The following is a 72,089-nucleotide window of genomic DNA, read 5'->3' on the forward strand; positions in this document are numbered from 1 at the left end:
TAATCATGGAAATGTCTACACCGCTATCTGTATAAACTTGGAAATATCTACAACGCTACCTGTATAAACATGGAAATATCAGCACAGCTATCTGTATGAACATGGAAATGTCAGCCCCTCTATCTGTATGAACATGGAAATATCTGCACCACTATCTGTATGAACATGGAAATATCAACACCGCTATCAGTATGAACATGGAAATATCTTCACCGCCATCTCTATGAACATGGATATATCTACACAGCCATCTGGATGAACATGGAAATATCTACACCGCTATCTGTCTGAACATGGAAATAGCTACACCGCTATCTGTATGAACATGGAAATATCTACACCACTATCTGTATGAACATGGAAATATCTACACCGCTATCTGTTTGAACATGGAAATATCTACACCGCTATCTGCATGAAAATGGAAATATCTACACAGCTATCTGCATATACATGGAAATATCTACATAGCTATCTCTTTACACATGGAAATAACTACACATCTATCTCTATAAACCTGGAAATATCTACACCGCCATCTGTATGAACATGGAAATATCTGCACCGCCATCTGTATGAACATATAAATACCTAAACCGCTATCTGTATGAACATGGAAATATCTACACCGCTACCTGTATAAACATGGAAATATAAGCACCGCTATCTGTATGAACATGGAAATATCTACACCGCTATCTGTTTGAACATGGACATATCTACACCGCTATCTGTATGAACATGGAAATGTCTACACCGCTATCTGTATAATCTTGGAAATATCTACACCGCTAACTGTATAAACATGGAAATATCAGCACCGCTATCTGTATGAACATGGAAATAGCTACAGCACTATCTGTATGAACATGGAAATATAAGCACCGCTATCTGTATGAACATGGAAATATCTACACCGCTATCTGTTTGAACATGGACATATCTACACTGCTATCTGTATGAACATGGAAATAGCGACACCGCTATCTGTATGAACATGGAAATATCTACAGCACTATCTGTATGAACATGGAAATATATACAACGCTATCTGTATGAACATGGATATATCTACACAGCCATATGGATGAACATGGAAATATCTACACCGCTATCTGCATGAACATCGATATAGCTACACCGCTATCTGTATGAACGTGGAAATAGCTACACCGCCATCTGTATGAACATGGAAATATCTGCACGACCATCTGTATGAACATATAAATATCTACACCGCCATCCGTATTAAGATGGAGATATCTACACCGCTATCTGTATAAACCTGGAAATATCTACACCGCTATCTGCATAAACATGGAAATATCCACACCGCTATCTGTATAAACATGGAAATATCCACACCGCTGACTGTATAAACATGGAAATATCAGCACCGCTAAATGTATGAACATGGAAATATCTACACCGCTATCTGTATGAACATGGAAATATCTACACCGCTATCTGTATGAACATGGAAATAGATACACCGCTATCTGTATGAACATGGAAATATCTACACCACTACCTGTATGAACATGGAAATCTCTACACCGCTATCTGTATGAACATGGATATATCTACATAGCCATATGGATGAACATGGAAATATCTACACCGCTATCTGCATGAATATGGATATAGCTACACCGCTATCTGTATGAACATGGAAATCTCTACACCGCTACCTGTATAAACATGGAAATATAAGCACCGCTATCTGTATGAACTTGGAAATATCTACACCACTATCTGTTTGAACATGGACATATCTACACCGCAATCTGTATGAACATGTAAATAGCTACACCGCTATCTGTATGAACATGGAAATATCTACAGCATTATCTGTATGAACATGGAAATATCTACACCGCTATCTGCATGAAAATGGAAATATCTACACAGCTATCTGCATATACATGGAAATATCTACAAAGCTATCTCTTTACACATGGAAATAACTACACAACTATCTCTATAAACATGGAAATATCTACACCGCCATCTGTATGAACATGGAAATATCTGCACCACCATCTGTATGAACATACAAATATCTAGACCGCTATCTGTATGAACATGGAAATATCTACACCGCTACCTGTATAAACATGGAAATATAAGCACCGCTATCTGTATCAACATTTAAATATCTACACCGCTATCTGTTTGAACATGGACATATCTACACCGCTATCTGTATGAACATGGAAATAGCTACACCGCTATCTGTATGAACATGGAAATATCTACAGCACTATCTGTATGAACATGGAAATATCTACACCGCTATCTGTATGAACATGGATATATCTACACAGCCATCTGGATGAACATGGAAATATCTACACCGCTATCTGTATGAACATGGAAATATCTACACCGCTATCCGTGTAAACATTCATACATCTTCACCGGTATCTGTATAAACATGGATTTATCTACACCGCTATCTGTATGAACATGGAAATATCTACACCGCTATCTGTTTGAACATGGAAATATCTAAACCGCTATCTGCCTGAAAATGGAAATATCTACACAGCTATCTGCATATAAATGGAAATATCTACACAGCTATCTCTTTACACATGGAAATAACTACACTGCTATCGGTATGAACATGGAAATATCTACACCGCAATCTGTATGAACATGGAAATATCTGCACGGCCATCTGTATGAACATATAAATAACTAAACAGCCATCTGTATTAAGATGGAGATATCTACACCGCTATCTGTATAAACATGGAAATATCTACACCGCTATCTGTATAAACATGGAAATGTCTACACCGCTATCTGTATAAACTTGGAAATATCTACACCGCTACCTGTATAAACATGGAAATATCAGCACCGCTATCTGTATGAACATGGAAATGTCAGCCCCTCTATCTGTATGAACATGGAAATATCTGCACCACTATCTGTATGAACATGGAAATATCTACGCCGCTATCTGTATGAACATGGAAATATCTTCACCGCCATCTCTATGAACATGGATATATCTACACAGCCGTCTGGATGAACATGGAAATATCTACACCACTATCTGTATGAACATGGAAATAGCTACACCGCTATCTGTATGAACATGGAAATATCTACACCACTATCTGTATGAACATGGAAATATCTACACCACTATCTGTTTGAACATGGAAATATCTACACCGCTATCTGCATGAAAATGGAAATATCTACACAGCTATCTGCATATACATGGAAATATCTAGAAAGCTATCCCTTTACACAAGGAAATAACTACACCACTATCTCTATAAACATGGAAATATCTACACCGCCATCTGTATGAACATGGAAATATCTGCACCGCCATCTGTATGAACACATAAATATCTAAACCGCTATCTGTATGAACATGGAAATATCTACACCGCTACCTGTATAAACATGGAAATATAAGCACCGCTATCTGTATGAACATGGAAATATCTACACCGCTATCTGTTTAAACATGGACATATCTACACTGCTATCTGTATGAACATGGAAATAGCTACACCGCTATCTGTATGAACATGGAAATATCTACAGCACTATCTGTATGAACATGGAAATATATACAACGCTATCTGTATGAACATGGATATATCTACACAGCCATATGGATGAACATGGAAATATCTACACCGCTATCTGCATGAACATCGATATAGCTACACCGCTATCTGTATGAACATGGAAATAGCTACACCACCATCTGTATGAACATGGAAATATCTGCACCACCATCTGTATGAACATATAAATATCTACACCGCCATCCGTATTAAGATGGAGATATCTACACCGCTATCTGTATAAACCTGGAAATATCTACACCGCTATCTGCATAAACATGGAAATACCCACACCGCTATCTGTATAAACATGGAAATATCCACACCGCTGACTGTATAAACATGGAAATATCAGCACCGCTAAATGTATGAACATGGAAATATCTACACCGCTATCTGTACGAACATGGAAATATCTACACCGATATCTGTATGAACATGGAGATATATACACCGCTATCTGTATGAACATGGAAATATCTACACCACTACCTGCATGAACATGGAAATCTCTACACCGCTATCTGTATGAACATGGAAATATCTACACAGCCATATGGATGAACATGGAAATATCTACACCGATATCTGCATGAACATGGATATAGCTACACCGCTATCTGTATGAACATGGAAATAGCCACACAGCCATCTGTATGAACATGGAAATATCTGCACCACCATCTGTATGAACATATAAATATCTACACCGCCATCCGTATTAAGATGGAGATATCTACGCCGCTATCTGTATAAACCTGGAAATATCTACACCGCTATCTGCATAAACATGGAAATATCCACACCGCTATCTGTATAAACATGGAAATATCCACACCGCTGACTGTATAAACATGGAAATATCAGCACCGCTATCTGTATGAACATGGAAATATCTACACCGCTATCTGTACGAACATGGAAATATCTACACCGCTATCTGTATGAACATGGAAATAGATACACCGCTATCTGTATGAACATGGAAATATATACACCACTATCTGTATGAACATGGAAATATCTACACCGCTATCTGTATGAACATGGATATATCTACACAGCCATCTGGATGAACATGGAAAGATCTACACCGCTATCTGTATGAACATGGAAATATCTACACCGCTATCTGACTAAACATGCATACACCTTCACCGCTATCTGTATAAACATGGAAATATCTACACCGCTATCTGTATGAACATGGAAATATCTACACCGCTATCTGTTTGAACATGGAAATATCTAAACCGCTATCTGCATGAAAATGGAAATATCTACACAGCTATCTGCATACACATGGAAATATCTACATAGCTATCTCTTTGCACATGGAAATAACTTCACCGCTATCTGTATGAACATCGAAATATCTACACCGCCATCTGCATGAACATGGAAATATCTGCACGGCCATCTGTATGAACATATAAATATCTACACAGCCATCTGTATTAAGATGGAGATATCTACACCGCTACCTGTATAAACATGGAAATATCAGCACCGCTATGTGTATGAACATGGAAATATCAGCCCCTCTATCTGTATGAACATGGAAATATCTACACCACTATCTGTATGAACATGGAAATATCTACACCGCTATCTGTATGAACATGGAATTATCTTCACCGCAATCTGTATGAACATGGATATATCTACACAGCCATCTGGATGAACATGGAAATATCTACACCGCTATCTGTATAAACATATAAATATCTACACCGCTATCTGTATAAACATGGAAATATCTACACCGCTACCTGTATAAACATGGAAATATAAGCACCGCTATCTGTATAAACATGGAAATATCTACACCGCTATCTGTTTGAACATGGAAATAACTACACCGCTATCTGTATGAACATGGAAATAGCTACACCGCTATCTGTATGAACATGGAAATATCTACAGCACTATCTGTATGAACATGGAAATATCTACACCGCTATCTGTATGAACATGGATATATCTACACAGCCATCCGGATGAACATGGAAATATCTACACCGCTATCTGTATGAACATGGAAATATCTACACCGCTATCTGTGTAAACATTCATACATCTTCACCGGTATCTGTATAAACATGGATATATCTACACAGCTATCTGTATGAACATGGAAATATCTACACCGCTATCTGTTTGAACATGGAAATATCTAAACCGCTATCTGCCTGAAATTGGAAATATCGACACACCTATCTGCATATACATGGAAATATCTACACAGCTATCTCTTTACACATGGAAATAACTACACCGCTATCGGTATGAACATGGAAATATCTACACCGCCATCTGTATGAACATGGAAATATCTGCACGGCCATCTGTATGAACATATAAATACCTAAACCGCCATCTGTATTAAGATGGAGATATCTACACCGCTATCTGTATAAACATGGAAATATCTACACCGCTATCTGTATAAACATGGAAATGTCTACACCGCTATCTGTATAAACTTGGAAATATCTACAACGCTACCTGTACAAACATGGAAATATCAGCACCGCTATCTGTATGAACATGGAAATGTCAGCCCCTCTATCTGTATGAACATGGAAATATCTGCACCACTATCTGTATGAACATGGAAATATCAACACCGCTATCAGTATGAACATGGAAATATCTTCACCGCCATCTCTATGAACATGGATATATCTACACAGCCATCTGGATGAACATGGAAATATCTACACCGCTATCTGTCTGAACATGGAAATAGCTACACCGCTATCTGTATGAACATGGAAATATCTACACCACTATCTGTATGAACATGGAAATATCTACACCGCTATCTGTTTGAACATGGAAATATCTTCACCGCTATCAGCATGAAAATGGAAATATCTACACAGATATCTGCATATACATGGAAATATCTACATAGCTATCTCTTTACACATGGAAATAACTACACATCTATCTCTATAAACATGGAAATATCTACACCGCCATCTGTATGAACATGGAAATATCTGCACCGCCATCTGTATGAACATATAAATATCTAAACCGCTATCTGTATGAACATGGAAATATCTACACCGCTACCTGTATAAACATGGAAATATAAGCACCGCTATCTGTATGAACATGGAAATATCTACACCGCTATCTGTTTGAACATGGACATATCTACACCGCTATCTGTATGAACATGGAAATGTCTACACCGCTATCTGTATAATCTTGGAAATATCTACACCGCTAACTGTATAAACATGGAAATATCAGCACCGCTATCTGTATGAACATGGAAATGTCAGCCCCTCTATCTGTATGAACATGGAAATATCTGCACCACTATCTGTATGAACATGGAAATACCTACGCCGCTATCTGTATGAACATGGAAATATCTTCACCGCCATCTCTATGAACATGGATATATCTACACAGCCATCTGGATGAACATGGAAATATCTACACCACTATCTGTATGAACTTGGAAATAGCTACACCGCTATCTGTATGAACATGGAAATATCTACACCACTATCTGTATTAACATGGAAATATCTACACCGCTATCTGTTTGAACCTGGAAATATCTTCACCGCTATCTGCATGAAAATGGAAATATGTACACAGCTATCTGCATATACATGGAAATATCTACAAAGCTATCTCTTTACACATGGAAATAACTACACCACTATCTCTATAAACATGGAAATATCTACACCGCCATCTGTATGAACATGGAAATATCTGCACCTCCATCTGTATGAACATATAAATATCTAAACCGCTATCTGTATGAACATGGAAATATCCACACCGCTGACTGTATAAACATGGAAATATCAGCACCGCTAAATGTATGAACATGGAAATATCTACACCGCTATCTGTATGAACATGGAAATATCTACACCGCTATCTGTATGAACATGGAAATAGATACACCGCTATCTGTATGAACATGGAAATATCTACACCACTACCTGTATGAACATGGAAATCTCTACACCGCTATCTGTATGAACATGGATATATCTACATAGCCATATGGATGAACATGGAAATATCTACACCGCTATCTGCATGAACATGGATATTTCTACAACGCTATCTGTATGAACATGGAAATATCTACACCGCTACCTGTATAAACATGGAAATATAAGCACCGCTATCTGTATGAACTTGGAAATATCTACACCGCTATCTGTTTGAACATGGACATATCTACACCGCAATCTGTATGAACATGTAAATAGCTACACCGCTATCTGTATGAACATGGAAATATCTACAGCACTATCTGTATGAACATGGAAATATCTACACCGCTATCTGCATGAAAATGGAAATATCTACACAGCTATCTGCATATACATGGAAATATCTACAAAGCTATCTCTTTACACATGGAAATAACTACACAACTATCTCTATAAACATGGAAATATCTACACCGCCATCTGTATGAACATGGAAATATCTGCACCGCCATCTGTATGAACATATAAATATCTAAACCGCTATCTGTATGAACATGGAAATATCTACACCGCTACCTGTATAAACATGGAAATATAAGCACCGCTATCTGTATCAACATTTAAATATCTACACCGCTATCTGTTTGAACATGGACATATCTACACCGCTATCTGTATGAACATGGAAATAGCTACACCGCTATCTGTATGAACAAGAAAATATCTACAGCACAATCTGTATGAACATGGAAATATCTACAACGCTATCTGTATGAACATGGATATATCTACACAGCCATCTGTATGAACATGGAAATATCTACACCGCTATCTGCATGAACATCGATATAGCTACACCGCTATCTGTATGAACATGGAAATAGCTACACCGCCATCTGTATGAACATGGACATATCTGCACCACCATCTGTATTAACATGGAAATATCTACACCGCCATCCGTATTAAGATGGAGATATCTACACCGCTATCTGTATAAACCTGGAAATTTCTACAACGTTATCTGTATAAACATGGAAATATCCACACCGCTATCTGTATAAACATGGAAATATCCACACCGCTGACTGTATAAACATGGAAATATCAGCACCGCTAAATGTATGAACATGGAAAAATCTACACCGCTATCTGTACGAACATGGAAATATCTACACCGCTATCTGTATGAACATGGAAATAGATACACCGCTATCTGTATGAACATGGAAATATCTACACTACTATCTGTATGAACATGGAAATCTCTACACCGCTATCTGTATGAACATGGATATATCTAAACAGCCATCTGGATAAACATGGAAATATCTACACCGCTATCTGTATGAAGATTGAAATATCTACACCGCTATCTGTATGAACATGGAAATATCTACACCGCTACCTGTATAAACATGGAAATATAAGCACCGCTATCTGTATGAACATGGAAATATCTACACCGCTATCTGTTTGAACATGGACATATCTACACCGCAATCTGTATGAACATGTAAATAGCTACACCGCTATCTGTATGAACATGGAAATATCTACAGCACTATCTGTATGAACATGGAAATATCTACACCGCTATCTGCATGAAAATGGAAATATCTACACAGCTATCTGCATATACATGGAAATATCTACAAAGCTATCTCTTTACACATGGAAATAACTACACAACTATCTCTATAAACATGGAAATATCTACACCGCCATCTGTATGAACATGGAAATATCTGCACCGCCATCTGTATGAACATATAAATATCTAAACCGCTATCTGTATGAACATGGAAATATCTACACCGCTACCTGTATAAACATGGAAATATAAGCACCGCTATCTGTATCAACATTTAAATATCTACACCGCTATCTGTTTGAACATGGACATATCTACACCGCTATATGTATGAACATGGAAATAGCTACACCGCTATCTGTATGAACAGGAAAATATCTACAGCACAATCTGTATGAACATGGAAATATCTACAACGCTATCTGTATGAACATGGATATATCTACACAGCCATCTGTATGAACATGGAAATATCTACACCGCTATCTGCATGAACATCGATATAGCTACACCGCTATCTGTATGAACATGGAAATAGCTACACCGCCATCTGTATGAACATGGACATATCTGCACCACCATCTGTATTAACATGGAAATATCTACACCGCCATCCGTATTAAGATGGAGATATCTACACCGCTATCTGTATAAACCTGGAAATTTCTACAACGTTATCTGTATAAACATGGAAATATCCACACCGCTATCTGTATAAACATGGAAATATCCACACCGCTGACTGTATAAACATGGAAATATCAGCACCGCTAAATGTATGAACATGGAAAAATCTACACCGCTATCTGTACGAACATGGAAATATCTACACCGCTATCTGTATGAAAATGGAAATAGATACACCGCTATCTGTATGAACATGGAAATATCTACACCACTATCTGTATGAACATGGAAATCTCTACACCGCTATCTGTATGAACATGGATATATCTAAACAGCCATCTGGATAAACATGGAAATATCTACACCGCTATCTGTATGAAGATGGAAATATCTACACCGCTATCTGTATGAACATGGAAATATCTACACCGCTACCTGTATAAACATGGAAATATAAGCACCGCTATCTGTATGAACATGGAAATATCTACACCGCTATCTGTTTGAACATGGACATATCTACACCGCAATCTGTATGAACATGTAAATAGCTACACCGCTATCTTTATGAACATGGAAATATCTACAGCACTATCTGTATGAACATGGAAATATCTACACTGCTATCTGTATGAACATGGATATATCTACACTGCCATATGGATGATCATGGAAATATCTACACCGCTATCTGCATGAACATGGATATAGCTACACCGCTATCTGTATGAACATGGAAATAGCTGCACCGCCATCTGTATGAACATGGAAATATCTGCACAACCATCTGTATGAACATATAAATATCTACACCGCCAGCCGTATTAAGATGGAGATATCTACACCGCTATCTGTATAAACCTGGAAATATCTACACCGCTATCTGCATAAACATGGAAATATCCACACCGCTATCTGTATAAACATGGAAAAATCCACACCGCTTACTGTATAAACATGGAAATATCAGCACCGCTATCTGTATGAACATGGAAATATGTACACCGCTATCTGTACGAACTTGGAAATATCTACACCGCTATATGTATGAACATGGAAATAGATACACCGCTATCTGTATGAACATGGAAATATCTACACCGCTATCTGTATGAACATGGAAATATCTACACCGCTATCTGTATGAACATGGATATATCTACACAGCCATCTGGATGAACATGGAAATATCTACACCGCTATCTGTATGAACTTGGAAATATCTACACCGCTATCTATGTAAACATGCATACATCTTCACCGCTATCTGTATAAACATGGAAATATCTAAACAGCTATCTGCATGAAAATGGAAATATCTACACAGCTATCTGCATACACATGGATATATCTACATAGCTATCTCTTTGCACATGGAAATAACTACACCGCTATCTGTATGAACATGGAAATATCTACACCGCTATCTGTTCGAACATGGAAATATCTACACCGCTATCTGTATGAACATGGAAATATCTGCACCGCTATCTGTATGAACATGGAAATATCTACAGCACTATCTGTATGAACATGGAAATATCTACACCGCTATCTGTATGAACATGGATATATCTACACAGCCATCAGGATGAACATGGAAATATCTACACCGCTATCTGTATGAACATGGAAATATCTACACCGCTATCTGTGTAAACATGCATACATCTTCACCAGTATCTGTATAAACATGGATATATCTACACCGCTATCTGTATGAACATGGAAATATCTAAACCGCTATCTGCCTGAAAATGGAAATATCTACACAGCTATCTGCATATACATGGAAATATCTACACAGCTATCTCTTTACTCGTGGAAATAACTACACCGCTATCGGTATGAAAATGGAAATATCTACACCGCCATCTGTATGAACATGGAAATATCTGCACGGCCATCTGTATGAGCATATAAATATCTAAACCGCCATCTGTATTAAAATGGAGATATCTACACCGCTATCAGTATAAACATGGAAATATCTACACCGCTATCTGTATAAACATGGAAATGTCTACACCGCTATCTGTATAAACTTGGAAATATCTACACCGCTACCTGTATAAACATGGAAATATCAGCACCGCTATCTGTATGAACATGGAAATGTCAGCCCCTCTATCTGTATGAACATGGAAATATCTGCACCGCTATCTGTATAAACATGGAAATATCTACACCGCTATCTGTATGAACATGGAAATATCTTCACAGCAATCTCTATGAACATGGATATATCTACACAGCCATCTGGATGAACATGGAAATATCTACACCGCTATCTGTCTGAACATGGAAATAGCTTCACCGCTATCTGTATGAACATGGAAATATCTACACCGCTATCTGTATGAACATGGAAATATCTACACCGCTATCTGTTTGAACATGGAAATATCTACACCGCTATCTGCATGAAAATGGAAATATCTACACAGCTCTCTGCATATACATGGAAATATCTACAAAGCTATCTCTTTACACATGGAAATAACTACAACACTATCTCTATAAACATGGAAATATCTACACCGCCAGCTGTATGAACATGGAAATATCTGCACCACCATCTGTATGAACATATAAATATCTAAACCGCTATCTGTATGAACATGGAAATATCTACACCGCTACCTGTATAAACATGGAAATATAAGCACCGCTATCTGTATGAACAAGGAAATATCTACACCGCTATCTGAATGAACATGGATATATCTACACAGCCATATGGATGAACATGGATATATCTACACCGCTATCTGCATGAACATGGATATAGCTACACCGCTATCTGTATGAACATGGAAATAGCTACACCGCCATCTGTATGAACATGGAAATATCTGCACCACCATCTGTATGAACATATAAATATATACACCTCCATCCGTATTAAGATGGAGATATCTACACCGCTATCTGTATAAACCTGGAAATATCTACACCGCTATCTGCATAAACATGGAAATATCCACACCGCTATCTGTATAAACATGGAAATATCCACACCGCTGACTGTATAAACATGGAAATATCAGCACCGCTATATGTTTGAACATGGAAATATCTACACCGCTATCTGTACGAACATGGAAATATCTAAACCGCTATCTGTATGAACATGGAAATAGATTCACCGCTATCTGTATGAACATGGAAATATCTACACCACTATCTGTATGAACATGGAAATATCTACACCGCTATCTGTATGAACATGGATATATCTACACAGCCATCTGGATGAACATGGAAATATCTACACCGCTATCTGTATGAAGATGGAAATATCTAAACCGCTATCTGTGTAAACATGGATACATCTTCACCGCTATCTGTATAAACATGGAAATATCTACACCGCTATCTGTATGAACATGGAAATATCTACACTGCTATCTGTTTGAACATGGAAATATCTAAACCGCTATCTGCATGAAAATGGAAATATCTACACAGCTATCTGCATACACATGGATATATCTACATATCTATCTCTTTGCACATGGAAATAACTACACCGCTATCTGTATGAACATGGAAATATCTACACCGCCATCTGTATGAACATGGAAATATCTGCACGGCCATCTGTATGAACATATAAATATCTACACTGCCATCTGTATTAAGATGGAGATATCTCCGCCGCTATCTGTATAAACATGGAAATATCTACACCGCTATCTGTATAAACATGGAAATACCTACACCGCTACCTGTATAAACATGGAAATATCAGCACCGCTATCTGTATGAACATGGAAATATCAGCCCCTCTATTTGTATGAACATGGAAATATCTACACCACTATCTGTATGAATTTGGAAATATCTACACCGCTATCTGTATGAACATGGAATTATCTTCACCGCCATCTGTATGAACATGGATATGTCTACACAGCCATCTGGATGAACATGGAAATATCTACACCGCTATCTGTTTGAACATGGAAATAACTACACCGCTATCTGTATGAACATGGAAACAGCTACACCGCTATCTGTATGAACATGGAAATATCTACACCGCTATCTGTATGAACATGGAAATATATTCACCGCCATCTGTATGAACATGGATATATCTACACAGCCATCTGGATGAACATGGAAATATCTACACCGCTATCTGTATAAACATGTAAATATCTACACCGCTATCTGTATGAACATGGAAATATCTACACCGCTACCTGTATAAACATGGAAATATAAGCACCGCTATCTGTATGAACATGGAAATATCTACAGCACGCTCTGTATGAACATGGAAATATCTACACCGCTATCTGTATGAACATGAATATATTTACACAGCCATCTGGATGAACATGGAAATATCTACACCGCTATCTGTATGAACATGGAAATATCTACACCGCTATCTGTGTAAACATGCATACATCTTCACCGCTATCTGTATAAACATGGAAATATCTACACCGCTATCTGTGTGAACATGGAAATATCTACACCGGTATGTGTTTGAACATGGAAATAACTAAACCGCAATCTGCATGAAAATGGAAATATCTTCAGAGCTATCTGCATATACATGGAAATATCTACACAGCTATCTCTTCACACATGGAAATAACTACACCGCTATCTGTATGAACATGGAAATATCTACACCGCCATCTGTATGAACATGGAAATATCTGCACTGCCATCTGTATGAACATATAAATATCTAAACCGCCATCTGTATTAAGATGGGGATATATACACCGCTATCTGTATAAACATGAAAATATCTACACCGCTATCTGTATAAACATGGAAATGTCTACACTGCTATCTGTATAAACTTGGAAATATCTACACCGCTACCTGTATAAACATGGAAATATCAGCACCGCTATCTGTATGAACATGGAAATATCAGCCCCTCTATCTGTATGAACATGGAAATATCTACACCACTATCTGTATGAACATGGAAATATCTACACCGCTATCTGTATGAACATGGAAATATCTTCACCGCCATCTGTATGAACATGGATATATCTACACAGCCATCTGGATGAACATGGAAATAGCTACACCGCTATCTGTATGAACATGGAAATATCTACACCACTATCTGTATGAACATGGAAATATCTACACCGCTATCTGTTTGAACATGGAAATATCTACACCGCTATCTGCATGAAAATGGAAATATCTACACAGCTATCTGCATATACATGGAAATATCTACAAAGCTATCTCTTTACACATGGAAATAACTACACCACTATCTCTATAAACATGGAAATATCAACACCACCATCTGTATGAACATGGAAATATCTGCACGGCCATCTGTATGAACATATAAATATCTACACCGCCATCTGTATTAAGATGGAGATAACTACACCGCTATCTGTATAAACTAGGAAATATCTACACCGCTATCTCAATAAACATGGAAATATCTTCACCGCTATCAGTATAAACATGGAAATATCTACACCGCTATCTGTATAAACATGGAAATATAAGCACCGCTATCTGTATGAACATGGAAATATGTACTCCGCTATCTGTACGAACATGGAAATATCTACACCGCTATCTGTATGAGCATGGAAATAGCTGCACCGCTATCTGTATGAACTTGGAAATATCTACAGCACTATTTGTATGAACATGGAAATATCTACACCGCTATCTGTATGAACATGGATATATCTACACAGCCATCTGGATGAACATGGAAATATCTACACCGCTATCTGTATAAACATGGAAATATCTACACCGTTATCTTTGTAAACATGCATACATCTTCGCCGCTATCTGTATAAACATGGATATAACTACAAAGCTGTCTGTATGAACATGGAAATATCTACACCGCTATCTGTTTGAACATGGAAATATCTAACCCGCTATCTGCATGAAAATGGAAATATCTACACAGCTATCTGCATATACATGGAAATATCTACACAGCTATCTCTTTACACATGGAAATAACTACACCTCTATCTGTATGAACATGGATATATCTACACCGCCATCTGTATGAACATGGAAATATCTGCATGGCCATCTGTATGAACATATAAATATCTACACCGCCATCTGTATTAAGATAGAGATTTCTACACCGCTATCTGTATAAGCATGGAAATATCTACACCGCTATCTGTATAAACATGGAAATGTCTACACCACTATCTGTATAAACCTGGAAATATCTACACCGCTACCTGTATAAACATGGAAATATCAGCACCGCTATCTGTAAGAACATGGAAATATCAGCCGCCCTATCTGTATGAACATGGAAATATCTACACCACTATCTGTATGAACATGGAAATATCTACACCGCTATCTGTATGAACATGGAAATATCTTCACCGCCATCTGTATGAACATGAATATCGCTACACAGCCATCTGGATTAACATGGACATATCTACAACGCTATCTCCATGAACATGGAAATAGCTATACCGCCATCTGTATGAACATGCAAATATCTACACCGCAATCTGTATGAACACGGAAATATCTGCACCGCCATCTGTATGAACATATAAATAACTACACCGCCATCTGTATTAAGATGGAGATATCTACACCGCTATCAGTATAAACCTGGAAATACCTACACCGCTATCTGTATAAACATGGAAATATCTACACCGCAACCTGTATAAACATGGAAATATCAGCACCGCTATCTGTATGAACATGGAAATATCAGCCCCTCTATCTGTATGAACATGGAAATATCCACACCACTATCTGTATGAACATGGAAATATCTACACCGCTATCTGTATGAACATGGAAGTATCTTCACCGCCATCTGTATGAACATGGATATGTCTACACAGCCATCTTGATGAACATGGAAATATCTACAACGCTATCTGTATAAACATGGAAATATCTACACCGCTATCTGTATAAACATGGAAATATCTACAACGCTACCCGTATAAACATGGAAATATAAGCACCGCTACCTGTATGAACATGGAAATATCTACACCGCTATCTGTTTGAACATGGAAATATCTACACCGCTATCTGTAGGAACATGGAAATAGCTACACCGCTATCTGTATGAACATGGAAATATCTACAGCACTATCTGTATGAACATGGAAAAATCTACACTGCTATTTGTATGAACATGGAAATATCTACACCGCTATCTGTGTAAACATGCACACATCTTCACCGCTATCTGTATAAACATGGATATATATACACCGCTATCTGTATGAACATGGAAATATCTACACCGCTATCTGTTGGAACATAGAAATATCTAAACCGCTATCTGCATGAAAATGGAAATATCTACACAGCTATCTGCATATACATGGAAATATCTAAAAAGCTATCTCTTTACACATGGAAATAACTACACCGCTATCTATATGAACATGGAAATATCTACACCGCCATCTGTATGAACATGGAAATGTCTCCACGGCCATCTGTTTGAACATATAAATATCTACACCGCCATCTGTGTTAAGATGGAGATATCTACACCGCTATCTGTATAAACATGAAAATATCTACACCGCTATCTGTATAAACATGAAAATGTCTACACCACTATCTGTATAAACCTGGAAATATCTACACCGCTACCTATATAAACATGGAAATATCAGCACCGCTATCTGTAAGAACATGGAAATATCAGCCGCCCTATCTGTATGAACATGGAAATATCTACACCACTATCTGTATGAACATGGAAATATCTACATCGCTATCTGTATAAACATGGAAATATCTTCACCGCCTTCTGAATGAACATGAATATCGCTACACAGCCATCTGGATTAACATGGAAATATCTACAACGCTATCTCCATGAACATGGAAATAGCTATACCGCCATCTGTATGAACATGCAAATATCTAAACCGCAATCTGTATGAACACGGAAATATCTGCACCGCCATCTGTATGAACATATAAATAACTACACCGCCATCTGTATTAAGATGGAGATATCTACACCGCTATCTGTATAAACATGGAAATATCTACACCGCTATCTGTATAAACATGGAAATATCTACACCGCTACCTGTATAAACATGGAAATATCAGCACCGCTATCTGTATGAACATGGAAATATCAGCCCCTCTATCTGTATGAACATGGAAATATCCACACCACTATCTGTATGAACATGGAAATATCTACACCGCTATCTGTATGAACATGGAAGTATCTTCACCGCCATCTGTATGAAAATGGATATGTCTACACAGCCATCTGGATGAACATGGAAATATCTACAACGCTATCTGTATAAACATGGAAATATCTACACCGCTCTCTGTATAAACATGGAAATATCTACAACGCTACCTGTATAAACATGGAAATATAAGCACCGCTACCTGTATGAACATGGAAATATCTACACCGCTATCTGTTTGAACATGGAAATATCTACACCGCAATCTGTATGAACATGGAAATAGCTACACCGCTATCTGTATGAACATGGAAATATCTACAGCACTATCTGTATGAACATGGAAATATCTACACTGCTATGTGTATGAACATGGAAATATCTACACCGCTATCTGTGTAAACATGCACACATCTTCACCGCTATCTGTATAAACATGGATATATATACACCGCTATCTGTATGAACATGGAAATATCTACACCGCTATCTGTTGGAACATAGAAATATCTAAACCGCTATCTGCATGAAAATGGAAATATCTACACAGCTATCTGCATATACATGGAAATATCTAAACAGCTATCTGTGTAAACATGCATACATCTTCACCGCTATCTGTAAAAACATGGAAATATCCACACCGCTATCTGCATGAAAATGGAAATATCTACACAGCTATCTCTTTACACATGGAAATAACTACACCGCTATCTGTATGAACATGGAAGTATCTACACCGCCATCTGTATGAATATGGAAATATCTACACCACTATCTGTATGAACATGGAAATATCTACACCGCTATCTGTATGAACATGGAAATATCTACACCGCTATCTGTATGACAATGGAAATATCTTCACCGCCATCTGTATGAACATGGATATATCTACACAGCCATCTGGATGAACATGGAAATATCTACACCGCTATCTGTATGAACATGGAAATAGCTACACTGCTATCTGTATGAACATGGAAATATCTACACCACTATCTGTATGAAAATGGAAATTTCTACACCGCTATCTGTTTGAACATGGAAATATCTACACCGCTATCTGCATGAAAATGGAAATATCTACACAGCTATCTGCATATACATGGAAATATCTACAAAGCTATCTCTTTACACATGGAAATAACTACACCACTATCTCTATCAACATGGAAATATCTACACCGCCATCTGTATGAACATGGAAATATCTACAACGCTATCTGTATAAACATGGAAATATCTACACCGCTATCTGTATAAACATGGAAATATCTACAACGCTACCTGTATAAACATGGAAATATAAGCACCGATACCTGTAGGAACATGGAAATATCTACACCGCTATCTGTTTGAACATGGAAATATCTACACCGCTATATGTATGAACATGGAAATAGCTACACCGCTATCTGTATGAACATGGAAATATCTACAGCACTATCTGTATGAACATGGAAATATCTACACTGCTATCTGTATGAACATGGAAATATCTACACCGCTATCTGTTTAAACATGAACACATCTTCACCGCTATCTGTATAAACATGGATATATATACACCGCTATCTGTATGAACATGGAAATATCTACACCGCTATCTGTTGGAACATAGAAATATCTAAACCGCTATCTGCATGAAAATGGAAATATCTACACAGCTATCTGCATATACATGGAAATATCTAAACAGCTATCTCTATACACATGGAAATAACTACACTGCTATCTGTATGAACATGGAAATATCTACACCGCCATCTCTATGAACATGGAAATGTCTCCACGGCCATCTGTTTGAACATATAAATATCTACACCGCCATCTGTATAAAGATGGAGATATCTACACCGCTATCTGTATAAACATGGAAATATCTACACCGCTATCTGTATAAACATGGAAATATCTACACCGCTACCTGTATAAACATGGAAATATCAGCACCGCTATCTGTATGAACATGGAAATATCAGCCCCTCTATCAGTATGAACATGGAAATATCCACACCACTATCTGTATGAACATGGAAATATCTACACCGCTATCTGTATGAACATGGAAGTATCTTCACCGCCATCTGTATGAAAATGGATATGTCTACACAGCCATCTGGATGAACATGGAAATATCTACAACGCTATCTGTATAAACATGGAAATATCTACACCGCTCTCTGTATAAACATGGAAATATCTACAACGCTACCTGTATAAACATGGAAATATAAGCACCGCTACCTGTATGAACATGGAAATATCTACACCGCTATCTGTTTGAACATGGAAATATCTACACCGCTATCTGTATGAACATGGAAATAGCTACACCGCTATCTGTATGAACATGGAAATATCTACAGCACTATCTGTATGAACATGGAAATATCTACACTGCTATGTGTATGAACATGGAAATATCTACACCGCTATCTGTGTAAACATGCACACATCTTCACCGCTATCTGTATAAACATGGATATATATACACCGCTATCTGTATGAACATGGAAATATCTACACCGCTATCTGTTGGAACATAGATATATCTAAACCGCTATCTGCATGAAAATGGAAATATCTACACAGCTATCTGCATATACATGGAAATATCTAAACAGCTATCTGTGTAAACATGCATACATCTTCACCGCTATCTGTAAAAACATGGAAATATCCACACCGCTATCTGCATGAAAATGGAAATATCTACACAGCTATCTCTTTACACATGGAAATAACTGCACCGCTATCTGTATGAACATGGAAGTATCTACACCGCCATCTGTATGAATATGGAAATATCTACACCACTATCTGTATGAACATGGAAATATCTACACCGCTATCTGTATGAACATGGAAATATCTACACCGCTATCTGTATGACAATGGAAATATCTTCACCGCCATCTGTATGAACATGGATATATCTACACAGCCATCTGGATGAACATGGAAATATCTACACCGCTATCTGTATGAACATGGAAATAGCTACACTGCTATCTGTATGAACATGGAAATATCTACACCACTATCTGTATGAACATGGAAATTTCTACACCGCTATCTGTTTGAACATGGAAATATCTACACCGCTATCTGCATGAAAATGGAAATATCTACACAGCTATCTGCATATACATGGAAATATCTACAAAGCTATCTCTTTACACATGGAAATAACTACACCACTATCTCTATCAACATGGAAATATCTACACCGCCATCTGTATGAACATGGAAATATCTGCACCGCCATCTGTATGAGCATATAAGTATCTACACCGCCATCTTTATTAAGATGGAGATACCTACACCGCTATCTGTATAAACTTGGAAATATCTACATCGCTATCTGTATAAACATGGAAATATCTACAGCGTTATCTGTATAAACATGGAAATATCTACACCGCTATCTGTATAAACATGGAAATATCAGCACCGCTATCTGTATGAACATGGAAATATCTACACCGCTATCTGTACGAACATGGAAATATCTACACCGCTATCTGTATGAACATGGAAATAGCTGCACCGCTATCTGTATGAACATGGAAATATCTACAGCACTATCTGTATGAACATGGAAATATCTACACCGCTATCTGTATGAACATGGATATATCTACACAGCCATCTGGATGAACATGGAAATATCTACACCGCTATCTGTATAAACATGGAAATATCTACACCGCTATCAGTGTAAACATGCATACATCTTCGCCACTATCTGTATAAACATGGATTTATCTACAAAGCTATCTGTATGAACATGGAAATATCTACACCGCTATCTGTTTGAACATGGAAATATCTAAACCGCTATCTGCATGAAAATGGAAATATCTACACAGCTATCTGCATATACATGGAAATATCTACACAGCTCTCTCTTTACACATGCAAATAACTACACCGCTATCTGTATAAACATGGATATATCTACACCGCCATCTGTATGAACATGGAAATATCTGCATGGCCATCTGTATGAACATATAAATATCTACATCGCCATCTGTATTAAGATAGAGATATCTACACCGCTATCTGTATAAACATGGAAATATCTACACCGCTATCTGTATAAACATGGAAATGTCTACACCGCTATCTGTATAAACCTGGAAATATCTACACCGCTACCTGTATAAGCATGGAAATATCAGCACCGCTATCTGTATGAACATGGAAATATCAGCCACCATATCTGTATGAACATGGAAATATCTACACCACTATCTGTATGAACATGGAAATATCTTCACCGCCATCTGTATGAACATGGATATCTCTACACAGCCATCTGGATTAACATGGAAATATCTCCACCGCTATCTCCATGAACATGGAAATAGCTATACCGCCATCTGTATGAACATGCAAATATCTACACCGCCATCTGTATGAACATGGAAATATCTGCACCGCAATCTGTATAAACATATAAATAACTACACCGCCATCTGTATTAAGATGGAGATATCTACACCGCTCTCTGTATAAAGCTGGAAATATCTACACCGCTATCTGTATAAACATGGAAATATCTACACAGCTATCTGTATAAACATGGAAATATCTGCACCGCTACCTGTATAAAAATGGAAATAGCTACACCGCTATCTGTATGAACATGGAAATACCTACAGCACTATCTGTATGAACATGGAAATATCTACACCGCTATCTGTATGAACATGGATATATCTACACAGCCATCTGGATGAACATGGAAATATCTACACCGCTATCTGTATGAACATGGAAATATCTACACCGCTATCTGTGTAAACATGCATACATCTTCACCGCTATCTGTATAAACATGGAAATAACTACACCGCTATCTGTATGAACATGGAAATATCTACACCGCTATCTGTTTGAACATGGAAATATCTAAACCGCAATCTGCATGAAAATGGAAATATCTTCACAGCTATCTGCATATACATGGAAATATCTACACAGCTATCACTTTACACATGGAAATAACTACACCGCTATCTGTATGAAAATGGAAATATCTACACCGCCATCTTTATGAATATGGAAATATCTACACCACTATCTGTATGAACATGGAAATATCTACACCGCTATCTGTATGAACATGGAAATATCTGCACCGCTATCTGTATGAACATGGAAATATCTTCACCGCCATCTGTATGAACATGGATATATCTACACAGCCATCTGGATGAACATGGAAATATCTACACCGCTATATGTATGAACATGGAAATAGCTACACTGCTATCTGTATGAACATGGAAATATCTACACCACTATCTGTATGAACATGGAAATTTCTACACCGCTATCTGTTTGAACATGGAAATATCTACACCGCTATCTGCATGAAAATGGAAATATCTACACAGCTATCTGCATATACATGGAAATATCTACAAAGCTATCTCTTTACACATGGAAGTAACTACAACACTATCTCTATAAACATGGAAATATCTACACCGCCATCTGTATGAACATGGAAATATCTGCACCGCCATGTGTATGAACATATAACTATCTACACCGCCATCTTTATTAAGATGGAGATATCTACACCGCTATCTGTATTCACTTGGAAATATCTACATCGCTATCTGTATAAACATGGAAATATCTACACCGTTATCTGTATAAACATGGAAATATCTACACCGCTATCTGTATAAACATGGAAATATCAGCACCGCTATCTGTATGAACATGGAAATATCTACACCGCTATCTGTACGAACATGGAAATAACTACACCGGTATCTGTATGAACATGGAAATATCTACACCGCTATCTGTATGAACATGGATATATCTACACAGCCATCTGGATGAACATGGAAATATCTACACCGCTATCTGTATAAACATGGAAATATCTACACCGCTATCAGTGTAAACATGCATACATCTTCGCCACTATCTGTATAAACATGGATATATCTACAAAGCTATCTGTATGAACATGGAAATATCTACACCGCTATCTGTTTGAACATGGAAATATCTAAACCGCTATCTGCATGAAAATGGAAATATCTACAAAGCTATCTGCATATACATGGAAATATCTACACAGCTCTCTCTTTACACATGGTAATAACTCCACCGCTATCTGTATAAACATGGATATATCTACACCGCCATCAGTATGAACATGGAAATATCTGCATGGCCATCTGTATGAACATATAAATATCTACATCGCCATCTGTATTAAGATAGAGATATCTACACCGCTATCTGTATAAACATGGAAATATCTACACCGCTATCTGTATAAACATGGAAATGTCTACACCGCTATCTATATAAACCTGGAAATATCTACACCGCTACCTGTATAAACATGGAAATATCAGCACCGCTATGTGTATGAACATGGAAATATCAGCCACCCTATCTGTATGAACATGGAAATATCTACACCACTATCTGTATGAACATGGAAATATCTTCACCGCCATCTGTATGAACATGGATATCTCTACACAGCCATCTGGATGAACATGGAAATATCTACACCTCTATCTGCATGAAAATGGAAATATCTACACAGCTATCTGCATATACATGGAAATATCTACAAAGCTATCTCTTTACACATGGAAATAACTACACCACTATCTCTAAAAACATGGAAATATCTATACCGCCATCTGTATGAACATGGAAATATCTGCACCGCCATCTGTATGAACATATAAATATCTACACCGCCATCTGTATTAAGATGGAGATATCTACACCGCTAACTGTATAAACTTGGAAATATCTACACCGCTATCTGTATAAACATGGAAATATCTACACCGCTATCTGTATAAACATGGAAATATCAGCACCGCTATCTGTATGAACATGGAAATATCTACACCGCTATCTGTACGAACATGGAAATATCTACACAGCTATCTGTATGAACATGGAAATATCTACACCGCTATCTGTATGAACATGGAAATATCTTCACCGCCATCTGTATGAACATGGATATATCTACACAGCCATCTGGATGAGCATGGAAATATCTACACCGCTATCTGTATAAACATGGAAATATCTACACCGCTATCTGTATGAACATGGAAATAACTACACCGCTACCTGTATAAACATGGAAATATAAGCACCGCTATCTGTAAGAACATGGAAATATCTACACCGCTATCTGTTTGAACATGGACATATCTACACCGCTATCAGTATGAACATGGAAATAGCTACACCGCTATCTGTATGAACATGGAAATATCTACAGCACTATCTGTATGAACATAGAAATATCTACACCGCTATCTGTATGAACATGGATATATCTACACAGCCATATGGATGAACATGGAAATATCTACACCGCAATCTGCATGAACATGGATATAGCTACACCGCTATCTGTATGAACATGGAAATAGCTACACCGCCATCTGTATGAACATGGAAATATCTGCACCACCATCTGTATGAACATATAAATATCTTCACCGCCATCCGTATTAAGATGGAGATATCTACGCCGCTATCTGTATAAACCTGGAAATATCTACACCGCTATCTGCATAAACATGGAAATATCCACACCGCTATCTGTATAAACATGGAAATATCCACACCGCTGACTGTATAAACATGGAAATATCAGCACCGCTATCTGTATGAACATGGAAATATCTACACCGCTATCTGTACGAACATGGAAATATCTACACCGCTATCTGTATGAACATGGAAATAGATACACCGCTATCTGTATGAACATGGAAATATCTACACAACTATCAGTATGAACATGGAAATATCTACACCGCTATCTGTATGAACATGGATATATCTACACAGCCATCTGGATGAACATGGAAAGATCTACACCGCTATCTGTGTAAACATGCATACATCTTCACCGCTATCTGTATAAACATGGAAATATCTACACCGCTATCTGTATGAACGTGGAAATATCTACACCGCTATCTGTTTGAACATGTAAATATCTAAACCGCTATCTGCATGAAAATGGAAATATCTACACAGCTATCTGCATACACATGGAAATATCTACATAGCTATCTCTTTGCTCATGGAAATAACTACACCGCTATCTGTATGAACATCGAAATATCTACACCGCCATCTGTATGAACATGGAAATATCTGCACGGCCATCTGAATGAACATATAAATATCTACACAGCCATCTGTATTAAGATGGAGATATCTACACCGCTATCTGTATAAACATGGAAATATCTACACCGCTATCGGTATAAACATGGAAATATCTACACCGCTACCTGTATAAACATGGAAATATCAGCACCGCTATCTGTATGAACATGGAAATATCAGCCCCTCTATCTGTATGAACATGGAAATATCTACACCACTATCTGTATGAACATGGAAATATCTACACCGCTATGTGTATGAACATGGAATTATCTTCACCGCCATCTGTATGACCATGGATATATCTACACAGCCATGTGGATGAACATGGAAATATCTACACCGCTATCTGTATAAACATGGAAATATCTACACCGCTATCTGTATAAACATGGAAATATCTACACCGCTACCTGTATAAACATGGAAATATAAGCACCGCTATCTGAATAAACATGGAAATATCTACACCGCTATCTGATTGAACATGGAAATAACTACACCGCTATCTGTATGAAGATGGAAATAGCTACACCGCTATCTGTATGAACATGGAAATATCTACAGCACTATCTGTATGAACATGGAAATATCTACACCGCTATCTGTATGAACATGGATATATCTACACAGCCATCTGGATGAACATGGAAATATCTACAGCGCTATCTGTTTGAACATGGAAATATCTAAACCGCTATCTGCCTGAGAATGGAAATATCTACACAGCTATCTGCATATAAATGGAAATATCTACACAGCTATCTCTTTACACATGGAAATAACTACACTGCTATCGGTATGAACATGGAAATATCTACACCGCAATCTGTATGAACATGGAAATATCTGCACGGCCATCTGTATGAACATATAAATAACTAAACAGCCATCTGTATTAAGATGGAGATATCTACACCGCTATCTGTATAAACATGGAAATATCTACACCGCTATCTGTATAAACATGGAAATGTCTACACCGCTATCTGTATAAACTTGGAAATATCTACACCGCTATCTGTATTAACATGGAAATATCTACACCGCTACCTGTATAAACATGGAAATATCAGCACCGCTATCTGTATGAACATGGAAATGTCAGCCCCTCTATCTGTATGAACATGGAAATATCTGCACCACTATCTGTATGAACATGGAAATATCTACGCCGCTATCTGTATGAACATGGAAATATCTTCACCGCCATCTCTATGAACATGGATATATCTACACAGCCGTCTGGATGAACATGGAAATATCTACACCACTATCTGTATGAACATGGAAATAGCTACACCGCTATCTGTATGAACATGGAAATATCTACACCACTATCTGTTTGAACATGGAAATATCTACACCGCTATCTGTTTGAACATGGAAATATCTACACCGCTATCTGCATGAAAATGGAAATATCTACACAGCTATCTGCATATACATGGAAATATCTAGAAAGCTATCTCTTTACACATGGAAATAACTACACCACTATCTCTATAAACATGGAAATATCTACACCGCCATCTGTATGAACATGGAAATATCTGCACCGCCATCTGTATGAACATATAAATATCTAAACCGCTATCTGTATGAACATGGAAATATCTACACCGCTACCTGTATAAACATGGAAATATAAGCACCGCTATCTGTATGAACATGGAAATATCTACACCGCTATCTGTTTAAACATGGACATATCTACACTACTATCTGAATGAACATGGAAATAGCTACACCGCTATCTGTATGAACATGGAAATATCTACAGCACTATCTGTATGAACATGGAAATATATACAACGCTATCTGTATGAACATGGATATATCTACACAGCCATATGGATGAACATGGAAATATCTACACCGCTATCTGCATGAACATCGATATAGCTACACCGCTATCTGTATGAACATGGAAATAGCTACACCGCCATCTGTATGAACATGGAAATATCTGCACCACCATCTGTATGAACATATAAATATCTACACAGCCATCCGTATTAAGATGGAGATATCTACACCGCTATCTGTATAAACCTGGAAATATCTACACCGCTATCTGCATAAACATGGAAATATCCACACCGCTATCTGTATAAACATGGAAATATCCACACCGCTGACTGTATAAACATGGAAATATCAGCACCGCTAAATGTATGAACATGGAAATATCTACACCGCTATCTGTACGAACATGGAAATATCTACACCGCTATCTGTATGAACATGGAAATATATACACCGCTATCTGTATGAACATGGAAATATCTACACCACTACCTGCATGAACATGGAAATCTCTACACCGCTATCTGTATGAACATGGATATATCTACACAGCCATATGGATGAACATGGAAATATCTACACCGATATCTGCATGAACATGGATATAGCTACACTGCTATCTGTATGAACATGGAAATAGCCACACAGCCATCTGTATGAACATGGAAATATCTGCACCACCATCTGTATGAACATATAAATATCTACACCGCCATCCGTATTAAGATAGAGATATCTACGCCGCTATCTGTATAAACCTGGAAATATCTACACCGCTATCTGCATAAACATGGAAATATCCACACCGCTATCTGTATAAACATGGAAATATCCACACCGCTGACTGTATAAACATGGAAATATCAGCACCGCTATCTGTATGAACATGGAAATATCTACACCGCTATCTGTACGAACATGGAAATATCTACACCGCTATCTGTATGAACATGGAAATAGATACACCGCTATCTGTATGAACATGGAAATATCTACACCACTATCTGTATGAACATGGAAGTATCTACACCGCTATCTGTATGAACATGGATATATCTACACAGCCATCTGGATGAACATGGAAAGATCTACACCGCTATCTGTATGAACATGGAAATATCTACACCGCTATCTGAGTAAACATGCATACATCTTCACCGCTATCTGTATAAACATGGAAATATCTACACCGCTATCTGTATGAACATGGAAATATCTACACCGCTATCTGTTTGAACATGGAAATATCTAAACCGCTATCTGCATGAAAATGGAAATATCTACACAGCTATCTGCATACACATGGAAATATCTACATAGCTATCTCTTTGCACATGGAAATAACTACACCGCTATCTGTATGAACATCGAAATATCTACACCACCATCTGCATGAACATGGAAATATCTGCACGGCCATCTGTATGAACATATAAATACCTACACAGCCATCTGTATTAAGATGGAGATATCTACACCGCTATCTGTATAAACATGGAAATATCTGCACCGCTATCTGTATAAACATGGAAATATCTACACCGCTACCTGTATAAACATGGAAATATCAGCACCGCTATGTGTATGAACATGGAAATATCAGCCCCTCTATCTGTATGAACATGGAAATATCTACACAACTACCTGTATGAACATGGAAATATCTACACCGCTATCTGTATGAACATGGAATTATCTTCAGCGCCATCTGTATGAACATGGATATATCTACACAGCCATCTGGATGAACATGGAAATATCTACACCGCTATCTGTATAAACATATAAATATCTACACCGCTATCTGTATAAACATGGAAATATCTACACCGCTACCTGTATAAACATGGAAATATAAGCACCGCTATCTGTATAAACATGGAAATATCTACACCGCTATATGTTTGAACATGGAAATAACTACACCGCTATCTGTATGAACATGGAAATAGCTACACCGCTATCTGTATGAACATGGAAATATCTACAGCACTATCTGTATGAACATGGAAATATCTACACCGCTATCTGTATGAACATGGATATATCTACACAGCCATCCGGATGAACATGGAAATATCTACACCGCTATCTGTATGAACATGGAAATATCTACACCGCTATCTGTGTAAACATTCATACATCTTCACCGGTATCTGTATAAACATGGATATATCTACACCGCTATCTGTATGAACATGGAAATATCTAAACCGCTATCTGTTTGAACATGGAAATATCTAAACCGCTATCTGCCTGAAATTGGAAATATCGACACAGCTATCTGCATATACATGGAAATATCTACACAGCTATCTCTTTACACATGGAAATAACTACACCGCTATCGGTATGAACATGGAAATATCTACACCGCCATCTGTATGAACATGGAAATATCTGCACGGCCATCTGTATGAACATATAAATATCTAAACCGCCATCTGTATTAAGATGGAGATATCTACACCGCTATCTGTATAAACATGGAAATATCTACACCGCTATCTGTATAAACATGGAAATGTCTACACCGCTATCTGTATAAACTTGGAAATATCTACAACGCTACCTGTATAAACATGGAAATATCAGCACCGCTATGTGTATGAACATGGAAATGTCAGCCCCTCTATCTGTATGAACATGGAAATATCTGCACCACTATCTGTATGAACATGGAAATATCAACACCGCTATCAGTATGAACATGGAAATATCTTCACCGCCATCTCTATGAACATGGATATATCTACACAGCCATCTGGATGAACATGGAAATATCTACACCGCTATCTGTCTGAACATGGAAATAGCTACACCGCTATCTGTATGAACATGGAAATATCTACCCCACTATCTGTATGAACATGGAAATATCTACACCGCTATCTGTTTGAACATGGAAATATCTACACCGCTATCTGCATGAAAATGGAAATATCTACACAGCTATCTGCATATACATGGAAATATCTACATAGCTATCTCTTTACACATGGAAATAACTACACATCTATCTCTATAAACATGGAAATATCTACACCGCCGTCTGTATGAACATGGAAATATCTGCACCGCCATCTGTATGAACATATAAATATCTAAACCGCTATCTGTATGAACATGGAAATATCTACACCGCTACCTGTATAAACATGGAAATATAAGCACCGCTATCTGTATGAACATGGAAATATCTACACCGCTATCTGTTTGAACATGGACATATCTACACCGCTATCTGTATGAACATGGAAATGTCTACACCGCTATCTGTATAATCTTGGAAATATCTACACCGCTAACTGTATAAACATGGAAATATCAGCACCGCTATCTGTATGAACATGGAAATGTCAGCCCCTCTATCTGTATGAACATGGAAATATCTGCACCACTATCTGTATGAACATGGAAATACCTACGCCGCTATCTGTATGAACATGGAAATATCTTCAGCGCCATCTCTATGAACATGGATATATCTACACAGCCATCTGGATGAACATGGAAATATCTACACCACTATCTGTATGAACATGGAAATAGCTACACCGCTATCTGTATGAACATGGAAATATCTACACCACTATCTGTATGAACATGGAAATATCTACACCGCTATCTGTTTGAACATGGAAATATCTACACCGCTATCTGCATGAAAATGGAAATATGTACACAGCTATCTGCATATACATGGAAATATCTACAAAGCTATCTCTTTACACATGGAAATAACTACACCACTATCTCTATAAACATGGAAATATCTACACCGCCATCTGTATGAACATGGAAATATCTGCACCTCCATCTGTATGAACATATAAATTTCTAAACCGCTATCTGTATGAACATGGAAATATCTACACCGCTACCTGTATAAACATGGAAATATAAGCACCGCTATCTGTATGAACATGGAAATATCTACACCGCTATCTGTTTGAACATGGACATATCTACACTGCTATCTGTATGTACATGGAAATAGCGACACCGCTATCTGTATGAACATGGAAATATCTACAGCACTATCTGTATGAACATGGAAATATATACAACGCTATCTGTATGAACATGGATATATCTACACAGCCATATGGATGAACATGGAAATATCTACACCGCTATCTGCATGAACATCGATATAGCTACACCGCTATCTGTATGAACATGGAAATAGCTACACCGCCATCTGTATGAACATGGAAATATCTGCACCACCATCTGTATGAACATATAAATATCTACACCGCCATCCGTATTAAGATGGAGATATCTACACCGCTATCTGTATAAACCTGGAAATATCTACACCGCTATCTGCATAAACATGGAAATATCCACACCGCTATCTGTATAAACATGGAAATATCCACACCGCTGACTGTATAAACATGGAAATATCAGCACCGCTAAATGTATGAACATGGAAATATCTACACCGCTATCTGTATGAACATGGAAATATCTACACCGCTATCTGTATGAACATGGAAATAGATACACCGCTATCTGTATGAACATGGAAATATCTACACCACTACCTGTATGAACATGGAAATTTCTACACCGCTATCTGTATGAACTTGGATATATCTACATAGCCATATGGATGAACATGGAATTATCTACACCGCTATCTGCATGAATATGGATATAGCTACACCGCTATCTGTATGAACATGGAAATCTCTACACCGCTATCTGTATGAACATGGATATATCTACACAGCCAACTGGATGAACATGGAAATATCTACACCGCTATCTGCATGAACATGGATATTTCTACACCGCTATCTGTATGAACATGGAAATATCTACACCGCTACCTGTATAAACATGGAAATATAAGCACCGCTATCTGTATGAACATGGAAATATCTACACCGCTATCTGTTTGAACATGCACATATCTACACCGCAATCTGTATGAACATGTAAATAGCTACACCGCTATCTGTATGAACATGGAAATATCTACAGCACTATCTGTATGAACATGGAAATATCTACACCGCTATCTGCATGAAAATGGAAATATCTACACAGCTATCTGCATATACATGGAAATATCTACAAAGCTATCTCTTTACACATGGAAAAAACTACACAACTATCTCTATAAACATGGAAATATCTACACCGCCATCTGTATGAACATGGAAATATCTGCACCGCCATCTGTATGAACATATAAATATCTAAACCGCTATCTGTATGAACAAGGAAATATCTACACCGCTACCTGTATAAACATGGAAATATAAGCACCGCTATCTGTATCAACATTTAAATATCTACACCGCTATCTGTTTGAACATGGACATATCTACACCGCTATCTGTATGAACATGGAAATAGCTACACCGCTATCTGTATGAACATGGAAATATCTACACCGCTACCTGTATAAACATGGAAATATAAGCACCGCTATCTGAATAAACATGGAAATATCTACACCGCTATCTGATTGAACATGGAAATAACTACACCGCTATCTGTATGAAGATGGAAATAGCTACACCGCTATCTGTATGAACATGGAAATATCTACAGCACTATCTGTATGAACATGGAAATATCTACACCGCTATCTGTATGAACATGGATATATCTACACAGCCATCTGGATGAACATGGAAATATCTACAGCGCTATCTGTTTGAACATGGAAATATCTAAACCGCTATCTGCCTGAAAATGGAAATATCTACACAGCTATCTGCATATAAATGGAAATATCTACACAGCTATCTCTTTACACATGGAAATAACTACACTGCTATCGGTATGAACATGGAAATATCTACACCGCAATCTGTATGAACATGGAAATATCTGCACGGCCATCTGTATGAACATATAAATAACTAAACAGCCATCTGTATTAAGATGGAGATATCTACACCGCTATCTGTATAAACATGGAAATATCTACACCGCTATCTGTATAAACATGGAAATGTCTACACCGCTATCTGTATAAACTTGGAAATATCTACACCGCTATCTGTATTAACATGGAAATATCTACACCGCTACCTGTATAAACATGGAAATATCAGCACCGCTATCTGTATGAACATGGAAATGTCAGCCCCTCTATCTGTATGAACATGGAAATATCTGCACCACTATCTGTATGAACATGGAAATATCTACGCCGCTATCTGTATGAACATGGAAATATCTTCACCGCCATCTCTATGAACATGGATATATCTACACAGCCGTCTGGATGAACATGGAAATATCTACACCACTATCTGTATGAACATGGAAATAGCTACACCGCTATCTGTATGAACATGGAAATATCTACACCACTATCTGTTTGAACATGGAAATATCTACACCGCTATCTGTTTGAACATGGAAATATCTACACCGCTATCTGCATGAAAATGGAAATATCTACACAGCTATCTGCATATACATGGAAATATCTAGAAAGCTATCTCTTTACACATGGAAATAACTACACCACTATCTCTATAAACATGGAAATATCTACACCGCCATCTGTATGAACATGGAAATATCTGCACCGCCATCTGTATGAACATATAAATATCTAAACCGCTATCTGTATGAACATGGAAATATCTACACCGCTACCTGTATAAACATGGAAATATAAGCACCGCTATCTGTATGAACATGGAAATATCTACACCGCTATCTGTTTAAACATGGACATATCTACACTACTATCTGAATGAACATGGAAATAGCTACACCGCTATCTGTATGAACATGGAAATATCTACAGCACTATCTGTATGAACATGGAAATATATACAACGCTATCTGTATGAACATGGATATATCTACACAGCCATATGGATGAACATGGAAATATCTACACCGCTATCTGCATGAACATCGATATAGCTACACCGCTATCTGTATGAACATGGAAATAGCTACACCGCCATCTGTATGAACATGGAAATATCTGCACCACCATCTGTATGAACATATAAATATCTACACAGCCATCCGTATTAAGATGGAGATATCTACACCGCTATCTGTATAAACCTGGAAATATCTACACCGCTATCTGCATAAACATGGAAATATCCACACCGCTATCTGTATAAACATGGAAATATCCACACCGCTGACTGTATAAACATGGAAATATCAGCACCGCTAAATGTATGAACATGGAAATATCTACACCGCTATCTGTACGAACATGGAAATATCTACACCGCTATCTGTATGAACATGGAAATATATACACCGCTATCTGTATGAACATGGAAATATCTACACCACTACCTGCATGAACATGGAAATCTCTACACCGCTATCTGTATGAACATGGATATATCTACACAGCCATATGGATGAACATGGAAATATCTACACCGATATCTGCATGAACATGGATATAGCTACACTGCTATCTGTATGAACATGGAAATAGCCACACAGCCATCTGTATGAACATGGAAATATCTGCACCACCATCTGTATGAACATATAAATATCTACACCGCCATCCGTATTAAGATAGAGATATCTACGCCGCTATCTGTATAAACCTGGAAATATCTACACCGCTATCTGCATAAACATGGAAATATCCACACCGCTATCTGTATAAACATGGAAATATCCACACCGCTGACTGTATAAACATGGAAATATCAGCACCGCTATCTGTATGAACATGGAAATATCTACACCGCTATCTGTACGAACATGGAAATATCTACACCGCTATCTGTATGAACATGGAAATAGATACACCGCTATCTGTATGAACATGGAAATATCTACACCACTATCTGTATGAACATGGAAGTATCTACACCGCTATCTGTATGAACATGGATATATCTACACAGCCATCTGGATGAACATGGAAAGATCTACACCGCTATCTGTATGAACATGGAAATATCTACACCGCTATCTGAGTAAACATGCATACATCTTCACCGCTATCTGTATAAACATGGAAATATCTACACCGCTATCTGTATGAACATGGAAATATCTACACCGCTATCTGTTTGAACATGGAAATATCTAAACCGCTATCTGCATGAAAATGGAAATATCTACACAGCTATCTGCATACACATGGAAATATCTACATAGCTATCTCTTTGCACATGGAAATAACTACACCGCTATCTGTATGAACATCGAAATATCTACACCGCCATCTGCATGAACATGGAAATATCTGCACGGCCATCTGTATGAACATATAAATACCTACACAGCCATCTGTATTAAGATGGAGATATCTACACCGCTATCTGTATAAACATGGAAATATCTGCACCGCTATCTGTATAAACATGGAAATATCTACACCGCTACCTGTATAAACATGGAAATATCAGCACCGCTATGTGTATGAACATGGAAATATCAGCCCCTCTATCTGTATGAACATGGAAATATCTACACAACTACCTGTATGAACATGGAAATATCTACACCGCTATCTGTATGAACATGGAATTATCTTCAGCGCCATCTGTATGAACATGGATATATCTACACAGCCATCTGGATGAACATGGAAATATCTACACCGCTATCTGTATAAACATATAAATATCTACACCGCTATCTGTATAAACATGGAAATATCTACACCGCTACCTGTATAAACATGGAAATATAAGCACCGCTATCTGTATAAACATGGAAATATCTACACCGCTATATGTTTGAACATGGAAATAACTACACCGCTATCTGTATGAACATGGAAATAGCTACACCGCTATCTGTATGAACATGGAAATATCTACAGCACTATCTGTATGAACATGGAAATATCTACACCGCTATCTGTATGAACATGGATATATCTACACAGCCATCCGGATGAACATGGAAATATCTACACCGCTATCTGTATGAACATGGAAATATCTACACCGCTATCTGTGTAAACATTCATACATCTTCACCGGTATCTGTATAAACATGGATATATCTACACCGCTATCTGTATGAACATGGAAATATCTAAACCGCTATCTGTTTGAACATGGAAATATCTAAACCGCTATCTGCCTGAAATTGGAAATATCGACACAGCTATCTGCATATACATGGAAATATCTACACAGCTATCTCTTTACACATGGAAATAACTACACCGCTATCGGTATGAACATGGAAATATCTACACCGCCATCTGTATGAACATGGAAATATCTGCACGGCCATCTGTATGAACATATAAATATCTAAACCGCCATCTGTATTAAGATGGAGATATCTACACCGCTATCTGTATAAACATGGAAATATCTACACCGCTATCTGTATAAACATGGAAATGTCTACACCGCTATCTGTATAAACTTGGAAATATCTACAACGCTACCTGTATAAACATGGAAATATCAGCACCGCTATGTGTATGAACATGGAAATGTCAGCCCCTCTATCTGTATGAACATGGAAATATCTGCACCACTATCTGTATGAACATGGAAATATCAACACCGCTATCAGTATGAACATGGAAATATCTTCACCGCCATCTCTATGAACATGGATATATCTACACAGCCATCTGGATGAACATGGAAATATCTACACCGCTATCTGTCTGAACATGGAAATAGCTACACCGCTATCTGTATGAACATGGAAATATCTACCCCACTATCTGTATGAACATGGAAATATCTACACCGCTATCTGTTTGAACATGGAAATATCTACACCGCTATCTGCATGAAAATGGAAATATCTACACAGCTATCTGCATATACATGGAAATATCTACATAGCTATCTCTTTACACATGGAAATAACTACACATCTATCTCTATAAACATGGAAATATCTACACCGCCGTCTGTATGAACATGGAAATATCTGCACCGCCATCTGTATGAACATATAAATATCTAAACCGCTATCTGTATGAACATGGAAATATCTACACCGCTACCTGTATAAACATGGAAATATAAGCACCGCTATCTGTATGAACATGGAAATATCTACACCGCTATCTGTTTGAACATGGACATATCTACACCGCTATCTGTATGAACATGGAAATGTCTACACCGCTATCTGTATAATCTTGGAAATATCTACACCGCTAACTGTATAAACATGGAAATATCAGCACCGCTATCTGTATGAACATGGAAATGTCAGCCCCTCTATCTGTATGAACATGGAAATATCTGCACCACTATCTGTATGAACATGGAAATACCTACGCCGCTATCTGTATGAACATGGAAATATCTTCAGCGCCATCTCTATGAACATGGATATATCTACACAGCCATCTGGATGAACATGGAAATATCTACACCACTATCTGTATGAACATGGAAATAGCTACACCGCTATCTGTATGAACATGGAAATATCTACACCACTATCTGTATGAACATGGAAATATCTACACCGCTATCTGTTTGAACATGGAAATATCTACACCGCTATCTGCATGAAAATGGAAATATGTACACAGCTATCTGCATATACATGGAAATATCTACAAAGCTATCTCTTTACACATGGAAATAACTACACCACTATCTCTATAAACATGGAAATATCTACACCGCCATCTGTATGAACATGGAAATATCTGCACCTCCATCTGTATGAACATATAAATTTCTAAACCGCTATCTGTATGAACATGGAAATATCTACACCGCTACCTGTATAAACATGGAAATATAAGCACCGCTATCTGTATGAACATGGAAATATCTACACCGCTATCTGTTTGAACATGGACATATCTACACTGCTATCTGTATGTACATGGAAATAGCGACACCGCTATCTGTATGAACATGGAAATATCTACAGCACTATCTGTATGAACATGGAAATATATACAACGCTATCTGTATGAACATGGATATATCTACACAGCCATATGGATGAACATGGAAATATCTACACCGCTATCTGCATGAACATCGATATAGCTACACCGCTATCTGTATGAACATGGAAATAGCTACACCGCCATCTGTATGAACATGGAAATATCTGCACCACCATCTGTATGAACATATAAATATCTACACCGCCATCCGTATTAAGATGGAGATATCTACACCGCTATCTGTATAAACCTGGAAATATCTACACCGCTATCTGCATAAACATGGAAATATCCACACCGCTATCTGTATAAACATGGAAATATCCACACCGCTGACTGTATAAACATGGAAATATCAGCACCGCTAAATGTATGAACATGGAAATATCTACACCGCTATCTGTATGAACATGGAAATATCTACACCGCTATCTGTATGAACATGGAAATAGATACACCGCTATCTGTATGAACATGGAAATATCTACACCACTACCTGTATGAACATGGAAATTTCTACACCGCTATCTGTATGAACTTGGATATATCTACATAGCCATATGGATGAACATGGAATTATCTACACCGCTATCTGCATGAATATGGATATAGCTACACCGCTATCTGTATGAACATGGAAATCTCTACACCGCTATCTGTATGAACATGGATATATCTACACAGCCAACTGGATGAACATGGAAATATCTACACCGCTATCTGCATGAACATGGATATTTCTACACCGCTATCTGTATGAACATGGAAATATCTACACCGCTACCTGTATAAACATGGAAATATAAGCACCGCTATCTGTATGAACATGGAAATATCTACACCGCTATCTGTTTGAACATGCACATATCTACACCGCAATCTGTATGAACATGTAAATAGCTACACCGCTATCTGTATGAACATGGAAATATCTACAGCACTATCTGTATGAACATGGAAATATCTACACCGCTATCTGCATGAAAATGGAAATATCTACACAGCTATCTGCATATACATGGAAATATCTACAAAGCTATCTCTTTACACATGGAAAAAACTACACAACTATCTCTATAAACATGGAAATATCTACACCGCCATCTGTATGAACATGGAAATATCTGCACCGCCATCTGTATGAACATATAAATATCTAAACCGCTATCTGTATGAACAAGGAAATATCTACACCGCTACCTGTATAAACATGGAAATATAAGCACCGCTATCTGTATCAACATTTAAATATCTACACCGCTATCTGTTTGAACATGGACATATCTACACCGCTATCTGTATGAACATGGAAATAGCTACACCGCTATCTGTATGAACATGGAAATATCTACAGCACTATCTGTATGAACATGGAAATATCTACAACGCTATCTGTATGAACATGGATATATCTACACAGCCATCTGTATGAACATGGAAATATCTACACCGCTATCTGCATGAACATCGATATAGCTACACCGCTATCTGTATGAACATGGAAATAGCTACACCGCCATCTGTATGAACATGGACATATCTGCACCACCATCTGTATTAACATGGAAATATCTACACCGCCATCCGTATTAACATGGAGATATCTACACCGCTATCTGTATAAACCTGGAAATTTCTACAACGTTATCTGTATAAACATGGAAATATCCACACCGCTATCTGTATAAACATGGAAATATCCACACCGCTGACTGTATAAACATGGAAATATCAGCACCGCTAAATGTATGAACATGGAAATATCTACACCACTATCTGTACGAACATGGAAATATCTACACCGCTATCTGTATGAACATGGAAATAGATACACCGCTATCTGTATGAACATGGAAATATCTACACCACTATCTGTATGAACATGGAAATCTCTACACCGCTATCTGTATGAACATGCATATATCTACACAGCCATCTGGATGAACATGGAAATATCTACACCGCTATCTGTATGAAGATGGAAATATCTACACCGCTATCTGTATGAACATGGAAATATCTACACCGCTACCTGTATAAACATGGAAATATAAGCACCGCTATCTGTATGAACATGGAAATATCTACACCGCTATCTGTTTGAACATGGACATATCTACACCGCAATCTGTATGAACATGTAAATAGCTACACTGCTATCTGTATGAACATGGAAATATCTACAGCACTATCTGTATGAACATGGAAATATCTACGCCGCTATCTGTATGAACATGGATATATCTACACAGCCATGTGGATGATCATGGAAATATCTACACCGCTATCTGCATGAACATGGATATAGCTACACCGCTATCTGTATGAACATGGAAATAGCTGCACCGCCATCTGTATGAACATGGAAATATCTGCACCACCATCTGTATAAACATATAAATATCTACACCGCCAGCCGTATTAAGATGGAGATATCTACACCGCTATCTGTATAAACCTGGAAATATCTACACCGCTATCTGCATAAACATGGAAATATCCACACCGCTATCTGTATAAACATGGAAAAATCCACACCGCTGACTGTATAAACATGGAAATATCAGCACCGCTATCTGTATGAACATGGAAATATGTACACCGCTATCTGTACGAACTTGGAAATATCTACACCGCTATCTGTATGAACATGGAAATAGATACACCGCTATCTGTATGAACATGGAGATATCTACACCGCTATCTGTATGAACATGGAAATATCTACACCGCTATCTGTATGAACATGGATATATCTACACAGCCATCTGGATGAACATGGAAATATCTACACCGCTATCTGTATGAACATGGAAATATCTACACCGCTATCTATGTAAACATGCATACATCTTCACCGCTATCTGTATAAACATGGAAATATCTACACCGCTATCTGTTTGAACATGGAAATATCTAAACAGCTATCTGCATGAAAATGGAAATATCCACACAGCTATCTGCATACACATGGATATATCTACATAGCTATCTCTTTGCACATGGAAATAACTACACCGCTATCTGTATGAACATGGAAATATCTACACCGCTATCTGTATGAACATGGAAATATCTACACCGCTATCTGTATGAACATGGATATATCTACACAGCCATCTGGATGAACATGGAAATATCTACACCGCTATCTGTCTGAACATGGAAATAGCTTCACCGCTATCTGTATGAACATGGAAATATCTACACCGCTATCTGTATGAACATGAAAATATCTACACCGCTATCTGTTTGAACATGGAAATATCTACACCGCTATCTGCATGAAAATGGAAATATCTACAAAGCTATCTGCATATACATGGAAATATCTACAAAGCTATCTCTTTACACATGGAAATAACTACAACACTATCTCTATAAACATGGAAATATCTACACCGCCAGCTGTATGAACATGGAAATATCTGCACCACCATCTGTATGAACATATAAATATCTAAAAAGCTATCTGTATGAACATGGAAATATCTACACCGCTACCTGTATAAACATGGAAATATAAGCACCGCTATCTGTATGAACAAGGAAATATCTACACCGCTATCTGTATGAACATGGATATATCTACACAGCCATATGGATGAACATGGATATATCTACACCGCTATCTGCATGAACATGGATATAGCTACACCGCTATCTGTATGAACATGGAAATAGCTACACCGCCATCTGTATGAACATGGAAATATCTGCACCACCATCTGTATGAACATATAAATATATACACCGCCATCCGTATTAAGATGGAGATATCTACACCGCTATCTGTATAAACCTGGAAATATCTACACCGCTATCTGCATAAACATGGAAATATCCACACCGCTATCTGTATAAACATGGAAATATCCACACCGCTGACTGTATAAACATGGAAATATCAGCACCGCTATATGTATGAACATGGAAATATCTACACCGCTATCTGTACGAACATGGAAATATCTAAACCGCTATCTGTATGAACATGGAAATAGATTCACCGCTATCTGTATGAACATGGAAATATCTACACCACCATCTGTATGAACATGGAAATATCTACACCGCTATCTGTATGAACATGGATATATCTACACAGCCATCTGGATGAACATGGAAATATCTACACCGCTATCTGTATGAAGATGGAAATATCTAAACCGCTATCTGTGTAAACATGCATACATCTTCACTGCTATCTGTATAAACATGGAAATATCTACACCGCTATCTGTATGAACATGGAAATATCTACACTGCTATCTGTTTGAACATGGAAATATCTAAACCGCTATCTGCATGAAAATGGAAATATCTACCCAGCTACCTGCATACACATGGATATATCTACATATCTATCTCTTTGCACATGGAAATAACTACACCGCTATCTGTATGAACATGGAAATATCTACACCGCCATCTGTATGAACATGGAAATATCTGCACGGCCATCTGTATGAACATATAAATATCTACACTGCCATCTGTATTAAGATGGAGATATCTCCGCCGCTATCTGTATAAACATGGAAATATCTACACCGCTATCTGTATAAACATGGAAATACCTACACCGCTACCTGTATAAACATGGAAATATCAGCACCGCTATCTGTATGAACATGGAAATATCAGCCCCTCTATCTGTATGAACATGGAAATATCTTCACCACTATCTGTATGAAGATGGAAATATCTACACCGCTTTCTGTATGAACATGGAATTATCTTCACCGCCATCTGTATGAACATGGATATGTCTACACAGCCATCTGCATGAACATGGAAATATCTACACCGCTATCTGTTTGAACATGGAAATAACTACACCGCTATCTGTATGAACATGGAAACAGCTACACCGCTATCTGTATGAACATGGAAATATCTACACCGCTATCTGTATGAACATGGAAATATATTCACCGCCATCTGTATGAACATGGATATATCTACACAGCCATCTGGATGAACATGGAAATATCTACACCGCTATCTGTATAAACATGTAAATATCTACACCGCTATCTGTATGAACATGGAAATATCTACACCGCTACCTGTATAAACATGGAAATATAAGCACCGCTATCTGTATGAACATGGAAATATCTACACCGCTATCTGTTTGAACATGGACATATGTACACCGCTATCTATGTAAACATGCATACATCTTCACCACTATCTGTATAAACATGGAAATATCTACACCGCTATCTGTATGAACATGGAAATATCTACACCGCTATCTGTTTGAACATGGAAATATCTAAACTGCTATCTGCATGAAAATGGAAATATCTACACAGCTATCTGCATACACATGGAAATATCTACATAGCTATCTCTTTGCACATGGAAATAACTACACCGCTATGTGTATGAACATCAAAATATCTACACCGCCATCTGTATGAACATGGAAATATCTGCACGGCGATCTGTATGAACATATAAATATCTACACTGCCATCTGTATTAAGATGGAGATATCTACACCGCTATCTGTATAAACATGGAAATATCTACACCGCTCTCTGTATAAACATGGAAATATCTACACGGCTACCTGTATAAACATGGAAATATCACCACCGCAATCTGTATGAACATGGAAATATCAGCCCCTGTATCTGTATGAACATGGAAATATCTACACCACTATCTGTATGAACATGGAAATATCTACACGGCTATATGTATGAACATGGAATTATCTTCACCGCCATCTGTATGAACATGGATATATCTACACAGCCATCTGGATGAACATGGAAATATCTACACCGCTATCTGTATAAACATGGAAATATCTACACCGCTATCTGTATAAACATTGAAATATCTACACCGCTACCTGTATAAACATGGAAATATAAGCACCGCTATCTGTATAAACATGGAAATATCTACACCTCTATCTGTTTGAACATGGAAATAACTACACCGCTATCTGTATGAACATGGAAATAGCTACACCGCTATCTGTATGAACATGGAAATATCTACAGCACTATCTGTATGAAAATGGAAATATCTACACCGCTATCTGTATGAACATGAATATATCTACACAGCCATCTGGATGAACATGGAAATATCTACACCGCTATCTGTATGAACATGGAAATATCTACACCGCTATCTGTGTAAACATGCATACATCTTCACCGCTATCTGTATAAACATGGAAATATCTACACCGCTATCTGTATGAACATGGAAATATCTACACCGGTATGTGTTTGAACATGGAAATAACTAAACCGCAATCTGCATGAAAATGGAAATATCTTCAGAGCTATCTGCATATACATGGAAATATCTACACAGCTATCTCTTAACACATGGAAATAACTACACCGCTATCTGTATGAACATGGAAATATCTACACCACTATCTGTATGAACATGGAAATATCTACACCGCTATCTGTATGAACATGGAAATATCTTCACCGCCATCTGTATGAACATGGATATATCTACACAGACATATGGATGAACATGGAAATATCTACACCGCCATCTGTATGAACATGGAAATATCTGCACGGCCATCTGTATGAACATATAAATATCTAAACCGCCATCTGTATTAAGATGGGGATATCTACACCGCTATCTGTATAAACATGAAAATATCTACACCGCTATCTGTATAAACATGGAAATGTCTACACCGCTATCTGTATGAACATGGAAATATCTACACCGCTATCTGTTGGAACATAGAAATATCTAAACCGCTATCTGCATGAAAATGGAAATATCTACACAGCTATCTGCATATACATGGAAATATCTAAACAGCTATCTGTGTAAACATGCATACATCTTCACCGCTATCTGTAAAAACATGGAAATATCCACACCGCTATCTGCATGAAAATGGAAATATCTACACAGCTATCTCTTTACACATGGAAATAACTACACCGCTATCTGTATGAACATGGAAATATCTACACCGGCATCTGTATGAATATGGAAATATCTGCACGGCCATTTGTATGAACATATAAATATCTACACCGCCATCTGTATATAGATGGAGATATCTACACCGCTATCTGTATAAACATGGAAATTCCTACACCGCTATCTGTATAAACATGGAAATATCTACACCGCTGTTTTATAAACATGGAAATATCTACTCCGCTACCTGTATAAACATGGAAATATCAGCACCACTATCAGTATGAACATGGAAATATCAGCCCCTCTATCTGAATGAACATGGATATATCTACACCACTATCTGTGTGAACATGGAAATATCTACACTGCTATCTGTATCAGCATGGAAATATCTTCACCGCCATCTGTATGAACTTGGATATATCTACACAGCCATCTGGATGAACATGGAAATATCTACACTGCTACCTGTATGAGCATGGAAATATCTTCACCGCCATCTGTATGAACTTGGATATATCTACACAGCCATCTGGATGAACAAGGAAATATTTACACTGCTATCTGTATGAACATGGAAATATCTTCACCGCCATCTGTATGAACATGGATATATCTACACAGCCATATGGATGAACATGGAAATATCTACACCGCTATCTGCATGAACATGGAAATAGCTACACCGCTATCTGTATGAACATGGAAATAGCTACAGCACTATCTGTATGAACATGGAAATATATACAACGCTATCTGTATGAACATGGATATATCTACACAGCCATATGGATGAACATGGAAATATCTACACCGCTATCTGCATGAACATCGATATAGCTACACCGCTATCTGTATGAACGTGGAAATAGCTACACCGCCATCTGTATGAACATGGAAATATCTGCACGACCATCTGTATGAACATATAAATATCTACACCGCCATCCGTATTAAGATGGAGATATCTACACCGCTATCTGTATAAACCTGGAAATATCTACACCGCTATCTGCATAAACATGGAAATATCCACACCGCTATCTGTATAAACATGGAAATATCCACACCGCTGACTGTATAAACATGGAAATATCAGCACCGCTAAATGTATGAACATGGAAATATCTACACCGCTATCTGTATGAACATGGAAATATCTACACCGCTATCTGTATGAACATGGAAATAGATACACCGCTATCTGTATGAACATGGAAATATCTACACCACTACCTGTATGAACATGGAAATCTCTACACCGCTATCTGTATGAACATGGATATATCTACATAGCCATATGGATGAACATGGAAATATCTACACCGCTATCTGCATGAATATGGATATAGCTACACCGCTATCTGTATGAACATGGAAATCTCTACACCGCTACCTGTATAAACATGGAAATATAAGCACCGCTATCTGTATGAACTTGGAAATATCTACACCACTATCTGTTTGAACATGGACATATCTACACCGCAATCTGTATGAACATGTAAATAGCTACACCGCTATCTGTATGAACATGGAAATATCTACAGCACTATCTGTATGAACATGGAAATATCTACACCGCTATCTGCATGAAAATGGAAATATCTACACAGCTATCTGCATATACATGGAAATATCTACAAAGCTATCTCTTTACTCATGGAAATAACTACACAACTATCTCTATAAACATGGAAATATCTACACCGCCATCTGTATGAACATGGAAATATCTGCACCGCCATCTGTATGAACATATAAATATCTAGACCGCTATCTGTATGAACATGGAAATATCTACACCGCTACCTGTATAAACATGGAAATATAAGCACCGCTATCTGTATCAACATTTAAATATCTACACCGCTATCTGTTTGAACATGGACATATCTACACCGCTATCTGTATGAACATGGAAATAGCTACACCGCTATCTGTATGAACATGGAAATATCTACAGCACTATCTGTATGAACATGGAAATATCTACACCGCTATCTGTATGAACATGGATATATCTACACAGCCATCTGGATGAACATGGAAATATCTACACCGCTATCTGTATGAACATGGAAATATCTACACCGCTATCCGTGTAAACATTCATACATCTTCACCGGTATCTGTATAAACATGGATTTATCTACACCGCTATCTGTATGAACATGGAAATATCTACACCGCTATCTGTTTGAACATGGAAATATCTAAACCGCTATCTGCCTGAAAATGGAAATATCTACACAGCTATCTGCATATAAATGGAAATATCTACACAGCTATCTCTTTACACATGGAAATAACTACACTGCTATCGGTATGAACATGGAAATATCTACACCGCAATCTGTATGAACATGGAAATATCTGCACGGCCATCTGTATGAACATATAAATAACTAAACAGCCATCTGTATTAAGATGGAGATATCTACACCGCTATCTGTATAAACATGGAAATATCTACACCGCTATCTGTATAAACATGGAAATGTCTACACCGCTATCTGTATAAACTTGGAAATATCTACACCGCTACCTGTATAAACATGGAAATATCAGCACCGCTATCTGTATGAACATGGAAATGTCAGCCCCTCTATCTGTATGAACATGGAAATATCTGCACCACTATCTGTATGAACATGGAAATATCTACGCCGCTATCTGTATGAACATGGAAATATCTTCACCGCCATCTCTATGAACATGGATATATCTACACTGCCGTCTGGATGAACATGGAAATATCTACACCACTATCTGTATGAACATGGAAATAGCTACACCGCTATCTGTATGAACATGGAAAAATCTACACCACTATCTGTATGAACATGGAAATATCTACACCGCTATCTGTTTGAACATGGAAATATCTACACCGCTATCTGCATGAAAATGGAAATATCTACACAGCTATCTGCATATACATGGAAATATCTAGAAAGCTATCCCTTTACACAAGGAAATAACTACACCACTATCTCTATAAACATGGAAATATCTACACCGCCATCTGTATGAACATGGAAATATCTGCACCGCCATCTGTATGAACATATAAATATCTAAACCGCTATCTGTATGAACATGGAAATATCTACACCGCTACCTGTATAAACATGGAAATATAAGCACCGCTATCTGTATGAACATGGAAATATCTACACCGCTATCTGTTTAAACATGGACATATCTACACTGCTATCTGTATGAACATGGAAATAGCTACACCGCTATCTGTATGAACATGGAAATATCTACAGCACTATCTGTATGAACATGGAAATATATACAACGCTATCTGTATGAACATGGATATATCTACACAGCCATATGGATGAACATGGAAATATCTACACCGCTATCTGCATGAACATCGATATAGCTACACCGCTATCTGTATGAACATGGAAATAGCTACACCGCCATCTGTATGAACATGGAAATATCTGCACCACCATCTGTATGAACATATAAATATCTACACCGCCATCCGTATTAAGATGGAGATATCTACACCGCTATCTGTATAAACCTGGAAATATCTACACCGCTATCTGCATAAACATGGAAATATCCACACCGCTATCTGTATAAACATGGAAATATCCACACCGCTGACTGTATAAACATGGAAATATCAGCACCGCTAAATGTATGAACATGGAAATATCTACACCGGTATCTGTACGAACATGGAAATATCTACACCGATATCTGTATGAACATGGAGATATATACACCGCTATCTGTATGAACATGGAAATATCTACACCACTACCTGCATGAACATGGAAATCTCTACACCGCTATCTGTATGAACATGGAAATATCTACACAGCCATATGGATGAACATGGAAATATCTACACCGATATCTGCATGAACATGGATATAGCTACACCGCTATCTGTATGAACATGGAAATAGCCACACAGCCATCTGTATGAACATGGAAATATCTGCACCACCATCTGTATGAACATATAAATATCTACACCGCCATCCGTATTAAGATGGAGATATCTACGCCGCTATCTGTATAAACCTGGAAATATCTACACCGCTATCTGCATAAACATGGAAATATCCACACCGCTATCTGTATAAACATGGAAATATCCACACCGCTGACTGTATAAACATGGAAATATCAGCACCGCTATCTGTATGAACATGGAAATATCTACACCGCTATCTGTACGAACATGGAAATATCTACACCGCTATCTGTATGAACATGGAAATAGATACACCGCTATCTGTATGAACATGGAAATATCTACACCACTATCTGTATGAACATGGAAATATCTACACCGCTATCTGTATGAACATGGATATATCTACACAGCCATCTGGATGAACATGGAAAGATCTACACCGCTATCTGTATGAACATGGAAATATCTACACCGCTATCTGAGTAAACATGCATACATCTTCACCGCTATCTGTATAAACATGGAAATATCTACACCGCTATCTGTATGAACATGGAAATATCTACACCGCTATCTGTTTGAACATGGAAATATCTAAACCGCTATCTGCATGAAAATGGAAATATCTACACAGCTATCCGCATACACATGGAAATATCTACATAGCTATCTCTTTGCACATGGAAATAACTACACCACTATCTGTATGAACATCGAAATATCTACACCGCCATCTGCATGAACATGGAAATATCTGCACGGCCATCTGTATGAACATATAAATATCTACACAGCCATCTGTATTAAGATGGAGATATCTACACCGCTATCTGTATAAACATGGAAATATCTGCACCGCTATCTGTATAAACATGGAAATATCTACACCGCTACCTGTATAAACATGGAAATATCAGCACCGCTATGTGTATGAACATGGAAATATCAGCCCCTCTATCTGTATGAACATGGAAATATCTACACCACTACCTGTATGAACATGGAAATATCTACACCGCTATCTGTATGAACATGGAATTATCTTCAGCGCCATCTGTATGAACATGGATATATCTACACAGCCATCTGGATGAACATGGAAATATCTACACCGCTATCTGTATAAACATATAAATATCTACACCGCTATCTGTATAAACATGGAAATATCTACACCGCTACCTGTATAAACATGGAAATATAAGCACCGCTATCTGTATAAACATGGAAATATCTACACCGCTATATGTTTGAACATGGAAATAACTACACCGCTATCTGTATGAACATGGAAATAGCTACACCGCTATCTGTATGAACATGGAAATATCTACAGCACTATCTGTATGAACATGGAAATATCTACACCGCTATCGGTATGAACATGGATATATCTACACAGCCATCCGGATGAACATGGAAATATCTACACCGCTATCTGTATGAACATGGAAATATCTACACCGCTATCTGTGTAAACATTCATACATCTTCACCGGTATCTGTATAAACATGGATATATCTACACCGCTATCTGTATGAACATGGAAATATCTACACCGCTATCTGTTTGAACATGGAAATATCTAAACCGCTATCTGCCTGAAATTGGAAATATCGACACAGCTATCTGCATATACATGGAAATATCTACACAGCTATCTCTTTACACATGGAAATAACTACACCGCTATCGGTATGAACATGGAAATATCTACACCGCCATCTGTATGAACATGGAAATATCTGCACGGCCATCTGTATGAACATATAAATATCTAAACCGCCATCTGTATTAAGATGGAGATATCTACACCGCTATCTGTATAAACATGGAAATATCTACACCGCTATCTGTATAAACATGGAAATGTCTACACCGCTATCTGTATAAACTTGGAAATATCTACAACGCTACCTGTATAAACATGGAAATATCAGCACCGCTATCTGTATGAACATGGAAATGTCAGCCCCTCTATCTGTATGAACATGGAAATATCTGCACCACTATCTGTATGAACATGGAAATATCAACACCGCTATCAGTATGAACATGGAAATATCTTCACCGCCATCTCTATGAACATGGATATATCTACACAGCCATCTGGATGAACATGGAAATATCTACACCGCTATCTGTCTGAACATGGAAATAGCTACACCGCTATCTGTATGAACATGGAAATATCTACCCCACTATCTGTATGAACATGGAAATATCTACACCGCTATCTGTTTGAACATGGAAATATCTACACCGCTATCTGCATGAAAATGGAAATATCTACACAGCTATCTGCATATACATGGAAATATCTACATAGCTATCTCTTTACACATGGAAATAACTACACATCTATCTCTATAAACATGGAAATATCTACACCGCCGTCTGTATGAACATGGAAATATCTGCACCGCCATCTGTATGAACATATAAATATCTAAACCGCTATCTGTATGAACATGGAAATATCTACACCGCTACCTGTATAAACATGGAAATATAAGCACCGCTATCTGTATGAACATGGAAATATCTACACCGCTATCTGTTTGAACATGGACATATGTACACCGCTATCTGTATGAACATGGAAATGTCTACACCGCTATCTGTATAATCTTGGAAATATCTACACCGCTAACTGTATAAACATGGAAATATCAGCACCGCTATCTGTATGAACATGGAAATGTCAGCCCCTCTATCTGTATGAACATGGAAATATCTGCACCACTATCTGTATGAACATGGAAATACCTACGCCGCTATCTGTATGAACATGGAAATATCTTCAGCGCCATCTCTATGAACATGGATATATCTACACAGCCATCTGGATGAACATGGAAATATCTACACCACTATCTGTATGAACATGGAAATAGCTACACCGCTATCTGTATGAACATGGAAATATCTACACCACTATCTGTATGAACATGGAAATATCTACACCGCTATCTGTTTGAACATGGAAATATCTACACCGCTATCTGCATGAAAATGGAAATATGTACACAGCTATCTGCATATACATGGAAATATCTACAAAGCTATCTCTTTACACATGGAAATAACTACACCACTATCTCTATAAACATGGAAATATCTACACCGCCATCTGTATGAACATGGAAATATCTGCACCTCCATCTGTATGAACATATAAATTTCTAAACCGCTATCTGTATGAACATGGAAATATCTACACCGCTACCTGTATAAACATGGAAATATAAGCACCGCTATCTGTATGAACATGGAAATATCTACACCGCTATCTGTTTGAACATGGACATATCTACACTGCTATCTGTATGTACATGGAAATAGCGACACCGCTATCTGTATGAACATGGAAATATCTACAGCACTATCTGTATGAACATGGAAATATATACAACGCTATCTGTATGAACATGGATATATCTACACAGCCATATGGATGAACATGGAAATATCTACACCGCTATCTGCATGAACATCGATATAGCTACACCGCTATCTGTATGAACATGGAAATAGCTACACCGCCATCTGTATGAACATGGAAATATCTGCACCACCATCTGTATGAACATATAAATATCTACACCGCCATCCGTATTAAGATGGAGATATCTACACCGCTATCTGTATAAACCTGGAAATATCTACACCGCTATCTGCATAAACGTGGAAATATCCACACCGCTATCTGTATAAACATGGAAATATCCACACCGCTGACTGTATAAACATGGAAATATCAGCACCGCTAAATGTATGAACATGGAAATATCTACACCGCTATCTGTATGAACATGGAAATATCTACACCGCTATCTGTATGAACATGGAAATAGATACACCGCTATCTGTATGAACATGGAAATATCTACACCACTACCTGTATGAACATGGAAATTTCTACACCGCTATCTGTATGAACTTGGATATATCTACATAGCCATATGGATGAACATGGAATTATCTACACCGCTATCTGCATGAATATGGATATAGCTACACCGCTATCTGTATGAACATGGAAATCTCTACACCGCTATCTGTATGAACATGGATATATCTACACAGCCAACTGGATGAACATGGAAATATCTACACCGCTATCTGCATGAACATGGATATTTCTACACCGCTATCTGTATGAACATGGAAATATCTACACCGCTACCTGTATAAACATGGAAATATAAGCACCGCTATCTGTATGAACATGGAAATATCTACACCGCTATCTGTTTGAACATGCACATATCTACACCGCAATCTGTATGAACATGTAAATAGCTACACCGCTATCTGTATGAACATGGAAATATCTACAGCACTATCTGTATGAACATGGAAATATCTACACCGCTATCTGCATGAAAATGGAAATATCTACACAGCTATCTGCATATACATGGAAATATCTACAAAGCTATCTCTTTACACATGGAAAAAACTACACAACTATCTCTATAAACATGGAAATATCTACACCGCCATCTGTATGAACATGGAAATATCTGCACCGCCATCTGTATGAACATATAAATATCTAAACCGCTATCTGTATGAACAAGGAAATATCTACACCGCTACCTGTATAAACATGGAAATATAAGCACCGCTATCTGTATCAACATTTAAATATCTACACCGCTATCTGTTTGAACATGGACATATCTACACCGCTATCTGTATGAACATGGAAATAGCTACACCGCTATCTGTATGAACATGGAAATATCTACAGCACTATCTGTATGAACATGGAAATATCTACAACGCTATCTGTATGAACATGGATATATCTACACAGCCATCTGTATGAACATGGAAATATCTACACCGCTATCTGCATGAACATCGATATAGCTACACCGCTATCTGTATGAACATGGAAATAGCTACACCGCCATCTGTATGAACATGGACATATCTGCACCACCATCTGTATTAACATGGAAATATCTACACCGCCATCCGTATTAAGATGGAGATATCTACACCGCTATCTGTATAAACCTGGAAATTTCTACAACGTTATCTGTATAAACATGGAAATATCCACACCGCTATCTGTATAAACATGGAAATATCCACACCGCTGACTGTATAAACATGGAAATATCAGCACCGCTAAATGTATGAACATGGAAATATCTACACCACTATCTGTACGAACATGGAAATATCTACACCGCTATCTGTATGAACATGGAAATAGATACACCGCTATCTGTATGAACATGGAAATATCTACACCACTATCTGTATGAACATGGAAATCTCTACACCGCTATCTGTATGAACATGCATATATCTACACAGCCATCTGGATGAACATGGAAATATCTACACCGCTATCTGTATGAAGATGGAAATATCTACACCGCTATCTGTATGAACATGGAAATATCTACACCGCTACCTGTATAAACATGGAAATATAAGCACCGCTATCTGTATGAACATGGAAATATCTACACCGCTATCTGTTTGAACATGGACATATCTACACCGCAATCTGTATGAACATGTAAATAGCTACACTGCTATCTGTATGAACATGGAAATATCTACAGCACTATCTGTATGAACATGGAAATATCTACGCCGCTATCTGTATGAACATGGATATATCTACACAGCCATGTGGATGATCATGGAAATATCTACACCGCTATCTGCATGAACATGGATATAGCTACACCGCTATCTGTATGAACATGGAAATAGCTGCACCGCCATCTGTATGAACATGGAAATATCTGCACCACCATCTGTATAAACATATAAATATCTACACCGCCAGCCGTATTAAGATGGAGATATCTACACCGCTATCTGTATAAACCTGGAAATATCTACACCGCTATCTGCATAAACATGGAAATATCCACACCGCTATCTGTATAAACATGGAAAAATCCACACCGCTGACTGTATAAACATGGAAATATCAGCACCGCTATCTGTATGAACATGGAAATATGTACACCGCTATCTGTACGAACTTGGAAATATCTACACCGCTATCTGTATGAACATGGAAATAGATACACCGCTATCTGTATGCACATGGAAATATCTACACTGCTATCTGTATGAACATGGAAATATCTACACCGCTATCTGTATGAACATGGATATATCTACACAGCCATCTGGATGAACATGGAAATATCTACACCGCTATCTGTATGAACATGGAAATATCTACACCGCTATCTATGTAAACATGCATACATCTTCACCGCTATCTGTATAAACATGGAAATATCTACACCGCTATCTGTTTGAACATGGAAATATCTAAACAGCTATCTGCATGGAAATGGAAATATCCACACAGCTATCTGCATACACATGGATATATCTACATAGCTATCTCTTTGCACATGGAAATAACTACACCGCTATCTGTATGAACATGGAAATATCTACACCGCTATCTGTTCGAACATGGAAATATCTACACCGCTATCTGTATGAACATGGAAATATCTGCACCGCTATCTTTATGAACATGGAAATATCTACAGCACTATCTGTATGAACATGGAAATATCTACACCGCTATCTGTATGAACATGGATATATCTACACAGCCATCAGGATGAACATGGAAATATCTACACCGCTATCTGTATGAACATGGAAATATCTACACCGCTATCTGTGTAAACATGCATACATCTTCACCAGTATCTGTATAAACATGGATATATCTACACCGCTATCTGTATGAACATGGAAATATCTAAACCGCTATCTGTTTGAACATGGAAATATCTAAACCGCTATCTGCCTGAAAATGGAAATATCTACACAGCTATCTGCATATACATGGAAATATCTACACAGCTATCTCTTTACTCGTGGAAATAACTACACCGCTATCGGTATGAACATGGAAATATCTACACCGCCATCTGTATGAACATGGAAATATCTGCACGGCCATCTGTATGAGCATATAAATATCTACACCGCCATCTGTATTAAGATGGAGATATCTACACCGCTATCAGTATAAACATGGAAATATCTACACCGCTATCTGTATAAACATGGAAATGTCTACACCGCTATCTGTATAAACTTGGAAATATCTACACCGCTACCTGTATAAACATGGAAATATCAGCACCGCTATCTGTATGAACATGGAAATGTCAGCCCCTCTATCTGTATGAACATGGAAATATCTGCACCGCTATCTGTATAAACATGGAAATATCTACACCGCTATCTGTATGAACATGGAAATATCTTCACCGCAATCTCTATGAACATGGATATATCTACACAGCCATCTGGATGAACATGGAAATATCTACACCGCTATCTGTCTGAACATGGAAATAGCTTCACCGCTATCTGTATGAACATGGAAATATCTACACCGCTATCTGTATGAACATGGAAATATCTACACCGCTATCTGTTTGAACATGGAAATATCTACACCGCTATCTGCATGAAAATGGAAATATCTACAAAGCTATCTGCATATACATGGAAATATCTACAAAGCTATCTCTTTACACATGGAAATAACTACAACATTATCTCTATAAACATGGAAATATCTACACCGCCAGCTGTATGAACATGGAAATATCTGCACCACCATCTGTATGAACATATAAATATCTAAAAAGGTATCTGTATGAACATGGAAATATCTACACCGCTACCTGTATAAACATGGAAATATAAGCACCGCTATCTGTATGAACAAGGAAATATCTACACCGCTATCTGTATGAACATGGATATATCTACACAGCCATATGGATGAACATGGATATATCTACACCGCTATCTGCATGAACATGGATATAGCTACACCGCTATCTGTATGAACATGGAAATAGCTACACCGCCATCTGTATGAACATGGAAATATCTGCACCACCATCTGTATGAACATATAAATATATACACCGCCATCCGTATTAAGATGGAGATATCTACACCGCTATCTGTATAAACCTGGAAATATCTACACCGCTATCTGCATAAACATGGAAATATCCACACCGCTATCTGTATAAACATGGAAATATCCACACCGCTGACTGTATAAACATGGAAATATCAGCACCGCTATATGTATGAACATGGAAATATCTACACCGCTATCTGTACGAACATGGAAATATCTAAACCGCTATCTGTATGAACATGGAAATAGATTCACCGCTATCTGTATGAACATGGAAATATCTACACCACTATCTGTATGAACATGGAAATATCTACACCGCTATCTGTATGAACATGGATATATCTACACAGCCATCTGGATGAACATGGAAATATCTACACCGCTATCTGTATGAAGATGGAAATATCTAAACCGCTATCTGTGTAAACATGCATAAATCTTCACCGCTATCTGTATAAACATGGAAATATCTACACCGCTATCTGTATGAACATGGAAATATCTACACTGCTATCTGTTTGAACATGGAAATATCTAAACCGCTATCTGCATGAAAATGGAAATATCTACCCAGCTACCTGCATACACATGGATATATCTACATATCTATCTCTTTGCACATGGAAATAACTACACCGCTATCTGTATGAACATGGAAATATCTACACCGCCATCTGTATGAACATGGAAATATCTGCACGGCCATCTGTATGAACATATAAATATCTACACTGCCATCTGTATTAAGATGGAGATATCTCCGCCGCTATCTGTATAAACATGGAAATATCTACACCGCTATCTGTATAAACATGGAAATACCTACACCGCTACCTGTATAAACATGGAAATATCAGCACCGCTATCTGTATGAACATGGAAATATCAGCCCCTCTATCTGTATGAACATGGAAATATCTTCACCACTATCTGTATGAAGATGGAAATATCTACACCGCTTTCTGTATGAACATGGAATTATCTTCACCGCCATCTGTATGAACATGGATATGTCTACACAGCCATCTTCATGAACATGGAAATATCTACACCGCTATCTGTTTGAACATGGAAATAACTACACCGCTATCTGTATGAACATGGAAACAGCTACACCGCTATCTGTATGAACATGGAAATATCTACACCGCTATCTGTATGAACATGGAAATATATTCACCGCCATCTGTATGAACATGGATATATCTACACAGCCATCTGGATGAACATGGAAATATCTACACCGCTATCTGTATAAACATGTAAATATCTACACTGCTATCTGTATGAACATGGAAATATCTACACCGCTACCTGTATAAACATGGAAATATAAGCACCGCTATCTGTATGAACATGGAAATATCTACACCGCTATCTGTTTGAACATGGACATATGTACACCGCTATCTATGTAAACATGCATACATCTTCACCACTATCTGTATAAACATGGAAATATCTACACCGCTATCTGTATGAACATGGAAATATCTACACCGCTATCTGTTTGAACATGGAAATATCTAAACTGCTATCTGCATGAAAATGGAAATATCTACACAGCTATCTGCATACACATGGAAATATCTACATAGCTATCTCTTTGCACATGGAAATAACTACACCGCTATGTGTATGAACATCAAAATATCTACACCGCCATCTGTATGAACATGGAAATATCTGCACGGCGATCTGTATGAACATATAAATATCTACACTGCCATCTGTATTAAGATGGAGATATCTACACCGCTATCTGTATAAACATGGAAATATCTACACCGCTCTCTGTATAAACATGGAAATATCTACACGGCTACCTGTATAAACATGGAAATATCACCACCGCAATCTGTATGAACATGGAAATATCAGCCCCTCTATCTGTATGAACATGGAAATATCTACACCACTATCTGTATGAACATGGAAATATCTACACGGCTATATGTATGAACATGGAATTATCTTCACCGCCATCTGTATGAACATGGATATATCTACACAGCCATCTGGATGAACATGGAAATATCTACACCGCTATCTGTATAAACATGGAAATATCTACACCGCTATCTGTATAAACATTGAAATATCTACACCGCTACCTGTATAAACATGGAAATATAAGCACCGCTATCTGTATAAACATGGAAATATCTACACCTCTATCTGTTTGAACATGGAAATAACTACACCGCTATCTGTATGAACATGGAAATAGCTACACCGCTATCTGTATGAACATGGAAATATCTACAGCACTATCTGTATGAAAATGGAAATATCTACACCGCTATCTGTATGAACATGAATATATCTACACAGCCATCTGGATGAACATGGAAATATCTACACCGCTATCTGTATGAACATGGAAATATCTACACCGCTATCTGTGTAAACATGCATACATCTTCACCGCTATCTGTATAAACATGGAAATATCTACACCGCTATCTGTATGAACATGGAAATATCTACACCGGTATGTGTTTGAACATGGAAATAACTAAACCGCAATCTGCATGAAAATGGAAATATCTTCAGAGCTATCTGCATATACATGGAAATATCTACACAGCTATCTCTTAACACATGGAAATAACTACACCGCTATCTGTATGAACATGGAAATATCTACACCACTATCTGTATGAACATGGAAATATCTACACCGCTATCTGTATGAACATGGAAATATCTACACCGCTATCTGTATGAACATGGAAATATCTTCACCGCCATCTGTATGAACATGGATATATCTACACAGACATATGGATGAACATGGAAATATCTACACCGCCATCTGTATGAACATGGAAATATCTGCACGGCCATCTGTATGAACATATAAATATCTAAACCGCCATCTGTATTAAGATGGGGATATCTACACCGCTATCTGTATAAACATGAAAATATCTACACCGCTATCTGTATAAACATGGAAATGTCTACACCGCTATCTGTATGAACATGGAAATATCTACACCGCTATCTGTTGGAACATAGAAATATCTAAACCGCTATCTGCATGAAAATGGAAATATCTACACAGCTATCTGCATATACATGGAAATATCTAAACAGCTATCTGTGTAAACATGCATACATCTTCACCGCTATCTGTAAAAACATGGAAATATCCACACCGCTATCTGCATGAAAATGGAAATATCTACACAGCTATCTCTTTACACATGGAAATAACTACACCGCTATCTGTATGAACATGGAAATATCTACACCGGCATCTGTATGAATATGGAAATATCTGCACGGCCATCTGTATGAACATATAAATATCTACACCGCCATCTGTATATAGATGGAGATATCTACACCGCTATCTGTATAAACATGGAAATATCTACACCGCTATCTGTATAAACATGGAAATATCTACACCGCTGTTTTATAAACATGGAAATATCTACTCCGCTACCTGTATAAACATGGAAATATCAGCACCACTATCAGTATGAACATGGAAATATCAGCCCCTCTATCTGAATGAACATGGATATATCTACACCACTATCTGTGTGAACATGGAAATATCTACACTGCTATCTGTATGAGCATGGAAATATCTTCACCGCCATCTGTATGAACTTGGATATATCTACACAGCCATCTGGATGAACATGGAAATATCTACACTGCTACCTGTATGAGCATGGAAATATCTTCACCGCCATCTGTATGAACTTGGATATATCTACACAGCCATCTGGATGAACAAGGAAATATCTACACTGCTATCTGTATGAACATGGAAATATCTTCACCGCCATCTGTATGAACATGGATATATCTACACAGCCATATGGATGAACATGGAAATATCTACACCGCTATCTGCATGAACATGGAAATAGCTACACCGCTATCTGTATGAACATGGAAATAGCTACACCGCCATCTGTATGAACATGGAAATATCTGCACCGCCATCTGTATGAACATATAAATATCTACAGCGCCATCAGTATTAAGATGGAGATATCTACACCGCTATCTGTATAAACTTCGAAATATCTACACCGCTACCTGTATAAAAATGGAAAAATATACACCGCTATCTGTATAAACATGGAAATATCCACACCGCTACCTGTATAAACATGGAAATATCAGCACAGCTATCTGGATGAACATGGAAATATCTACACCGCTATCTGTATGAACATGGAAATATCTACACCGCTATCTGTATGAACATGGAAATCTCTTCACCGCCATCTGTATGAACATGGATATATCTACACAGCCATCTGGATGAACATGGAAGTATCTACAGCGCTATCTGTATAAACATGGAAATATCTACACCGCTACCTGTATAAACATGGAAATATAAGCACCGCTATCTGTATGAACATGAAAATAGCTACACCGCTATCTGTATGAACATGGATATATCTACACAGCCATCTGGATGAACATGGAAATATCTACACCGCTATCTGTATGAACATGGAAATATCTACACCGCTATCTGTGTAAACATGCATACATCTTCACCGCTCTCTGTATAAACATGGAAATATCTACACCGCTATCTGTATGAACATGGAAATATCTACACCGCTATCTGTTTGAACATGGAAATATCTAAACCGCAATCTGCATGAAAATGGAAATATCTTCACAGCTATCTGCATATACATGGAAATATCTACACAGCTATCTCTTTACACATGGAAATAACTACACCGCTCTCTGTATGAACATGGAAATAACTACACCACCATCTGTATGAACATGGAAATATCTACACCACTATCTGTATGAACATGGAAATATCTACACCGCTATCTGTATGAACATGGAAATAGCTACACCGCTATCTGAATGAACATGGAAATATCTACAGCACTATCTGTATGAACATGGAAATATCTACACCGCTATCTGAATGAACATGGATATATCTACACAGCCATCTGGATGTACATGGAAATATCTACACCGCTATCTGTATGAACATGGAAATATCTACACCGCTATCTGTTTGAACATGGAAATATCTAAACCGCTATCTGCATGAAAATGGAAATATCTACACAGCTATCTCTTTACACATGGAAATAACTACACCGCTATCTGTATGAACATGGAAATATCTACACCGGCATCTGTATGAATATGGAAATATCTGCACGGCCATCTGTATGAACATATAAATATCTACACCGCCATCTGTATAAAGATGGAGATATCTACACAGCTATCTGTATAAACATGGAAATATCTACACCGCTATCTGTATAAACATGGAAATATCTACACCGCTGTCTTTATAAACATGGAAATATCTACTCCGCAACCTGTATAAACAAGGAAATATCAGCACCGCTATCAGTATGAACATGGAAATATCAGCCCCTCTATCTGAATGAACATGGATATATCTACACCACTATCTGTGTGAACATGGAAATATCTACACTGCTATCTGTATGAGCATGGAAATATCTTCACCGCCATCTGTATGAACATGGATATATCTACACAGCCATATGGATGAACATGGAAATATCTACACCGCTATCTGCATGAACATGGAAATAGCTACACCGCTATCTGTATGAACATGGAAATATCTACACCACTATCTGTATGAACATGGAAATATCTACACCGCTATCTGTATGAACATGGAAATATCTTCACCGCCATCTGTATGAACATGGATATATCTACTCAGCCATAAGGATGAACATGGAAATATCTCCACCGCTATCTGCATGAACATGGATATAGCTACACCGCTATCTGTATGAACATGGAAATAGCTACACCGCCATCTGTATGAACATGGAAATATCTGCACCGCCATCTGTATGAACATATAAATATCTACACCGCCATCCGTTTTAAGATGGAGATATCTACACCGCTATCTGTATAAACCTGTAAATATCTACACCGCTATCTGTATAAACATGGAAATATCCACAACGCTATCTGTATAAACATGGAAATATCCACACCGCTGCCTGTATAAACATGGAAATATCAGCACCGCTATCAGTACGAACATGGAAATATCTACACCGCTATCTGTACGAACATGGAAATATCTAGATCGCTATCTGTATGAACATGGAAATAGATACACCGCTATCTGTATGAACATGGAAATATCTACACCACTATCTGTATGAACATGGAAATATCTACACCGCTATCTGTATGAACATGGATATATCTACACAGCCATCTGGATGAACATGGAAATAACTACACCGCTATCTGTATGAACATGGAAATATCTACACCGCTATCTGTGTAAACCTGCATACATCTTCACCGCTATCTGCATAAACATGGAAATATCTACACCGCTATCTGTATGAACATGGAAATATCTACACCGCTATCTGTTTGAACATGGAAATATCTAAACCGCTATCTGCATGAAAATGGAAATATGTACACAGCTATCTGCATATACATGGAAATATCTACATAGCTATCTCTTTGCATATGGAAATAACTACACCGCTATCTGTATGAACATGGAAATATCTACACGGCCACCTGTATGAACATGGAAATATCTGCACGGCCATCTGTATGAACATATAAATATCTAAACTGCCATCTGTATTAAGATGGAGATATCTACACCGCTATCTGTATAAACATGGAAATATCTACACCGCTATCTGTATAAACATGGAAATATCTACACCGCTACCTGTATAAACATGGAAATATCAGCACCGCTATCTGTATGAACATGGAAATATCAGCCCCTCTATCTGTATAAACATGGAAATATCAGCACCGCTATCTGTATGAACATGGAAATATCAGCCCCTCTATCTGTATGAACATGGAAATATCTACACCACTATCTGTATGAACATGGAATTATCTTCACCGCCATCTGTATGAACATGGATATGTCTACACAGCCATCTGGATGAACATGGGAATATCTACACCGCTATCTGAATGAACATGGAAATATCTACACCGCTATCTGTATGAACATGGAAATATCTACACCAATATGTGTATGAACTTGGAAATATCTACACCGCTATCTGTATGAACATGGAAATCTCTTCACCGCCATCTGTATGAACATGGAAATATCTGCACCGCCATCTGTATGAACATATAAATATCTACAGCGCCATCAGTATTAAGATGGAGATATCTACACCGCTATCTGTATAAACTTCGAAATATCTACACCGCTACCTGTATAAAAATGGAAAAATATACACCGCTAACTGTATAAACATGGAAATATCCACACCGCTACCTGTATAAACATGGAAATATCAGCACAGCTATCTGGATGAACATGGAAATATCTACACCGCTATCTGTATGAACATGGAAATATCTACACCGCTATCTGTATGAACATGGAAATCTCTTCACCGCCATCTGTATGAACATGGATATATCTACACAGCCATCTGGATGAACATGGAAGTATCTACAGGGCTATCTGTATAAACATGGAAATATCTACACCGCTATCTGTATAAACATGGAAATATCTACACCGCTACCTGTATAAACATGGAAATATAAGCACCGCTATCTGTATGAACATGAAAATAGCTACACCGCTATCTGTATGAACATGGATATATCTACACAGCCATCTGGATGAACATGGAAATATCTACACCGCTATCTGTATGAACATGGAAATATCTACACCGCTATCTGTGTAAACATGCATACATCTTCACCGCTCTCTGTATAAACATGGAAATATCTACACCGCTATCTGTATGAACATGGAAATATCTACACCGCTATCTGTTTGAACATGGAAATATCTAAACCGCAATCTGCATGAAAATGGAAATATCTTCACAGCTATCTGCATATACATGGAAATATCTACACAGCTATCTCTTTACACATGGAAATAACTACACCGCTCTCTGTATGAACATGGAAATAACTACACCACCATCTGTATGAACATGGAAATATCTACACCACTATCTGTATGAACATGGAAATATCTACACCGCTATCTGTATGAACATGGAAATAGCTACACCGCTATCTGAATGAACATGGAAATATCTACAGCACTATCTGTATGAACATGGAAATATCTACACCGCTATCTGAATGAACATGGATATATCTACACAGCCATCTGGATGTACATGGAAATATCTACACCGCTATCTGTATGAACATGGAAATATCTACACCGCTATCTGTTTGAACATGGAAATATCTAAACCGCTATCTGCATGAAAATGGAGATATCTACACAGCTATCTCTTTACACATGGAAATAACTACACCGCTATCTGTATGAACATGGAAATATCTACACCGGCATCTGTATGAATATGGAAATATCTGCACGGCCATCTGTATGAACATATAAATATCTACACCGCCATCTGTATAAAGATGGAGATATCTACACAGCTATCTGTATAAACATGGAAATATCTACACCGCTATCTGTATAAACATGGAAATATCTACACCGCTGTCTTTATAAACATGGAAATATCTACTCCGCAACCTGTATAAACAAGGAAATATCAGCACCGCTATCAGTATGAACATGGAAATATCAGCCCCTCTATCTGAATGAACATGGATATATCTACACCACTATCTGTGTGAACATGGAAATATCTACACTGCTATCTGTATGAGCATGGAAATATCTTCACCGCCATCTGTATGAACATGGATATATCTACACAGCCATATGGATGAACATGGAAATATCTACACCGCTACCTGTATGAACATGGAAATATCTACACCGCTATCTGTATGAACATAGAAATATCTTCACCGCCATCTTTATGAACATGGAAATATCTACACAGCCATCTGGATGAACATGGAAATATCTACACCGCTGTCTGAATGAACATGGAAATATCTACACTGCTATCTGTATGAGCATGGAAATATCTTCACCGCCATCTGTATGAACATGGATATATCTACACAGCCATATGGATGAACATGGAAATATCTACACCGCTACCTGTATGAACATGGAAATATCTACACCACTATCTGTATGAACATGGAAATATCTACACCGCTATCTGTATGAACATGGAAATATCTTCACCGCCATCTGTATGAACATGGATATATCTACTCAGCCATAAGGATGAACATGGAAATATCTCCACCGCTATCTGCATGAACATGGATATAGCTACACCGCTATCTGTATGAACATGGAAATAGCTACACCGCCATCTGTATGAACATGGAAATATCTGCACCGCCATCTGTATGAACATATAAATATCTACACCGCCATCCGTTTTAAGATGGAGATATCTACACCGCTATCTGTATAAACCTGTAAATATCTACACCGCTATCTGTATAAACATGGAAATATCCACAACGCTATCTGTATAAACATGGAAATATCCACACCGCTGCCTGTATAAACATGGAAATATCAGCACCGCTATCAGTACGAACATGGAAATATCTACACCGCTATCTGTACGAACATGGAAATATCTAGATCGCTATCTGTATGAACATGGAAATAGATACACCGCTATCTGTATGAACATGGAAATATCTACACCACTATCTGTATGAACATGGAAATATCTACACCGCTATCTGTATGAACATGGATATATCTACACAGCCATCTGGATGAACATGGAAATAACTACACCGCTATCTGTATGAACATGGAAATATCTACACCGCTATCTGTGTAAACCTGCATACATCTTCACCGCTATCTGCATAAACATGGAAATATCTACACCGCTATCTGTATGAACATGGAAATATCTACACCGCTATCTGTTTGAACATGGAAATATCTAAACCGCTATCTGCATGAAAATGGAAATATGTACACAGCTATCTGCATATACATGGAAATATCTACATAGCTATCTCTTTGCATATGGAAATAACTACACCGCTATCTGTATGAACATGGAAATATCTACACCGCCACCTGTATGAACATGGAAATATCTGCACGGCCATCTGTATGAACATATAAATATCTAAACTGCCATCTGTATTAAGATGGAGATATCTACACCGCTATCTGTATAAACATGGAAATATCTACACCGCTATCTGTATAAACATGGAAATATCTACACCGCTACCTGTATAAACATGGAAATATCAGCACCGCTATCTGTATGAACATGGAAATATCAGCCCCTCTATCTGTATAAACATGGAAATATCAGCACCGCTATCTGTATGAACATGGAAATATCAGCCCCTCTATCTGTATGAACATGGAAATATCTACACCACTATCTGTATGAACATGGAATTATCTTCACCGCCATCTGTATGAACATGGATATGTCTACACAGCCATCTGGATGAACATGGGAATATCTACACCGCTATCTGAATGAACATGGAAATATCTACACCGCTATCTGTATGAACATGGAAATATCTACACCAATATGTGTATGAACTTGGAAATATCTACACCGCTATCTGTATGAACATGGAAATCTCTTCACCGCCATCTGTATGAACATGGAAATATCTGCACCGCCATCTGTATGAACATATAAATATCTACAGCGCCATCAGTATTAAGATGGAGATATCTACACCGCTATCTGTATAAACTTCGAAATATCTACACCGCTACCTGTATAAAAATGGAAAAATATACACCGCTAACTGTATAAACATGGAAATATCCACACCGCTACCTGTATAAACATGGAAATATCAGCACAGCTATCTGGATGAACATGGAAATATCTACACCGCTATCTGTATGAACATGGAAATATCTACACCGCTATCTGTATGAACATGGAAATCTCTTCACCGCCATCTGTATGAACATGGATATATCTACACAGCCATCTGGATGAACATGGAAGTATCTACAGGGCTATCTGTATAAACATGGAAATATCTACACCGCTATCTGTATAAACATGGAAATATCTACACCGCTACCTGTATAAACATGGAAATATAAGCACCGCTATCTGTATGAACATGAAAATAGCTACACCGCTATCTGTATGAACATGGATATATCTACACAGCCATCTGGATGAACATGGAAATATCTACACCGCTATCTGTATGAACATGGAAATATCTACACCGCTATCTGTGTAAACATGCATACATCTTCACCGCTCTCTGTATAAACATGGAAATATCTACACCGCTATCTGTATGAACATGGAAATATCTACACCGCTATCTGTTTGAACATGGAAATATCTAAACCGCAATCTGCATGAAAATGGAAATATCTTCACAGCTATCTGCATATACATGGAAATATCTACACAGCTATCTCTTTACACATGGAAATAACTACACCGCTCTCTGTATGAACATGGAAATAACTACACCACCATCTGTATGAACATGGAAATATCTACACCACTATCTGTATGAACATGGAAATATCTACACCGCTATCTGTATGAACATGGAAATAGCTACACCGCTATCTGAATGAACATGGAAATATCTACAGCACTATCTGTATGAACATGGAAATATCTACACCGCTATCTGAATGAACATGGATATATCTACACAGCCATCTGGATGTACATGGAAATATCTACACCGCTATCTGTATGAACATGGAAATATCTACACCGCTATCTGTTTGAACATGGAAATATCTAAACCGCTATCTGCATGAAAATGGAGATATCTACACAGCTATCTCTTTACACATGGAAATAACTACACCGCTATCTGTATGAACATGGAAATATCTACACCGGCATCTGTATGAATATGGAAATATCTGCACGGCCATCTGTATGAACATATAAATATCTACACCGCCATCTGTATAAAGATGGAGATATCTACACAGCTATCTGTATAAACATGGAAATATCTACACCGCTATCTGTATAAACATGGAAATATCTACACCGCTGTCTTTATAAACATGGAAATATCTACTCCGCAACCTGTATAAACAAGGAAATATCAGCACCGCTATCAGTATGAACATGGAAATATCAGCCCCTCTATCTGAATGAACATGGATATATCTACACCACTATCTGTGTGAACATGGAAATATCTACACTGCTATCTGTATGAGCATGGAAATATCTTCACCGCCATCTGTATGAACATGGATATATCTACACAGCCATATGGATGAACATGGAAATATCTACACCGCTACCTGTATGAACATGGAAATATCTACACCACTATCTGTATGAACATGGAAATATCTACACCGCTATCTGTATGAACATGGAAATATCTTCACCGCCATCTGTATGAACATGGATATATCTACTCAGCCATAAGGATGAACATGGAAATATCTCCACCGCTATCTGCATGAACATGGATATAGCTACACCGCTATCTGTATGAACATGGAAATAGCTACACCGCCATCTGTATGAACATGGAAATATCTGCACCGCCATCTGTATGAACATATAAATATCTACACCGCCATCCGTTTTAAGATGGAGATATCTACACCGCTATCTGTATAAACCTGTAAATATCTACACCGCTATCTGTATAAACATGGAAATATCCACAACGCTATCTGTATAAACATGGAAATATCCACACCGCTGCCTGTATAAACATGGAAATATCAGCACCGCTATCAGTACGAACATGGAAATATCTACACCGCTATCTGTACGAACATGGAAATATCTAGATCGCTATCTGTATGAACATGGAAATAGATACACCGCTATCTGTATGAACATGGAAATATCTACACCACTATCTGTATGAACATGGAAATATCTACACCGCTATCTGTATGAACATGGATATACCTACACAGCCATCTGGATGAACATGGAAATAACTACACCGCTATCTGTATGAACATGGAAATATCTACACCGCTATCTGTGTAAACCTGCATACATCTTCACCGCTATCTGCATAAACATGGAAATATCTACACCGCTATCTGTATGAACATGGAAATATCTACACCGCTATCTGTTTGAACATGGAAATATCTAAACCGCTATCTGCATGAAAATGGAAATATGTACACAGCTATCTGCATATACATGGAAATATCTACATAGCTATCTCTTTGCATATGGAAATAACTACACCGCTATCTGTATGAACATGGAAATATCTACACCGCCACCTGTATGAACATGGAAATATCTGCACGGCCATCTGTATGAACATATAAATATCTAAACTGCCATCTGTATTAAGATGGAGATATCTACACCGCTATCTGTATAAACATGGAAATATCTACACCGCTATCTGTATAAACATGGAAATATCTACACCGCTACCTGTATAAACATGGAAATATCAGCACCGCTATCTGTATGAACATGGAAATATCAGCCCCTCTATCTGTATAAACATGGAAATATCAGCACCGCTATCTGTATGAACATGGAAATATCAGCCCCTCTATCTGTATGAACATGGAAATATCTACACCACTATCTGTATGAACATGGAATTATCTTCACCGCCATCTGTATGAACATGGATATGTCTACACAGCCATCTGGATGAACATGGGAATATCTACACCGCTATCTGAATGAACATGGAAATATCTACACCGCTATCTGTATGAACATGGAAATATCTACACCAATATGTGTATGAACTTGGAAATATCTACACCGCTATCTGTATGAACATGGAAATCTCTTCACCGCCCTCTGTATGAACATGGATATATCTACACAGACATCTGGATGAACATGGAAGTATCTACAGCGCTATCTGTATAAACATGGAAAAATCTACACCGCTATCTGTATAAACATGGAAATATCTACACCGCTACCTGTATAAACATGGAAATATAAGCACCGGTATCTGTATGAACATGAAAATAGCTACTCCGCAATCTGTATGAACATGGAAATATCTACAGCACTATCTGTATGGACATGGAAATATCTACAATGCTATCTGTATGAACATGGATATATCTACACAGCCATCTGGATGAACATGGAAATATCTACACCGCTATCTGTATGAACATGGAAATATCTTCACCGCCATCTGTATGAACATGGATATATCTACAAAGCCATATGGATGAACATGGAAATATCTACACCGCCATCTGTATGAACATGGAAATATCTGCATGGCCATCTGTATGAACATATAAATATCTAAACTGCCATCTGTATTAAGATGGAGATATCTTCACCGCTATCTGTATAAACATGGAAATATCTACAACGCTCTCTGTATATACATGGAAATGTCTACACCGCTATCTGTATAAACTTGGAAATATCTACACCGCTACCTGTATAAACATGGAAATATCAGCACCGCTAT

Source organism: Gorilla gorilla, chromosome 9, assembly GCF_029281585.2.
Source record: "Gorilla gorilla gorilla isolate KB3781 chromosome 9, NHGRI_mGorGor1-v2.1_pri, whole genome shotgun sequence".
In the NCBI taxonomy this organism is placed as follows: domain Eukaryota; kingdom Metazoa; phylum Chordata; class Mammalia; order Primates; family Hominidae; genus Gorilla; species Gorilla gorilla.